The sequence below is a fragment of the Corapipo altera genome, unplaced genomic scaffold (assembly GCF_003945725.1).
Source record: "Corapipo altera isolate COAL_440 unplaced genomic scaffold, ASM394572v1 61411, whole genome shotgun sequence".
Classification (NCBI taxonomy): domain Eukaryota; kingdom Metazoa; phylum Chordata; class Aves; order Passeriformes; family Pipridae; genus Corapipo; species Corapipo altera.
The window spans coordinates 4,795,911-4,867,999 of NW_020884875.1; the positions used below are offsets into that span (position 1 = coordinate 4,795,911).

General features: G+C 37.1%; 1 protein-coding gene across 4 annotated transcripts; it reads left to right on the forward strand.

The window, feature by feature from the left end:
• Positions 1-12,058: 12,058 nt before the first annotated feature.
• NDUFS4 (NADH:ubiquinone oxidoreductase subunit S4) lies at positions 12,059-59,204 on the forward strand. 4 transcript variants are annotated; one of them, XM_027635369.1, is made up of 6 exons: positions 12,382-12,516; positions 26,346-26,383; positions 32,028-32,106; positions 51,097-51,269; positions 54,726-54,799; positions 58,996-59,204. In XM_027635369.1, exons 2-6 carry the CDS (start codon positions 26,355-26,357, stop codon positions 59,097-59,099), a joined length of 459 nt encoding a protein of 152 aa, XP_027491170.1. In that variant the 5' UTR covers positions 12,382-12,516; positions 26,346-26,354; the 3' UTR covers positions 59,100-59,204. The 4 variants fall into 4 exon arrangements, with proteins under 4 accessions (XP_027491168.1, XP_027491170.1, XP_027491169.1 ...); XM_027635368.1 differs by lacking the exon at positions 12,382-12,516 and adding an exon at positions 26,000-26,047; XM_027635366.1 differs by lacking the exons at positions 12,382-12,516; positions 26,346-26,383 and adding exons at positions 26,581-26,642; positions 28,425-28,517.
• The last annotated feature ends 12,885 nt before the right edge of the window (positions 59,205-72,089 follow it).

A 72,089-nucleotide genomic window follows, 5' to 3' on the forward strand; every position in this document is an offset into this window, starting at 1 on the left:
TCAAAAACAAGTAAAAACAAGTTTCAACACTGTCACTTGTACTCTTAAAGACAGAAAACTAGTAAAAGGGAAAATTCGTTCTCTATGTTTACTGTACTTCAGGATTCTAGTTGTCTTCTGAAGTGCAAATTTCAAGTTTTTTAATAAAGGGGATATTTCAAGTCACTGCATAAGTTTGCATTTGTTTTTATCCAAGAAGAAAAATATAACAAGCTTCATTTAAAGTTTCCTCAGAAAGTTATACTTTTTTTTTTTTTTTAATTCTTTGCTAGTTGTTTGAAGGTGGTTTTTAGAGGTCATTGGATTTGAAGGCCTCAATTCAGTGAAGTATATTATAAATTCCAAATTTCTTTAGGACCATGAATATCTCAGTTGAATGCATGAAGGACTCTACATAACATCAATATTAAAATTAGACCTGGGTTTAAAACATATATGATTCAATATTTTAAAGTTTTTTGCCTTAAAATCTGCTCAAAATGCATTTGGTTTTGAATATGGTATTATCAATTAGCAATACATCAAGTATCTAAACATGGACCTAAAGAATTCCCTTTAAATTGTCTGAATCTGTCAGATACTACTTATACAGTTGTTACATACTTAACAAAAAATACTCTTTGTGAATAAATTCTTTGGCCATTTCTAAGATTCATCAGAGATATGAGACGTAAGACGAAATTTATGCTCCTAGAAAATGTTGCTAATGTCTTAATTTTTTTTGTGAGACCCTTTGTTCTCAATGAGAATACCAGTGATCCTCTCTAGACCACAGAGATTCATTGGCAAACCTCTATTATTATGTCCATTTTGTTCATAAATGTACTCTTTTATTTCATCTTGTGCTCTCTTTTCAGAACAACTATCCTCTTCCGCAAGAGGAAAACCCTAATAGCACTCTCCTCCAGTGAATTCCAGTAAAAGGGGGCAAGCAATAATAGAAGTATGGATTCACAGGCATTAAAATGAAACCATATGGAAATATGGGCAGAGGATTTGAGCAGGAAAGTGTTTAAAAATTATTTTTTATGTCTTAATGTGGACTGTTAGGAACACTGCAAAAGTTCTGAAAACTCTTAATTCAATGCTGCTACAAAGCCAATATTCTGAAAAAGCTAATACAACATTTATGTTATCAGACTAGCTCCTCTTAGAATGACAGCCTGGAAAACACACTTTGTGACTTAAATCTGAACTAGCAAAAGACTCTGAAGAAGACTTATTGTATCTGTCATTTTAGTCACAATTTCTGTGATCAGTGGCATGTACATGCGTACAAGGAATTTATTACCCTCTTGTAACATTACTACCCTTCACTTCTTATGAAGAAAATAGAAAACGAGAAAGAGGAAGGGTCTCCACTATCTCACATGGCAAGTAAAGTACAAAGAAAGAAATATGAGAACATAGTAGTATTTAGCCTGTTGTTTATGAGATGGGGGGGGGGGGGGGGGAATTAACTTAAATCACAGTATTAGTTTTCTGTCTGTTTTTCCACTGCACTTCAGTGGTGTAAAATGGAAAATATATGAGAAAAGTAGTCTAAAAGAAGGGGTTTTTCAATTACACTTTCAAAATTGACATGACAAATACACAGACAACAGGGATCACAAGTCTTTTTGATGAAATCTCTCTCATTTAAACTTGTTTCCACTTTCTTCATGGAATGAGATGATTTTTCTGAAATGAATTTTTAAAAAAACACTCAAAGAAAGGTAATTGCTAATGTAAGGCTTAGAGGTCAGAAAAAAAATGTGGGAATAAAGGTAAGGAAAGGAATAATAAATAAATACATAAAATTAGAAAAGAACCCAGATGAGGTAATTTCACAAGGCAGTTAATCTACCGAACACTTAACTGGTTCACTTTATATCAGGAAGAGAAAAAGTAATGATCCTACAGCCGTTTGTATGAAAGAGCCTTGCTTTCACAACACAAGGATGAGCTAGATCCTCTTCAATTTAATCTTGACATGTTTATATCTGAGTCAAAAGGCAAAAGTATGAATGACTTTGCTATTTTTATTAGTTAAAATTAAACTCACCAGGAACAATGAACTGTAGGACGGAAAAGACCCATTTGTGTCTAAAAGATTTGTTTCAGATGAATACGAATTTATTTCTGTGGTTTTTCCTTGTGTTGCAATACAACTATCTTCAGTGAAAACCAAATCTGATATTAAATTAAAACCACAACAATTTAGTCAAGAAAATGTCACAGAAAATGGAATAAAAAGTGACCCCGAATTAAAAAAGGACTACATAAACTATTTTCTATTACAATTATATGCTTAGGGGATTGTTTAAATTTAAATTATTTATTGCAAAATAATAGTTCATTTTCATTTGACAGGCAATTAATGTCACTTTTGCTTTGCCACTTTCCTGTTGGATGTAAGTCATCTGTTCCTCAGTATGACAGTAGCCTGTCCTGCAGCTGAGTGGCAAGCGTACTAATATGCTAAGCCTTTTAGTGGTAAAATCCCACTCTCACCAGATGTTTAAACAGGCCTACAAAAATTTTATCATTTCACTTTAAGACGCTAGTGTTTGACTAGGTAACACATCAAGCTATACTCTTCAAAATCAAGACCGTAACTATTTCTTCTAAGTAGAAATTTTGTGGCATTTGTAGTCCTAATTTTATTTAATTAGGTGATGCAAATTAGTGAAATTACTAATTTACAGCACTGTTCAGACTTGTCAAGACAAAATGTGGTATGCAATAGAAATCGCATGACTACCAGAATGATAAACTTGTAATTAACTGCATACACTACTAGCGACAAAACAGAGCTCAGGTCTTTAGAACAAATCTATGCAAGCAGGCAATCTTTTTCAGAACTTCATTTTTTGTAATTAGTTTTACACAGGGTATAGTATCATAGCAAGTGGAAAAATTATTTGCATCACCGTTGTCACTGTGATTTAAGCAGTCAAAAAGAGTTTACACAAAGTCACTTAGATAAGAAAAGAGAGAAATATTGTCATAAGCAATCAGGTGCCTTAATTCATAAAAATAATAGCACATTTGGTCAAATTGTGGTGGGCAAGGTAAAGCTACCATTGCCAAACAGCTGTATCAAAAAAAAAAAAAATTCCTACAGTACATCAGCTGACTGGGGATTATTTTAGAGAGGGTATACTGTTCCTTCACCAGTGTACCGACTAAAATCAGCACTTTCTTTAGCATATTCTCTGGAATAGTTTTCTGGACATTTTCTAAATATTCTTTCTATAAAATATTCTGCCAATATATATTTCGCTAACTTACTTCCATGGAAACAGATTCATTAATCCTTAAGGAATTCCACCAACTGCTTTACAGAAGTCATATTCTTTCCCTGGCATCACAATCCTTTTTGCAGAAACTAATTGTATCACCAAAATCAACATTCCTGGTGCAGTTAACATAGTGATGGTCACAATCAAAATTTAAAGTACTATATGGCATACTGCATTATAGTAGAAGGTTTTTATGTCTTTCATCCAAATACAGAAGGTTCAGAAATATATATATGGTCTCTTCCAGATCCAGCATGCCAGTGCATAAGGCAGACAGATAGAAAAATTGTACTTCTTATACAAAGTAGTCAGAGCCGAAGCAAGTATAACCCAACTGGGTTGTTGCCTTCCTTTTTGCAATCTCTTGATTTCAGATTCCAGTTGTTATATCTTTCATTTCTATATGGACAGTTACAGATACTGCAGACTTTCTGGCAGCTCTTGTGAATCTTAGACTCTCAAGCTGTGCACTTAAGAGAAAACTTAATTTTCATTTTACAGTGAAGATCCAAAATAATGTATATGGTTATGTAGGATAATTTGAATATGAAAAGTGAGTAAACCAGAAAGGCACAAATGTCTGGAGGGAACCTACCTTTTTATTTTTATTTAACAAACTCATTACATTTAAGGCCCACTTCTCATTTCTGAACAGACTGATTTTCAATGTTAGGTATGTGACAAATGCATCTATCCTCACACAAGGTATAGACAGCATGGTCAGTCTTTTCTGGAGATTTCCGTGGCAGAGGGATTCCAAACCTGCACAGCACTGAATATATAATGCCCTTTCCCAGATGATGTTAGACAGGGGAGCTGGTTGGGATATGGTAGTAGCATGAAAGCCTGCACACCAGCATGCTGGGAGCCACATGTGAACTCCTGAGAACAGCACAAAGATAGTTAGCAATAGTGCTTTCTTCGGTCTGGTCAAGAAAACAGGCGCACAAGAGCAAATCATATACAGATTGCTGCACCCCGAAGAAAAAGAAAGAGCACTCTTTAAAATATCTTGCAAACTTTATGGCACAGTAGCTTGATCCCCAGTCTTGTCTGTGGTTCTGAACTGCTGGGGTCCAATCCTTGCTTCAGTTTGTATGATGTGGAAACAAGCATTTGGCCTTAAAAGTCTTGTTTATAGAAAAGAGAGGTGGGGCTTATTAAAGACTTAGTACAATAGTTTAAAAAATCCCATACAACATCTAACCAGCTTGTGGTTTTCACTACCACAGAGTATTATCAAGCTCATTCAAACGCTGAAAGTACTCTTTTGAGTAGGAGAAACTTTAATGTTCAAGGATATTACTTCAGATAAGAACTTTGGTGTGGAAGACTGAATGTCATCCTTGCCTCCAGTGTCCTCAGAAGCATCTTCTAGCGGTAACTATGCTTTCATGCTAACATGAAAGGACCTCAGTCTGATCTAGCATTGCACTGTTAATATATTTCTGTTCTGTATTTCAGTTTTCATAAGGCTAAAGCAAATTCTTTTCAAATATATTTTATGGGATTACACCGTTGCTTCATTAACATACATTTTTATTACATACTTTCAATAATTTCCTGCTAATCTCTCTCAAAAAAATTAAGAAGCCTCTTCCTTCAATGAAACTGGAGTCATTCAGTATCTACCTGTAGCTGATGCCATTCAAAAAATGGGCGGATAAGAGAAGTGATAAAATTTGAAGTGATAAAATTTCTCGTAAAGAGTAGTGGTACTCTGCACACTGCCTCTTATGAAAACTGACTACAGAATGAGTTTATGAATCCAAATGAAATTCAGATCAGTGAGAGAAGAGCTTCAAATTGCAGAGAGCAAAGCAAAGAAAATAAAGTCACAAATCACACAAAAAATGTTGATTTCAAGACAATTCTATACCTTTAAATAAATTAATAGTTAACCAAGCAACGTTTCTCGGAATTTATTTTCATAAATTTTTAAATGTGTATATTTATTTTAACTTACCGATGATTCCTGTTTTATAAGGAATTAGGATTCTTTACCTATAAATGCAAATCTTATAGATATATGGGATATATAGAGTATAAACAGATACAAAACTAGATAGAATACAGAACTATAGTACACTTATATAGAATACATATTCCATAGATATAAATAAATCACTACTTTTCAGTGATATATCAAGAAAAATTTCTTAATTTTGAATGAAAGGGAAATAGAGTTCAGAAAACTGGTACTTCTACTGCACTACATCCTATTATATAATATAGTGTTTCCGGCAATATTACAGAATAGTGATTTTAAATTCTTTTATTCCATTTTAACTCGTTTAGGTGGGGGTTTTTTTATCCTAACTACCATGCATTATTTCACAAAGCTCCTAAAATCTCATCATTTGAATTTAGGATTCAAAAACTATGCAAAATGTCTGTTATAGACTTCTATAATGGTTGGTGACAGAGAAGTCTTTTATTTTTTGCAGCATGAACTGTAAGGCCAGGGACCAGCTGAAGTCTTACTCTGTCAACACTGGAGGGAAACATTTCCTGAAATCTTAATTTTCCAGGAACCTCAGGAAAAGCTAAGAAAGAAGAATGTCTATCATTATCAATCAAGGAGTGTCTGACTTGGATAGCTTAAAGGACTAGAATCTCTAAGAACTGTTGTCCTTTTATTATTCTAAGACTCTTCCACTAAGAACAACCTAGGATCTTTAAAAAATCGTATGAGAAAGCAGATGGCTATAAAAATTCAATGACTACAATCTGCTTTACCTCCAGATTTGGTTGTGGTTTTTTTTTTTTTCCAAAAAAGAGAGAAAGAAGACATAGAAATTACCCTACAGATGTTAATAATTGTCTGGGGTGGGAGTCGGGGAACAGGGAGGCTGGCTTCTAAGTAAACAATGCAAAAAAAGAAAAAGAGGTCCCTGCTGATGTACAACAATAAAAGCAGTTTTCTCAGCAGTGTCAGCTTAGCAAGCCTGAGGGTCTGTATTTTAAATCCCAGTGGCCTGACGTCACTCACCCTGATGGTGTATGTGGAGGAAGCTCTCTCTCCACAGTGACCGACCTGAAAAGTGTTTTCAAAGCCCAGTGGGCTAATGTCACTCACACCAACGGTAGACGGTGGGATCTCTCAGGGTGGCAGCCTGGGGGAAGTGAGCTGCAACACCAGCAGCCGACCATCACTCACTCTGATGGCAGGGGGTCAGCTGGGATTCTTTGGTGGCCTCCCGGGCAATAGTTAAAAAGAAGATTTTGGTTCACATGTCAATGTCTAACTTGAAAGCAGTGAGTATAAAAAGTGATTTTTTTTTTTTTAAATTGTGTTTCACCAGTGGCAGTAATGCAGCCAGGAAGGGGAGTTTCCCTGTGAGGGCGTTTGATTGCATGTGAAGCTTACAATGGGGCTGACTATGCCTGGTTTTAATTTTTTTCTCCTGTATGAGCTGAGATATTTTCTTCCCCCGTACCAAAGGGGGGGGGGGGGGGGGTGAGGGGTGGAAATTAAATCCAGACAGCTCCAACTGCACTTTACATCTCATATGCAATCAAACAGACTTTGAGAATACCTTCAGCTACCTTACCAACCTGCCTGCCATATAGAAAATGTAAATAAATACTAAAATCCCAAAACATCATGTTCTTATGCTAACTCATCTTTTAATGCAAAACCTGACATTTGAGGAAAATTCTGTGATTAAATTTACCCTGACTCCTAAAGCACGGTAAGGTTTGCAAAGGACTACATAGGTCTCTGTCCCACTGCAAATGCTAAAAAAAAAACCTGCAAGCATAAGTGCAGCTGATATTTCATCAGTAAAATAAATTATTTTGGACAGAATGAAGCCAAAAGAATCACTACTTACAGAGGAAGCTCTTTACAAAGATAAACTTTTCAAAATAAAATTTTCAAACCAAAACACAGTATTTTAAAAACTAAATTTTGGTCCTATGAGAGTTATTTAATGTGAATTACTTAGTGTATGCTAAGTTGTCATGCTTGAATATCCAAATAGTCAGAACCTGAGAGATATTCAACACTGAAATTATAGTTTCTATATGTAAAATCAATGCAACCAGCAAGCAAAATGGAACTGGGAATACATACAGCTATAGCCAGTATAATCAACTCTCTTGTATGTTGTATCCCTTTTCTACCAGTTCTTCACCGCATTAGACTGTTGAGATCATTGAGAGTGATGCTATTGTTTCCTACATAGTTCCTCTATGCCACCCAGAAGAAAACAAACTAATTCAAAGCAACAATACATTAAGGAATAGCTCCCAAGTTCTGCTTTTCATTGTTAACTGTAGTTCATTTCAGACTATGAATTTATTTGTACCAGAACTGATTTGCTTGGGCATGGAGTAAAGCCATGCAACTTCAGTCCTGCAGGAAAAAAGTAAAAGGTTGAATTTTCTTCTCCAATCTCACATATCTGAAGAAAGACTATGATTCTAACTCTGCATAGTTAGGCTAATAAATTTTCTCATAGAGTGAGACAATAGGAACTGTGAGCATACTGTACAGCACAATAAGTGTTGGCACATGAACTATTTCAGTCTTGAGGGACAGTGTTTCACAGTATATCAGTGACAGAAGATCAGCTTGCAGCCAGAATTATGAATGAAAAGTTTAAGCCTTTGTGAAAGTATTGACTTGGAATGATACTTCTGCAGTCACCTCAAAAATTGATGCATTGAATTATTTTGGGGAATATGGCATTTAACACTTCATTTTTCTAAAACTGCTGTGCACACAAATTCATTAGTTTAACCTAAGACATGATGATTAAAAAAGGTGTTGTATTATATGGGTGAATACATGTACACAAATTTAAGCCAAGCAGATAAAACAGTATACATTCAGCCTATGCAGGAGTATTTTACAGGTCTTCTTATTAACTCCTGGAAGTAGTGGGAGACAGAAAAATTCATGTCTCTCCCTTTCTCAGGCACCAGACTGCAAGGGACTGTTGGTGCATATTAATTTCACGGTAAACTGTGTGCTTGGAATTGTCACAAATGCTGTCCCTGGAGAGCTATGGTTATTTGTCTCGTAATAGTCTCTCATGATTTTGTGACTACTATACAATACTACTTCATCAACAAATGCTACGGTTACTTTTAAATTAGTAAACAAACACCGTAAGGATCCTTTTGTATCCCTGATGCAGCTCAGCTTACGTGGCACCGCGCACATCCGTGGAGCTAAAGTCTTTCTCCTCTTCTTCCCTACTCCAAAAAAAAACAACCTAAAACCCAGAATGGCCTCATCCACACGGCTTATTAGGAACAGTCCCAGGCCCATGCTTGTTCCCAGACTGTGCTCAGACATTGTTCGGGATGGTGCTAATTGGTCAGGGTCAAAGCGGTTCCAGGGACTGTGCTAGCAATTAGCAGCACATTCACTTGCACATACTCAAGCCCATAAGCTGTGATCTAGCACAGGACCATCCTGTCTCTGCTGCCAAAGGCAGCTCCTGAATTTGGCACCCTCCTTTGACACATTCAGTTAATAAGGTGGCATCTTCAAATTCCAGCTGCCGTGGGCTACCTCTGTGCTTCCCCCACCCAGAGAAGAGGTAGCAGGGAGAGTAGAAGTTCAAAGAACTGGGTCATGTGAAATATAGGAGCCTTCACGTGCTGCCCAAACCACTGACACTATCCCTGACAATGGAAGACAGACACAAAGCTGGATCTACCCAAAAGATCTTCAACTGAACTACGATAATCCGCCAGCTGATACAAAGCAGAAAGACACAGAAAATTTACCTCTGTTTGCCATGGAGCCCTCAAGGGCAACGAGCTTCACTGAACCACTGGTGCCTTTGAACAGCTATAAACTGTTCCTCTGCTTCCAGAAATTTCTCCTTGCTAAAGCACCAAAAAAGAGAAAAGTTTGGATTAGATTAGTAAATCTGAGTTGGTGTGAATACTGTCATCAGTCACCTATTGGACAAAGGCTTTAGACAACAGAGAAAAATTAATGAATTTTGTGGGATGCAGATATTCTCACTATGTCTTATCTGCATGTGACTGAAGTTCTAGTGTCAGGTAACGTGAATCTGATAACCAATACAGCTGGAAAAAAAAAAAATCACAGAAAACTTTGGGAAACAGTTTTTCAACTGTTTCTCTCAAAATCCCTGAAGAAAAACTGGTAAGTTCAAAAGTTTGGAGCATTTGCCACCTGCACTTAACAAAAGACACCCCAATCCCATATAAGCCATTTCAATTCATCATTGCTACAAGATTACTCCTGTTGTCTGTCTTACTACAGCCGACTTTGAACATATTCACTAATGATTGAAAAATTAATTTTACATGGTCCTGTCTGTAAAACCCACCAAATTCGTAAATCACTGTCATTATTGGGTCTCCGTATTATGCTGTCCAGACAGATTTTTCCATTTTCTTCTTTTTCTGCAGCATTGTTGTTGTTTTGAAAGGGAAAGGAAGTATATACTTTCATTTTCCCATAATTCAGAAACATTCAATGGGAAGAAAGCATAGAAAATTACATATATAGAGTGGAAAGTTTGAATAGGATGACTTGCAGTTACCTAATAAAAAGTCTATGAAGTAATGGCTCTAGGTCTGGCATTTCACTATAATTACATAATACAAGGCTGTTGTTTGTTTGTTCTCACTGGAAACTAATGCTCTGTTGATTTGATACTGTCAAAGACATTTGCTGTAAGTTTGTTTAGCATTTTATTAGAACTATTTTTCCATTTCCCTTTATTTAGGGCACAAAAATACTGAATTTACTTGCTTGTGCAGAATTTTTGTATCTGACCCTGTCAAAGTGTTCTGTCAAAACTGAGCACAAGACTTGCTTCTCCTGGAGGAACACATAAACAGTTAGTCAAAACCGACAGGGTTTTCCTCCAGTTGGAATGACATCACTTTTTATCCTTTCTTTAACAAACTTCTAAATATTTTTTCAGTTTTTCAGTAAAATTGAAGCCAAAAATTTATCTAAGCTTTTTTTGAAAATGTCATCAGATTTTTAAGATAAAGAGAATTAGAGAATTTTAGGGATACCATCTTTTTTCACCCCCACAACCAAAACCTTTTCAGTACTTCACAATGTTGCAGATCCTACTGTAACATCATGTGTTTTTGGAAACTTCATTTGAGCTTTTGGCACTGAACATAATCATACTTGACTCTTGATTTATAGCAACCTCTCTTCTTTAATCATGTCCACAGCACTGTAATTCTTCCAGGGCCTAAGTACTGTTATTTACTTGCTGTTCATGGTTAATACTGTCTACTCTTTTATATGGTTCCGAATCATGGGTCATCTACCGCCACCACCTGCGACTCCTAGAACGCTTCCATCAGCGCTGTCTCCGCACAATCCTAAACATCCACTGGTCAGATTATGTGACCAATACATCTGTTCTAGAACAAGCAGCAGTCACAAGTATTGAGGCCATGTTGCTGAGAACACAGCTGCGTTGGGCAAGACATGTCTCAAGGATGAAGGACCACCACCTCCCTAAGATCTTGCTTTATGGTGAACTTGCCACCGGCTGCCACAAGAGAGGAGCCCCGAAGAGAAGATACAAGGACTCCCTGAAACAACATCTCAGTCTTGGCCATATTGATCATCATAACTGGTCTACTCTGGCCTCCAATCGGGAGGTCTGGAGACACACCATCTATAAGGCTGCAGATGCTTTTGAGAAAGCACACAGGATCACTCTTGAGGAGAAAAGACAGCGCAGAAAGAACTGTGTCTTGCAGAATATACCACCTAAGGAGTCTTTCTGCTGTGCCTTTTGCAATCAGGTATGTCTATCTCCTATTGGCCTCTTTAGCCACCAGCCTGCTTGTAACAAATGTGGATAGAGCCTTTCCCAAACCTTTGTTCATGAAGCCTAGCCATGAACAGAACACATGATGGTTAATGTATTAAAAATACAACTCTAAGAGACATGGGGTGTTGCTAGCCTTCCTTGCTTGAATAAAGGAAATAAGGCCGGAATTGTTTTCAAAACAGAACAGAGCTCCTAAAAGAAGAGTAAGAAGACTAAGTATGTTAAAAACAGTGCTTCCATGTCTTTGTACAGAGTGCACCATTTTGTCTGTGAAAAATAATGGGAAAGAATGGGGCGAGAAATACTTGTCTCCACATCCCCCTTCCCCTTCCTCCACCCCCCCCTCCCCCTCCCGTTCCTAGACAGGAGGTCTCCAGGCACTGGGGACACCCGTGCCCAGGAGTCACCAGCCAGCCCAGACATCTACCCTCCCTTGGGCTTGTCCCCTGCCATTAAGAATCATAGAATGATAGCATTAATTATTAAGGGGTTGGAATGGACGCTAAAGATCATCTAGTCCCAACCCCCATACGATGGGCAGGGACATCTCCCACTAGACCAGACTGCTCAAGGCTTTATCCAACCTGGTCTTGAACAGCACCAGGGTTGGGGCATCCACAACTTCCCTGGGCAACCTGTTCCAGTGTCTCACCACCCTCACAGTAAAGAGTTTCTTCCTAACATCTAACCTAAATTTCCCGTCTTTCAGTGTGTACCCATAAAGAAGATGGTGTCATGGTGTCACAACCAAAGCTGCCACAAAATGTTTCTCTCACAAACGTGTGGCTGAGGAAAAGCGGCGTCTGCGCCCAAAACACGCGAACGGCTCCTCCCAGGGGCTCAGGGTATCAGGCCTGCCCTCCCTCCGTGCCAGCAGCCCTTGTCGCTCCTGCTTGTGCCCAGCCCTCTCCCCATTCCTCCCCGTCCCCCTCCCCGTTCGCCCCTCCCACCGCCTCTTTCCGGCCTCGCCTTCGCGTTTCCTGCCGGGGCGGAGGAGGTTTGTCCCTGCGGCGCCGCCGTCTCGCAGCGGCTCCGCTCAGCGTCATGGCGCTGTCTCTCTCAATGTCAGCGGCCCTGAGGCGCCTCCTCGCCTGGAGCGGTGCGGCCGCGGCCCGCCCGCCGCCGCCCAGGTAACGGCAACGCGGCCGCCCTGCCGCCCACACGGCAGGCACCGCGGCACCCCAGTACCCGCGGGGGCCGGAGGAACCCGTCCCCGGCCTGGGGCTGCACCGCGGCCGTGCCGGGCCGGGGGGGCTGCGCAGGGCCGGGCCGCGGGCGGGGGGCGGCCAGGCGGGCGAGGGGCAGAGTCTTCCTACGTGTCTGTCCGTGTCCGGCTCTACGTGTCTGGGTCTGGCCGTGAGTGTCCTTGCCGCCCGGCTAGCGGTGACCGCCCGCCCAGTGTCCTTGCGGCGCCCGGAGGTCGAGAGCTGGTGACAGGGCCTCATTGCCGAGGAGCCTCCCCTCGACAGCAGCCCTTCTCCGAGATTTGCACCCCACTGTCCTGTTCTCTACCCTGTAGCCTTTCCTCTTTACCCCCTCCTGCAAATACGTTACCTCTTTATGGGGGTGCATAGCTATTTCTTCACTGATCTCCTAAAAATAATGCTGAAAATAGGTGTATAGTTTTTGGTGGCTCATTGTTGTTTGTTTCTTTAATGCAGAGGTGTGTGTTAAAAGGCCAGTACATGACCTAACCTGCAGTCGAAGATGCATGTGTATGTTTCCTGCTGTGCATCTCACAGGACTTAGGCTTCTGTAAGACTCCCTTCTGACAGCAAGAAATAAAGTAGTTCAATGCCATTAACTGTGATTTGGAGTGTTTGCTTTTCAGTGCTACTCGGATCTCTACATATAAACACAAGTTAGTTTCAGTAATTTTATTTAAATCTGTGGGTGTCTTTATAAATATATGTATGTGTGTGTATATATAAACACAGAGAAAGCTATATATGCACACACAGAGAAAAAAGAAGTATAACCATATTATTTTTTGACATTTTTGTCCCATTAATTCCTTCTAGCTTTTCCTTTTTAAAATGGGACCTGTTTTATGGCATTGAAAGTTAGGTCTCAGTCTCCTAAATATGCTGTTGAATCTGTGAGTATGAATTTTGTAATTCCTCTATGCTAATGCAGAAACTTACTGTTCATGTTCAACTGCTTGTTTTTGCCCATCTCTGTGGTTTTGACAGAACTGCTGCCTGTGCCATGTGGTAAATTGGGTCAGTCACATGATTCATGTTAAAAATAATTCTGTTCATTTGTTTTAAAGTTTTACCACTGTGTTGAAGTAGTTATTTCAGAAAAGATAGTAGGGTGTAGCAGGGGTGGGTATGAACAGCATGGAAATGTGAGGTAGGAACTCCTAAATAGGGATTTCTTTTTTGAAACAGTGCCTTAGGTTCCTTCCCTGCCACAGAGGGAGTAGAAGAATTAGTGTCCCTTAGTGCTTTTAGTAAGAGGGATGTTGAAAATACTCCAGACCTGAGAGGGAATGGAACTTATGCTTCACATTCCATAGGAGAGTGGCCTTATCATGAATCAGGGGGTTTCTTGGAGAAGCGGGAGAGAAGAACATTATGAGTTTGTCTTACTTCGAGTTTTACACAGCTTTGCAGTCATTGCTTGTTGGAAGAGGGAGAATAAAGTTTTTTGTGGATTGAGGAAAAGACATTTCAAAGTAAAGTACTCTTGGCACTATGAAGGAATGGTGGCGGCTGTCAGTCATTGCATAATTTTTGTAAAGTAATTATTTTCTTGATTAAGTAGGCGTGAAACTTAACATCTTTCGTCTTGTCCATTACTGTTTTGTATGAAAAGAATTCTTAACCAGCCTCTGTAGTCTCCCTCCTTGGGAGTGAGAATCAGTGTGTATAATTACAGAAAAGGATTTAGGGCTCTACATTATAAATTCAAGATGTCTTCCTTTACTCACAGTGGGGTAATAAAATTAGATGGAAGTGCATGGGAGAAAGTGCATATCTTGCTTTTGTGCTTTGTCTTACTTCTTGTAAGCCAACTTTGGGTTTGTTTTCCATTGTTAGATGCCATAACCTTTCTTAGGGAGCATGTAATCGCTTGTATTTTACCAGAAATCTAGATAAATTTCAGTGTACAAACAGATACCTCAAAGTTTGGCAGTTTATAAGTCCCATTTCCAGCTTTAGTGTCTCACATCTCCCAACCTCACACAGTTGAATCTTACTCTAGAAACTACTTATTTTCCAGTTACAATGATCAACAAGTGTCCAAAAGCTAGTGGTTTGCAGCATATCTTGCAATTGGATATATGGATCCTGAAATACTGGTTTCCTTTCAGAAAAGTATTTTGACAGATACAGTTTGGTACAAGTAGCTTCTTTGTTTCAGAGTATATTTAAAGTATTTGTCTGTCTAATTTATTATTGGAGTAATCTATGTATTTGTCAAACTGTAGAAAGAATGTACTATACCAGTATGCTAGATGTAGGTCTTAAAGAAAATAAAGTAAATAAAGGCATTAGAATTACTAACAATAAAAATGGTTGCTGTTCTTAGGCCATGACTGAAGAAGATGCTGGATTTGTCACCTGTGAGGGCATTTGAATGATTCTTACATCGCTTCAGCAGTTTGCTTTTGTTTACTTAGATTCAGAGTAAGGTTTGGTTGGTAAAACTTTGTTAAGCTACAGTTGCATGTTTTTTGCCTAAATTAGGTTATGAGGGGAATATAGCTTATTGTTTGAACACTGTAGGATTAAATTTTAAACCTTCAAGATATAGTTTTATTTGCAGTGGGGTTTTTTTTCTGATTTTTGCATGTAAAACTTCTCATACCTCTCCAGTTTTCAGAACTTCAATTAAATAATAATATGTCTTCCCTCTGATTTTGAAAAGAATTCCCAAGATCACTTTTCAAGAGTTACAAGAGAAATTCCATTCTAATTTTCATGAGCAATATTTGATTCTTAGAAATTTTATGACATCTTCTAATACTGATTTTTCAGTACATGTTTAAGCACTTTAACATATGCATGCCCAAGCCACCTGCTGATTATAAACTGGTGACTGGTAACACAACATGGGAATAAGTGTTTGGTCCAAAGTTAAGAGAATGTACAGCAACATTCCTTGTATTTTTATGAAGTTCTGAGTGCCGGTTTAAATCAGTTGTGCAGTGGTTACTGAGCCCCTCATTTTGTCTGGTGGTGAGCCTAGCAGACATCAGCACCTGGCTTGAGCTCATTCAGAAAGCAGAAGTGCATCCTTAGCCTAAGTCACATTTTTAAGCTTTCATGTTGTAAGATCTATCAAGGTTTCAGGAGCTTGAAATTATGTTGAACACGCTCTCTGGAGTTTGACCTAAAAACTGCAGTGTTTTCTTGTATTAGAAAATACAGACAGGTGAAGCTGGGAAAAGAAACTTCAAACAAATTTCTGCTGTCCTGGGAATCAGATGTTTGTTTCAAAACCACCAGTATGTCAGAGAAGCCCTTTATATCACAATATAAAGCCCTTTATATCTGCAGTCAGAATATGGAGATATTAATTTCTGTTCCAGAAGCAGAATATTTTGTGTGTGCAGGTGTAATACCTGACAACGTGCTTTCTGCGTTTCACGATAATGGATTTTTCATGTCATTTTTCAGATGGTTCTCTAAAATATGTTACCTTCCTCTTGTAATTCTGTTTAAATATAATAGCAAATGTTTTATTAGTTTATCATGAATAGATACCTGAGGTTATGAAAGCAAATAATTATGGACACTTATGTAGTACAGAGCCTGTTATTCAATTCATACTCAAGAAACTGAAGAAACCTGGAATGCCATATAAGTCTCAGTTTTCAGTTAATGTCTATTTAAGCAAACTAACCCCGCAGTAAAAAAAGAGGAAGACATTTTTGTGGCAAAATAAAGAACTTATAAAACATAGCAAAAAAATGTAATTTTTTATCTTGTCCTTTCCTGAAAAGTAGAGACAATGTTTATTAACATTTTAAAAAAAAATTACTTCAAGATAATTAGCTTACTCTTTTGTGTTATTGTTTGGTTTGGTTTTTTTTTTTCCTTTCCTCAAATAATGTTGAGGTTTTCGTTGCATGTCCCTACCAAGTCATGCATTAAAACAGAGCTTAGTAGACTTCCCAGAGCTAGATCTGCATAGTACAGAGAGCTGTATGAAGATGAACAAATCTCTCACTGAACCTGGTTGATAGAAGCACAATTTGGCCAGTGTTAGTGCTAGCCAGTGTGAGATGTTTGTCAAATCTGGAATAAGTAGCATGTTGCAGCAGTTGTATTACTTATTACTTCATCCACCTGTAATGTGTGTCTCTTACGTACATTACTCCACACAATATATGAGAGTGTGTGTGGTGGTGTTAGGTTCAGAAGTTTCACATCAGAAGTTACAGTTTTCATTAATAAAAACCATAGTTCTGTAGAATTGAATGTTGTTAAAATTATTTCCAGTGAGATGTATCATCTGCATAGAGTGCTTGGAATAAAATTTGAAGATAACACCAGGTGAAGAAGTTTTTTGCAGTCTTGCTTTTGCTGTGTAAGTGGGGTTTATAGATAGTTTCATTTTGGTTACTCACAGAGGAAAAAGACCTTTTAAAATACATATTTGGCTGGAATTTTACCATTTTATCTTGACTATCTGTTTTGGTTTTAATATATATCAGAGAAGCTACAGTGAATCACACTAGCTTACAACACAGTAGCACAACTGAAATCTGGAATGAAATTCCAGCGTGTTTTTTGGACATAAAATTGTGGTGAAATGGAGAGTTGGAGCAGGCTCAAGATGAAAGATGTGGAGAGACAAATGGACATAGACAAGTGGAGAAAAAGACAAAATCTGCTACAGTTTGTACACTTACCAGGCATCAGTTTAAAAAACAAGACTCCAGGCAGCACTGAGTGTGTTTGTCTGATCTTGTAGATACCCTCAAGCAGTGGTTTGGGGGTAGGTGTTTCGTATGTCTAAGTGTTTAATTCATTTAAAATCCATTCCCTTTGACTCTGTCCACATTGTTCAAATAGTTATTTTGTGGTAAAGAGAGAGTCTAGGAGTCAAATCTTGCATGTTCACAGTGGCTGAAAGCAGCATCACTGGTTATGTGTTGCAGTCACAGGTCCTTTGATGACAGCCTGGTGTCTGGCTGTCATGAAGAAAGGCCTTCTTTCCCTATCAATTTTGCGTACTTTGAGGGAGAGAAGAGGATATTTCTGACAAGTAGGATGATTTGAGCCCTCTTGCAGTCCTTTATGTAGGATCTCAAAGTTGCTAATCTACCATGACTTGAATAGTTGCAACAGGACAACATACTGTCTTATTCTGGGCTTTTGTGTTGTTCATGGATATTCACCGTTATTAGGATGTCAGAGTGACTCTGGTGAACTGGAATGGTATCTTAGATTTCCTGCTTTTGCCTTCTCTGTTTGGCATTATAGGAAGCGGGGTGTAGGAGTGCTCCTTTGAAATAGAAAAAACAAGCTTTGGAAGGCCCCCATGAAGTCACAAGAATGTTGGATGTAATGGAACATGGGAGCAATAGGATGTTGCTGTCAGTGTGAATTCTGTCACAATGAAAAAGTGAAATACTGTGTATCGTAGTTTAGTAGTGAGCTCAGATCAAGATCATTCTAGTTCTTAAAGCTATGTGGGATTCCTGTAATGTTGAAGTTCCTGTAAAGTTGAAGTACTTTCATTATTGGTCTCTGTGTTGAAGAGGACAGGTAGAAAGCTGTGCAAGTAAGAGGGGCGGAAAGGGAAAAGGATGGGACAGCCGAAGGTTGAGAATGGGGGCAAGGAAGAGGTGCATTGTTCTGGAGATGGCCGTTTTTCTAATGTAATTATAGAGAAGTAAGTGGAGCAGGCATCATGACAGCAAGATGTTCCTGATAAAGCTTCTTAAATTGCTGTTAGTTACTGGGCATATAACTTTGAGTACCTTATTTTAATTACATTCAGTTCCTTTACTTTTGGGAGTTATGGTCTTCAGCAAGTGAAGGTTTAACAGAGGCAAACAGACAGATATTTAAGGTATATTTGTGTTGAAAGATAACAAGCAATAGGCTTGCTTCTCCACTAAAAGAGCTGTAAGTTCTTCTAACCAGCTCTGTGGCAACTAGTCATTGTGGGCTCAGAACTGTAGGTTGCTTACCTAAAGTTTGGCATACCTTTAAAAAGGCATTATTACATGCGATAACAATTTTTTTCAAAAATATACTGATTTGAGAACCTAATAATCTTCATTCTCCTTTGAAGATTTGAAGGGGAGTGGAGATACAAATAAAACCCCCAAACTGCACCAAAACAAAAAACAAACAAAACCCCAAAAAAGCTATTAAGGGTAGTGGTGAAGTTTGTTGCCAATAGTATCCTAAAACAGAAGGACATAATACTTTCCTTCAGGGTCTAAACTATTTAAAATAGATTCCGATACTGCGTTTGAAAATGACACTTTGTTTTCAAGACAATCCACCAAACATTCTTTATGGAAAAGGCTTTCATGTTGGTATTTCCTATTGCCAAATATTTGATATCTTGAAGTTTGAGAAATATACTTGTAGAACTTGTTGCAGTGAGTTGAAGCACATTTTTTGTCAAATAAATAATTTAATAGTAAGATTGTGAAATGTCATGTGAATACATGGGGAAGGAGAATTCAAATGCCAGCTATCAATAGATAGAATTTCAAATCTATGTTAGCAAAATAATAAAATTTGCTTTAGTGATGGAGGTTTAATATATACTGTTCAGCAGGTTTAACTCATCTGTATTTGATGAAAATTACTGTTTTAAGAGACTGAATTACTGAGAGGCTTATATAGTTAGCAGGGAAGCATGAACCTGCTCCCAAAAAGTTTTTAAGAAAAAACAAGTTTAAAACAAAATCTTCTTTTATACTAATAATTTCAGTAATTTGTATAATCCTTAAGAGCTTAATGTTTTATATGTTTTACCCATGTGTTAAAAAGTATACCTCCAAACTGTCTTAAGATCACATCCTTTATTATTTCTCATAAAAGATATTGCTAAGCTAGCAAAAGGCAAACTGAACAGTTAACATTACCTTCTTTATAATGTGTATTTCCGTATTTCCTAAGAAATTAATGGTGTTATTTCTGTCTGACTTACAATGTGTAGTTGTTCTCTCCTAGCAGTGTAACAGTGTATTTATGTACCATTTTGTCATTAGCCACTTCCTAGCTGCAGTAGTTTCTGTGTGAATCTTCCATTGACCCATGGATGATGTTGAGAAAGTAAATTAACTTTTGACTCAATAAGACAGACTGTAGGCAGCTCCAGAATGTGTGTGGGCAGACAATTCTTGCAGCTGCTTATTTTTTGAGTATTAACATGAAAGATTTCATAAACAGGACCTATTCAGGTTTTTTTAAATCAGATTTCATGTATTTTTTATAAGATATTTGAAGACCTGTCTTTTATGAATTTATTCTGTGTGTGAATACTTCTGATAATGTAATTTGCAATAAGTCTATTGAAGTAATCTTCTACTAAATGTTAGCAATGCTATTTGTCTTGAAGTCCAAACTAAAATTTCGCTGCAGAGGACAGCTGTTTAATTTTTCATCTTTTCTATATCTTTCAGTAGTTTCAAAGGAAAAAAAAGAGAAAGCTCTTCATGCAGTAGCTCTGATTGTTCTGTCACGTACTCGAAGAGTATTTGTATGTGCTGTGTAAGTTATAGGAAGGAAAATTCTGCAGCAGTGATGTTTTGTCATATTTCAGTGTTTGTGCCTACCAGAGAGAGAGAGAGAGAAATAATCTGAATGTTGTTGTCTGAACTGGAATTCAAGAATAACGTTTGCATTTGAAACGCCAGTGTTGCCTTAAGGGTTTACTCCACTTTAGAAAAGGGTGAGTAATACCAAGACTAGCAGTCTTCTTTGAGAGAGCTAACAGGTGCTTAGGGAGTAAGAGCATTAAAAGAAAGAAAGAAAGAATAGTACTAGTGGAGGAGAGGATCAGCCTATAGGTAAGAATACAGGGGAACACACAAATAGGATAGCTAATGAGGTTATTTTAATTCTCAAAGGTGAGTTCTCAAAAATGCTTGTAAGATGTGTTTACATTAATAAATAATGGTAAATGGAAAGAAAAGTTATTATTGAAAAACAGGGCACTCAAGTTTCTTTGAAAGTAGACTTAATTTATGTAACTTGGTAGTTTCATTATATTACTCTTGTAACACAAAATAATTTGTCCTTCAACAATTTAAAAAATTGTTGTCCTAAGATTGCAGATGCAGATACACTATGCAAAAGAAAGGACTTTTTTTTTTTTTAGCTAGTGCCATGTAGTTGTTGCTTGCACTTGTATGTAGAGTAGAAGTTAAAGTTTTGGTGTGATAATTTTTTGTAAAACTTCTGTTGGAAACACTTACATGGGTTGCTTGCATTTCAGCCAACTATTTGTTTTCGTCTCAAGACAGGTGTATATTGTAGAAGGTATTTAACCACACTGGCACCCACAACTAAAAACCTGTGTAGTTAGTATGTTTTTAAAGTAAGATTTAAAATTAGTCATTATAGAGAGACTACATAGGAATTAAGTCCTTTGCTTTGGTTGCGAAGTAATGAGGCTGAAAAACAAGTGCACCTTGCAATATTATATACATTGGGAAAAAAATCTGTATTTGATAGGAATTAATGTAGCAAAGTGTCAGGGAGCAGCAAGGGCTGTCTGCTCCTGCAGGTAAGGCAAGCTGGGAGCTGAAGGTGACCACAGCAAGGACAGTGCCCTTACTAACGAGGATAAGAGCCAGAGCCAGGCCTGCAGGTGGGTGCACTAATGATGTCACTTAGGCAAGGGCTGAAGACCCAAGGTGAGCTTTTAAATGGAACTCCAGGGCCAAAGGCTGGGATCATGGAGGTCCAGTGTGAGGTCCTGTGTGACGCCGGTCATGGCCATTAACACCTGTTAATGCCCTTAGGATCATGATGCATGGTCTGACAGAGTTTATCTTCAGGCCACTAATGTTACAGCACTTGAAAACTCAAATTATGTTCTTGCATCTAAGGTGGCATGTAACTCTGGAGTCAAAAATGTATTGAAATATCATGGGGGTTGTTTCCCTCAAGGGTGTGTGAAAAGGAAGTTGGAAATATGTTAGCAAAAGAACAATGTGAACAGACTGGTCAAGTGATGTGATTAAGGTGTGTGGCATAATGGAGAGTAGCTAAGGTATGTGATAACTGAGGAATGGCAACGGTTCAAAGGGGAATTGAGGATGAAAGCCTGATGTCAGAAAGGAAGTTGAAGAGTAAGGTGGCTGAGACAAGGCAAAGTTCACAAATAAAGTGTGAAATAAAATCATACACAATGATATTAGCTACATTGTCCCATCTTCATCCAGAACAACTGGAGAGAGCATACAGTTCTGAAAAGTGACCCTCTGTAGGTCGCATTCCATTTGTGAACATTTGACTGTCTCTAAGTGGCTTGTACTGCAAACATAAATTAATATATATCTCTTAGAACAGTTTGTCATAGCTGCCCAACAGCTGAGGCCTACTAGCCAAACAGCTTATTTGACTTTTGTGAACCATTATAAACAAAGATGTAGTTTTCCAGTAACACTTTAAATGATTCTTTTTTGTGCTGTACTTTACAGCTCAAATGTTTGAAAGCATTAAATAAGAAAGAAGTTGCTTTTGTATATATGCCATATTTTACAGACCTTGTATTATTAGAATAAGAATTAATTAAGCTTGTAAGTGCCAGAAATCAGTTGGCAAACACAGAGGAATCTTTACTTTTTTTTTTTTTTGGTTAATTTTACATGATTCAAAGGCTCTTTTTCAAAATGCACAAACTAAGACAGAGGTGGGTTGTGGAACATTAGTTTCATTCCTCGCAGTTTTGAAATTAAACCCTTTGACTTTTGTTGTTCTTTTTTATAAAGAGCACATTTTTTAGTTTTGTCAAGTTATATGGATGCCTGAATGTGTATTTGTGGGGAGTTTGACATTTAGAAAGCACAAACAGAGCAAATGTGTCACCTGTGTATTTTATCTTTAATCCCTATATAACTTTTCTCTCTTCCTTTTAACTTTATTAGGCTTTCTAACTAGAGAATGTAAAATTCAGTTGATAGTTGATATGGGCTGTGCAACATTTCTAGCATTGTTTGTCTTCTGACCGACTTGCCTGTAAGAGGCTTCTGGTTCTTGGGGAGCCTGCTGCTCTCAGGTTGTGAACTGAGGTTAATTCCTAAGGTTAGGTCTTCTGATTTGGAGAGTAGCATGTAATGAAATGGTTTATCAGCAACTGTACAGATGGCAGTAGTTGAGAGCTCCTGTTACCTGAGAGCAGTTGGACAGCTTAGAAATTATGTATTCTATTGCTGTAAAAGTAGTACATCACATCTCCTTTCATAATGAGTTTTATGATTTCTACAAAAAAACCCCACTTAAATTATTTTGGGTAATTTTATTCTTAACACTTTAAGGCCCTCTCTCAAAAGCATTTCTAGTCTGTTCGCTGTTATCTGTCAGAGGCCACTGGCATACTCAGAGTCAGGTGCATGAGGGTCTAGGAGCATGACTTTTTCCAGATGTTTAGTTGTAAATAGTGACTCAGTTTGTGTCCAAGCACATTGAGAAATGCTTTAATATCAGCCAGAGATTTGCAGAGAACTGTTTCAGGATGTGCAGCTGTCGCTTGCCACTGTGCTGACTTGAACCTAAGCTAGCTCTGTGAGTTTTTGCCTGAACCGTTCCTCAGCTCAAACTGTTTTCATTGTATGAGTGCTTATACTCAAAGGCATGGTGGAGACACCTGTATAACTCTGCAGGAGTAGGTTGAGCCTGCCTTTGTGTACTGTCTGCCTGATGTGGAGCCTTCTGAAGGGCCGGTCTTTGTTGTGTGCTCAGTGGTGTCTGCTCAGTTAACTGGCTACTCAAATGGGCCCTGTCTGAGCTGGGGACAGTGCGGACTTGGTACTAAGCTAACCTTTCTTATTACTTCTTGACTGCAAGAAAGGTGGTTAAATGAGGAAAACTGATGGTGGGCAACTCAAGTCATGTCTTAACAAAGCTGACTTGTGTCCTGGGGGCTTAACTGGAGTTCAGAAGTGGCTACAGTGCTCTGGTCCTGGGGTAGTTCTGGAAGAACCATGTCTGTCTTTGCGTTGTAGCAGTGGGTCAGCTGATACCTTGTTTGAATATAGATAGGTCAGTAGCATTTTCCCAACTGTGGGATAATTGAAGTAGAGTCTAAAATAACTAAAATTTGATTGTTTGCTACATAATGAAGGATTTACTAGTTGAAAATTTAACTAATTTCAAAGAATCATAGAATATCCTGAGTTGGAAGAGACCCACAAGGATCATTGAGTCCAGCTCCTGGCCCTGCAGTGGACAACCCTAAGAATCCCACTATGTACCTGAGGGCATTGTCCAAACACTTTTTGAGCTCTGTAAGGCTTAGTGCTGTGACCGCTTCCCCGGGGAGCCTGTTTCAGTACCCAACCACCCTCTGGGTGGTCTGAACCTCCCCTGACACAGTGTCAGGCCATTCCCTCGGGTCCTATCACTGGTCACCAGAGAGAAGAGATTAGTGTCTACCCCCATCTTCCCCTCATGAGGAAGTTGTAGACTGCAATGAGGTCTCCCCTCAGTCTCCTCCAAGTGGAACAGCTGCTCCACATACAGCTTCCCCTCCAGACCCTTCATCATCCTTGTTGCCCTCCCTTGGACGCTAATAGCTTAATGTCTTTTTTATATTGTGGTGCCCAAAACTGCACACAGTATTCAAGGTGAGGCCGCACCAGTGCAGAGCAGAGCGGGACAATCCCCTCCCTCAACTGGTTGGCGATGCTTTGCCTGACGCCTCCCAGGACACGGTTGGCCCTCCTGACTGCCAGGGCACTGCTGACTCATATTCAACTTACCATTGACCAGGATCCTCAGTTTCCTTTCTACAGTGCTGCTCTTCAGCCTCTTCTTCATCAGTCTGTACATCCAGCGTTGCCCCTTCTAGGTGCAGAATCCGGCACTTGCCCTTGTTAAACTTCATTTGGTTGATGATTGCCCATCTCTCTATTTGTCAGGATCTCTTGGTGCAGCCTCTCTGTCTTTGAGGGAGTCAGCAGCTCCTCCCAGTTTAGTATCATTGTCAGACTTGCTTAGTATCCCTTCCAGTCCTGCATCCAGGTCATTTATGAAGATGTTGAAGAGCACAGAGCCTAAGATGGAGCCCTGTGGAACCCCACTAGTGACAGGTAACCAATCTGATGTCACCCCATTCACTATCACCCTCTGTGCCTGACCCATAAGCCAATTGCTCACCCACCACATGATGTGTTCATCCAGCTGTGTGCTAGACGTTTTGTCCAGAAGGATCCTGTGAGAGACAGTATCAAAAGTTTTACTGAAATGCAAAAAGATTACATCAACTGGCTTCTCTTTATCAGCTGGTTAACTAGAGTTACCTGCTATAGAAGGAAATTGAGAAGCAGGACTGTTCCATTTTGAAGACGTGCTGGCTGTGACTGATGGCTGTGTTGTTGTTCAGGTGTTTTTCAATAACTCTCAGAATAATCTTCTCCATAGTTTTACCAGGCACTAAAGTGAGGCAGGCCTGTAGTTTAATGTTTATAAAGGCAGGTGAACTTAACATTTAACTTTGAAGATGGACACTTTAAGTTCCAAACCACAAGTCAAATGCTTATTTTCATGCTTATTCAGTACATTTATATAACCATTGCTTCTTTTCAGAAGGCATGCCTAACAGAAAAGCATAGTTGTTGCCCTGTTTTCCAAACACACACCTGGGAAATAGGAAAAAAAAATATTTCATGTGAACTTTTTAGCAAGTAGAAGCAGTGTTTATATATTTGTATTTCCATTTTGGTCATTTTTACCACTTAAGACAGAAATGTCAGTAGTTTAGCTTAAATGGTATTGCATTTATCCATTCAGAAACATAATTTACTGTGTTTATAATTTAACATTTTATAGGCAACGGAAAAAGTATGATTAGCCAATATTGTCAGAGTATGAAAGTATTTATGAATGAGGAACTTACTTTTCCTCCAACCACAAAAGTTACTCGTGCAGTTCCAACTACAGTATAGAACTACATGGTCTCCACAGGCAGTGTTTGGCATTATATTCCATATTTTGCTTCTGTTGGGATGTAGTAAGACTTGTAAATGAATCTGGGTAAAAATAAAATACTGTGGACTCTAAGTCATTATCACTTGAATTATGATAGTGAATTTAATACCAAGGAAGCATTATCCCACTGTATTTGAATTCATCTCTCACAAGTTCTACTTTACAAGCTGTTTTTATGAAAATGTATTATATTGGGATTGAATACTGTGATCTGTCCTGTATTCAACATTGTATAACAGGCAGTCATTAATGCCTTTGTTTTGTGTGCAAGAACTTTATACTGATCTGGTTTTAGTCTGTTTAATCACAGTGTATGACTGGGTTGGAGGCTGTGGAAGTTGAGCAGGTAGTTTCTGTGTTCTTTTTGTTCAGAATTTAATGGTTTTAGGGTGGCTGTACATCGTGGAGCTTACATTATTCTTTATAAATGCGATAATGTTAAAAAAGGCTGGTTTCATAAGAATTAATGTCTATTCAATGTATTGAATGATTCATCATGGCTTCTGCTTCTGGGTATATATATATTCACACCTCCTGGTGCCCTGGTCATTCGGTATCAGAATACTTAAAACACCATATAGACTTACTTCGCAGTGACTGTCTTGATCTTTCATGTGGCACATGGGGTTTTCTTCAAGACTTTGTTTCACCTGTATGTTGTGATCTGATTACCTGTTTTGTGATACCTGGTTTTCTTTAACATATCTCCTACAGTTGACCAAAAGGGGGTGCTAATAGATCAAACAGTCAGATTTGTTGCACAAAGAGGTTAAGGAGATGTTTTTGTGCAATGGATCAAGTCCCAGCTACTGAATTATATCAGGTAAATACCAGTTTTCACATCTGGGTGTTGTGTAACATTGCAATCACAGCATTGCTCTCCATGGAAGGGAAATTCATGCCGTGTAAATATGGCAGCTTCTTACCATGTAGGGGTTAAGCATGGGCTACTTAGCAGATATTTAAGATGTTCAAATTTGTTGAATTTTAGAGATTGAATACAGGTACATAGAACTACCAGGTTATATGTTCAACTGAGATGCCTTAATATCCTTTATCCTGATATCACAAAAGACATCCGCTGTCCATTTTTTTATTGTTTGATTTCTCCTGTTCTGCAGAACTGGTTAATGGCATCAGCAGAGCTGGGGCCTCTAAGGTAAGAAGGAAAAAGGAGACCTAAGTAGGTTTCCTGCAATAAGGAACTCTGTGTCCTTATCCCACAGTGGGAAAGATGGTTGAGAGACCTGATACTGGTATGGATATTTTAGTTCTCTTGCAGACTGGAGAACTTCCAGTGGTTTCTCACAGAACCTCTTCATTTGTGTAGCAGAGGTGTAGAACCCGTTTGTGACTTGGCTGGAACAGCAGATGGTGGCGGAAGGGGAGTGCACACTCCTCGTGGAAGACGTGGTTAGGTGATCACAGCCATTTGTTTTTCCAGGACACATGATACCTATAGAAAGTTTTGAACTCTACAAATGCCCATTTTCACTAGTAGTCCTCATTAATTCATTTCATGTTACTGAGCTGATGTAAGACTTTACAAGTATTTAATAAGAAGACTATGTAGTGTAGTCTTTGCCAAATTTCTATTCCTGTCTTTTCTACACAGTATAAAAGACATTTAAATTTATTGTGAGACTCTAAAATAACAAATGGCAGCTGTAACTCATTCTAGATGCAACATTCAGTTCTGTTATACCACTATAAAGAATTGTGCACTGTGGAAGAAAAAGTTACTTTAACCTTTTTAAAATTCCTAACACTAAAACACAGAAATATTAAAGTATATTGTTTTGTAGCACATATAAAAACAGAGTTCATGCTGAACTGATCAGATTGATGGTAAAGACAAAATTTTGTTATACAACATTACGGTTTAAGTGAACTTTAAAAATTAGCATAATTAAATAATTATCTATTGAAAATATTAACTTATAATAGTATGAAATAATGGTACAGGATCATATAGATCAAGTTTAAGGAATTTATATGCCCGATACAGAAAATACTTTTGTAAGTACAAACTTGAATGATGGTCTCAGAAGGCAAAGGAGCTGCTATACTGTGGGAAAGTATATGCAAAATCACAAAGGACACAGGTGACTTCTTTTTGTAAACCCTAATTTTACTTTTGTCTTCTGTAATTTTCAAGGGTTCTTATTTTAAAAGGCTAGCTGTTCTAATAAACCCCGACTTTAAAAATTAAAAGCTTGTTTGTTCATCACTAATGAGCTTGCTATCAGGAAAGCATTTGAACAGATCAACAACAGAGCTGTGACCAGTTTGGAGTCTTGTCACACTTAGTTTATTAGATAGTAACTATGAAAGAAGTTTGTTTGATATGTGTTTTGAATAGGGTATTAATGGGCCTAGAAGGTAGCAGTGTTTATTGTTGCTAGCCACATGTAAAACTCTCTTTATGGTTTCTGAAATTTAGAATTATTTTACCAGTCTATTTATGAATATTTATGAATATTTTACCAGTGTATTTATGAATTCTGTGTAGAGTAATTTTAAATGAGAGTTTGATTAGTCTTTGAAGAGGGTAGAAATGGAACTTCCTGGTCTTAAGGCTTCATCACAAGATATTTCAGCAGGGGGGAAAAAAAAGCATAAGCAGTCAAAAAGAGGCAAAATGGGGTAATGCGTACTCATGTTGCTTACAAAGAGAAAGGAAGAAAATAGCTTACCTTTCCAGAGGTCAGTAGCAGAAAAAAAGCAGTAGAACTTCATGAGAATGGAGCTGTCAAATTGTGTTTTATACTTCTGCAAGTTTATCCATCACAAAAACTATCTAAAAGTTGGCCTGAATTTGGGCAGAAGCAAATATTAATGGGAAATTTTGTGAGAATTACTGTATTGTTCAGGACATAATAAAAGGCTTAAATTGAGTTGTACTTTAATGATTTAGATTGCATATTCATTAAATTTGAAGGTAGAATAGGTGTTTTAAAGTTTATACAATTTCTAAGGGGAATCTTGAGCGATGAAATGATACTTGCCATTGTGGGAGTTTGAGAAGAGAAGATTGTGTGAAAAAAGTCTGTTTCCTGGTTCTCTCCTCAGTTAAGTGCCTCACATTAGGGACAAACTTGAAATGAAGCCTGTTGAAAATTAAACAAACATTCTGGGAATTAAGAAACACTTTCTGGTGACTTCCAAATCTTAGTATTTCAGTTAACGTGGTATTTCAGAGATGCTGGTATTTTCCAAGCTCCAGATTACTTTCCTATGAGAGATGCAACAAATGGAAGAATCAACAGCCTGTCATCTTTAAAGCAAAACTGGTATTTAATGTATTTTCACATGGGGGTCTCTCTTTCACTGACTTAAGATTCGCTTTCCTAGTCTAGTCCAAAAGCCAATTTTCAATCACTTTTCAATTAAGAAGTCCTGAAAGAAAATACGTGCTTTCCAACTCACTGCAATCCAGGGATGGACAGAAGGCAACATATGTAAGAAATGTACAAGGTTTCAAATTCCGGCAACAATTGGGCATGTTCCAGAACCACGTAGTCAAAAGAAATGGCTTTGAAAGGTGATGAAGAGGAGTAGAAGATGACTTAGGTTAGTAAGCTGTCCATCTGTTTTTGAAGATGAACTGAAACATCGTGGGCAGCTGCAAGGTGTGTTACCTTGCAAATTACCCCAGTTGACAGAGACACCTTGTGCAAAAAAATCAGCTACTCCTGTACAAAATGTGGAGGCATCTCAGAAAGAACTTCTGCTAACCTTTAATCTGGTGGGAGTTTTGCCCTGCCCTTCCCTATTAACTATAAAGGTGCTAGTAAAAACAGTGTCAAATGACATAATGCTGAGTGGAAATAATTTTGGAAGGGCATGGCATTTATACTTCTCAAAGCTTTTCCAATTTAAAACAAAACAAGCAACTCCCACACAACCATATTCAAACTGATGTGTGCTAAATTGTGTTACAAACTGAACTTTTACAAGAAAAAGTATGATTATGATCAACCTTATTACAATCCTTGTGTACCCAAAACTTTACATATTGATCAGACCTCTTCACAGAGCAAGGGTCAGAGGACTTCTTGAGTCATAGTCTAGATTACTTTTCTTTACAGAAGGGATTAATTAAATTGCATAATCCAGTGTTGTTCTTTGGACGTATGTTAAGTAGTGTTGTGAACACTGTATCACGTAAAGTTCCAGAATACCTGCAGAATACTACTTTGATACTAGAGCTACTGAAGCAGGGAAGAAACTGATTTTCCTATTACAATGTTTTTTTGGCTTATTTAAGATTGGACATTTTGTGGCTTCAGCTTGTTGGGACTGGAACACAAGTGTAATGCTGTTCAGAATATTCTTAGGATAACTTCTGTCTTTCTGTGTTATTGAATAAGAACCATATAACAAGCTTTTATCCTAGAACTCTGGTATCTGTCTATTCTGTTTTTATGCTATATTATTTTACATGCACAAATTAAAAAATAGTAGCTCTGTTGAGCCAGAAGCTCTCTGGTACAGAGGTTTTTGAGGTAATGGAGTGGTTACCTTTGATATTTATTAAATTGTTTTCCTTCCTTGCACTTGAAAACTTCTGGTTCTTCAAACAAAGTAATCTTCCGAACAGATTTTGTCACTCTAAATAGTAATAGATGTGTCTGTCCATGTCAGAGTTGGTGATTCTATAAACTTTGTGCTTTGGAGAATTTTTGAATTCCATTGAATCAATTTGAATTTCCATTGGCACATGAAAGGTAATTAATAGAGTGTAATCTGGATTAGAAGTATAAATTCAATATTACTGAACTTTGTTCAGTTGCTTAGTTTTGTAAGATTCTTGTGTTGTATAGACAACTCTCTTCTTGCATTTTGCTTTCTCATTTGTTTAAGATGACCTTAATTAGATATGAAGCACACTATTGTCTACTTGGATTTCTCCAAGGGTTTTGATATGGTTTCTCACAGCCTCCTTCCAGAAAAATGGATGTGTTATAATCTAACAAAGTGACCCTTGCAGTGGGTGGGGAACTGGTTGACAGGCAGCACCGAGAGGGTGATGGTACAACGCTCCCTTTCATGCTGGCAACATTCACAAGTGGGGTCCCCAGGGATCAATACTGGGCCCAGCACTTTTTGGTATCATCATAAGTGATTGGTGGGATCAAGTGTACCCTGATAAAGTTTGCTGATGATACCAAACTGAGTGAGGAAGTAGTCACTTTGTAAAGGAGACTCGCCTTGCAGGAAGACCTAGAAGGCTGGAAGAATGGGCTAACTTACAACGTTCCACGAGGGCAAGTTGTTGTCCTTGCAGCCTGGGAAATTGTAATCCAGGAGTGCAGCATAGTCTGGGTTCTGCATGGCTGGGGACCAGCTCTGGGGAAAGGGACCTGGCGGTCCAGGAGGAAGACAAGCTCCGTGGGAGTGATCTTTGCTACTCAGCAAAGAAAGGCAACAGGCTGCAGGGTTGTATCAACAAGGGCATCAGCACCAGAGATGAAGAAGTTATTATCCCACTCTTTTCAGCATTTGTCAGGCCACACCTGGAATACTGTATGGACAGGCTAGAGATGTCCAGAGAAGGGCCACAAAGCTGACCAAAGGACCAGGAATCCTGCTGTATAGGGAAAGGCTGAGAGAACTGAGTTTGTTCAGTCTTGAGAAGAGAAGGCTTACAGGAGACCTTGTCATCATGTTCCACTATTTAAAAGATCCTTACGCAGAAGGTGGAGACTCCCTTTTTACAGGGAGTCATATGGAAAGGAAATTAATGATACAAGTTACTCCTGGGGAGATTTCAGTTAGACACAAGAGGAGAATTTTTTACAATGTAGTAAGACAGCCATTGGAACAGTCTCCCCAGGGAAGTGGTGGGTTCCCCAGTGTTGGACAATTCAAAGATTCAGCTGGAGAGGGTACTGGACCATCTTGTCTAGACTGTGATTTTGCCAAGAAAGGTTGGAACAGATGGTCTTTGAGGTCCCCTTCCAACCTGGTATTCTATGATTAGCTCAGAGAATTAGGCTGCTTGGCTTGGTTCACCTGCTGTGACATTATTTTGCCAAAAGATGATTGGTACTCCGAGGGCTGAACCCTGATGTTAGTGACATAATACAAGTTAAGGTCAGCTTTTACTTGTTGATTCAGTGATGTGGAATTGGGTCCTGTGTTTCCATGTGTACCTTACAGATTTAGCAATTATGCAAGAAGATTAACCATATTTCTTGGAAATGAATAAGCTGACCCAAAATGATTTAGAAAGTAAGCAAAATAGTTGTGAGTTTTACCCAGTCAAAACCAGAAAATTGTGTTTGCAGTATCAACTTAGGGTTTGTTTAGTAATTTTTTGTTTGGGTTTGGTTTTGGTTTTTTTTTTAATTGGTAATGTTCTGCTGTTAAAGTGTAGAATTGGAGCTTTACCATTACAAATAGATTTAGGATTTTTTTTCCTGTGATGCCATCATTTTCAGGATCAGAGTTCCAGAATGCTTGCAGCAGCCGTGTGTTTTTCTGTCTGTTCGTGACAAACCAGCTACTGTACATTCATATAGAGCAGTACAGTCCTTGCCACTGGCAGTCTCTCTGTGACAGAGAGCCTGTAGGCTGACATAAAGTGCAGCCTGTTGTGAACTACTAAGTGGGAGTCTGCCAAAAACTCAGCAGACAGAACTAATTGGGGAGAAAAAGGATTTTTGTGCCCTCATCTCTCCCTCTTCAATTTTTTTTACAAGACGGATATTGTTAAAGTAACTTGTTTATGTAAGATTTGTCTGCCTCTATTTTCTCATTGCATGAATCATTTTTTAACTTCAAGTCTTGCACCGCAGGTCACTGAGCACTTCCACATGGCGGCTGGCGCAGGACCAAACTCAAGACACGCAACTCATCACAGTTGATGAAAAATTGGTAAGAGTTTTCTACTGAATACTGCTATGATACAGCCTTCAGGGTTATTTCTGCACAATATGCATTCAGTATGGTATTCCGCATTCTTCTAGGAAAGCCATATAAATGTGAACTACAAAGCAACAGTCCCTCATACATTTTTAAAAGGGTAACATCAGTAAAACATAACTATGTGATTGCTTAACACTTTGAATGCCATATTTCAATGTAAAATGATCAGTACCTGACCTGTTATTTTTTATATTTTGGTCGAGGACCAGTGTGAGCTGTAATTAATAATTTATTCTTTTTGAAATTTGCATATATTTTCTGTGTAGTGAAATTACACAGAATTTTGCCAGCTCCGTAATATTTTCTTCATTAGGACTCATATTACTGAAGATACTGTGTAAGGAAACATCATGGAAGATTATTGTTACTATGCAATATACACTGTAGCTTTTGAATATGCATGAAGGTTAGATTACAGCTAGAAACAAATGCATAACATTCTTCTGCTAATCAGTAGCAGATCAGAAATTTGGCAGTCTTTTCTTGTAAGTTCTTCCATAATGTGTGGTCTGTTACTCTAGATGCAACCTGACACTTATGTTTACATTATTCAATAGTATAATTTTTGTAAGACTTCTGGGGGGAATGCATCACAGCAGAAGCATGCTTTTCATTGGGGGTCATATCGCTTTTGAATCTTCAGGAAAAAAACATTCCTTTGTATGTTCCAGGCGGTTCACATTGTGTGTACTTTTTTGTATCCCCTTAACTACCTAAGAAATATTTGGAATTTGTATTTATAAATTGTACATTTGCAGTGATAACTAGAAGTTGAGACAGCTGAAGTTTAACAGGCTACTGGAAAAATCCCCCACACCTACTTTAACAACTCTTTAGTGCTTTTTTCTTGTATGTTTTGTATGTAGATGTAACAATAATACCTACATACAGGTAAAAAAAGTTATTAAACTTTCTGAATTTAAGAAGTAACAGTATAATTTTAGGTTCAGAAATTAAGGAAAAATTAGTACTTAATTCTAGCAGACATGATTATCTTGCTAATCTAGTTGCATAACTAGGAATTCAGGAACTTTGTACAGAGTTCATGAGTCACTGTGTAAATAAGATTCAGCAGACCGCATTTTCCTAAATGAATTTTAGATGTAGTGTTCTTTAACAGTAAAAAAAAGTGTATATCTAAACAGAGGTTTTACAGTGCCTGAATTTGCAGTATCACATTTCCCTATTGTGGCCTCAGGTGATGGATGCATAGATGGAAAGAGACAACAGCACAAAGACAGACACACAAGATAAATTCTCTTCTATCTTCCATTTTGTGTTAAAATGTACATTATCCAAAGTTAGGGTTGTACTATCTACAACTATGAGAGTTTATACTTCCAGTTGAGTGAAAGTGAAACTAATTTGAAATACAACTATTCACTTGCTGTAGTGTTATTGTAAAATGAATGTAACTGAAGTGCTTATTTCTAGTGTAATTGTATGTTGTCATCAAGTTGAAGACTCTCTTATTATAGTTGCTGTGATTTTTTTGCAATCTCATAGTTGCAGCCTTTGAATATTTTTATTTTTATATATATAATTTATATAAACTATTACTTTATCTTTAGTTGTATTGAGTACTAGGTTAAATGTCTGACTGAATAGTATTTCCCTACAGTGCTGTGCATGTAGGTCCACATTCTATATGCACAAACCTTTTTTTTCCAGATTATTGTAGGACCTGAAATAAAATGACAGAAAATAAGAATAATTTGTAGATTTAGTTAAATTTTTGGAGTAATTAATGTCATAAAGTAACCAATAATTCATATTCTGTTAACTGGCAAAAATTATGTCCTGTTAGCAAGGAAAATATTCACAGAAGGGTTTGATGTGGTTTTCAACTCTTTCAAGATTAGGAGAAGTTCTTTAGACATTTGTTAAACTTTATGGAAAAGTAGAGTACCTTCTTAACTTATTGTAGGTTGCTGCAGTATTTTTCCTAATTTTAAGTAGGATTAATTAGAACCCATTAAAGCTAATTTAAGAATCTGCATAAATTTTCTTTAATTAATGTTGCAAAGCATAACAAAACCATTATTTCCTTGCAAATTATAATTAAACTGTATTCTGAAAGTTGATACTTAGTCTTTAATTTCAAAAGACCCCTTCTTTCATTTTACTGATTGTTAGAAATCCTTAAATCGTATTTTGATGGATTTGTGATCCTGGTCATATATATATATATATTTATTTGTTTTAAAGCTGAACATCACCTTATAGGTGCTTTTACGTGCACATCAGAAGACAGAGCAAGAACAGGTGGAAAGTAGGATATGGTTGTGCTTGTTTGCTTTGCTCCTCTGAAACTTATTTTGAAACTAAACTCTTCTGTGACTTGACGTTTACAGGGCTAGTAGAGTAACCTTGTGGTTGTTGAAAACTTTCAACTGCATATTGTAGTGTAATTAATCTATTTCCAATGCTTTTGTAGACCTTGTGTTCATATGTGTACATCCATATGCTAGACTTTGTTCAGCAGGAATTCCTTTGAATTACCTAGAGTCTGATTGGGTTCTCTTTGTGTTGGTAAAAACAAATAGAAGGTGGATGAGCATCCCGACACTGAATAATTATGTGGTAGTTGGTCACCTGCTTACTGCAGCCTAGAATGTGTTGAATACAATAAGAAAAATGAGTTGTAATGAAATAGTGGAAAAAACAGTAGTTTAGAGCACATTCATTTCACACTAGAAAAAAATTGGGACTCTTAAATGGGAAAGGATTTAAGTGCTCAGCTTGCATAGAACACATCCAAGAAATTATATCTTTGTCTCAGTTATCAGCTGTTTTCTGTGAATACTGAATAAAATAACTTTTAATGAACAGTAAAATCAGAAGAAAATAACATACAAAATTAAGAAAGCTCAGCGGAAATACAGTTCTTGCATGACATTTTGAATCTCTGGTCACCAATTAGATTGTATTCCAAGAGTTTGGACAAATAGCTATGTGAAAAGTAGACTCTCAAGACCCTGCTTGCATTAGGAAATTTGGGCTGTAGAGGGCAAAGGCCATCGGCAGCAAATCTCACTCACGTAGTGTTCCAAATTATTTAACTGTTCGTGTGTATGTTATAACATAGCTTCCATCATTATTATAAAAAGTTGAAGTGGTTTTGCCTGAAATGGAGGTTTGAATTGTCCTAATTCCTGCAGTTTGTTCCAGTTATTGAGAGTAGGGTGCATCTATACTGTTTGTTGTAGCTAAGTGTCTTCCAGTTGAGCATGAATGCTTTAGCAGACTTCCCAGCCAGTGCTGGTAATGCTGCATTTTGGGTGTCTAGCTGGAGTTGGGCACTTTGGTGAGGGTTGCACCCTGCAATTGAAAGGTATCCACAAATATTTGTCAATAAAAGGACCTTTACGTTGGTTAAATGGTAACAGTATTTAATATCCAAATTTCAAAATTAGAACTACTACCAGAAATTATCCTTTGCATTGCTAAAGCAGAATATTCCACTGACAATATATATGCTGTAGCTCAAAGCAAAAATTATTGCATGAGCAGTTATAGGAATCGGTCACTGGGGAGACACTAGAAGAGTTGTGGAACTGTGGTTAAGGATCAGTTGTAGTCATCTCACAGATGTTTTTATTCTGTACCAGGCCAAGATACAATAGGAGTTGCTACACAGAGTTAAGCATTCCAGACCAGTGCTATCAAGTGCAGTTGAAATGGTACTGAATTAGTTTTTGCAGCATTGTGCAAACGTCTAGGGACAGAATTTATTATGAGTATGACAGGCTAAGTAGAATGATGACATTTCGTCACCTGTCCTGAAGTTGTTTTGTTTGGTCTGTAGTGTTAGCTAACCTTTTTTCAGTAATGGTTCAGCAGTCTCAGTACTGAACCTTAGCAAAGGGCCATTTTCCTTTAGATTGTAGACAAACTCTACATAACTCACTGAAGGTGACATATACACCAAACTGGGCACAGAAAATCTGAATCTTTATTTGAGGATGAGCAGTTCATACTTTTCAAAAGACATTAGAGATGAGCAGTAAATACCATATACTGCAGCAGCCTAGGCCAAAGCATGTAAGTAAATGCACATAGCGGATGAAGGAAAGGCCATGATGTTATCTACCTGGGCTTTAGTAAATGCTTTCCCACAGCTTTCTCCTGGAAAAACTGCCTGCTCATGGCCTGGATGGGTGTACTTTTCATTCCTTGAAAGACTGTATGACTGAAGGCCAAGCCCAAAGAGTAGTGTGAATGTAGTTAAAATCCAGCTGACAGCCAATCTCAAGTGGTGTTCCCCAGGGTTCAGTATCAGAGCCAGCCCTGTTTAATATCGTGATTGATGATCTGGGCAAGGGGATTGAGTGCACCCTCAGTCAGTTCACAGACGCTTCCAGTTTGAGCAGGAGTGTTGATCTGCTGGAGGGCAGGAAGGTTCTGCAGAGAGATCAGGACAGGTTGGATCAGTGGGCTGGGGCCGGTGGTATGAGGTTCAAGACCCAGTTCTGGGTCCTGCCCTTGGATCACAACAACCTGGGGCAGTGCTGCAGGCTTGGGGCAGAGTGGCTGGAAAGCTGCCTGGTGGAAAAGGACTTGGGGGTTCTGGTTGACAGAAGCTGAACATGATCCAGCATGTGCCCAGGTGGCCAAGAAGGCCAGTGGCATCCTGGCTGGAACAGCTGTAGTGGGGGCAACAGGACCAGGGCAGCGATTGTCCCCCTGTACTGGCACAGGTGAGGCCAAACCTCAAATCCTGTGTCCAGTTCTGGGTGCCTCACTAGAAGAAAGAAAATGAGGAGCTGGAAGGTGTCCAGAGAATGGTCTGGAGCGCAACTGTTGCAAGAAGTGGCTAAGGGAACTCAGTCTGTTTAGCCTGGAGAAAAGGAGGCTCAGAACAGACTTTATCATTCCCTTCCAGTACTTGAAAGGAGGTTGTATCCAGTTGGGGGTCTTCTCCCAAGTAGCAAGTGATAGGACAAAAGGAAATGCTTTCAATATTAGGAAGGATTCTCAAGCATTAAAATAGCCTACCTGGGGAAGTGGTTGGGTCACCATCCATAGATGGCGTAGATCTTTTATAGATGTGTAGATGTGGCACTTGAGGACATGTTTTAGTGGTGGATTTGGCCATGCTGGATTAACATTTGGATTTAAATGATCTTATGGGGCTTTCCAATTATTTCCTAAATGATTCTATGATTCTAATAACTGTTCTAAAATCTGTGTCAAGAATCTCAGCAGCTGCCTCTTGGCTGTCTAGAAGTAGAATTTAGTGTCTATTTTAAGTGTTTACTACTAGATAATCCGGGAGTAACAGTGTATTAATAGGATTCTCAGAATGTGAACCTTTTCAGTAAAAAAGTTGTGGAAGCATTCCAGACCATTTTTTCTAGAAGACTGTGGTGTTAGCAAACATCAGTAGTTTTTTTCAGAATTGAGTCATAGTTTGTTCACTATTCAAATCCCAATTTTGGCTAGGATAAGAAATTACTGAAATTGTATAATCTTTGTTTGATTAAAGAATCATAGACTTTACTGTAATAAGCAGTGACAATACTGCAGCTCAAAGTAAAATATACAAACAAGTGAAAAATAGTCTGGAATGATGAAACTTCTTCAAATGTCAATCTGATAGTCTATAGTGCTGTGAAACAAAGGACATAGCAAATCAAGCTTTAACATGCATTTTAAAGTGTGATCATTGGTTCCCTAAAAACTGAGAGTATGTAGTATATTTTATTCTGAAAACAAAAGCAGTAAAATGTCATAAAGTTATGTGTGAGACAGTGTGACATTGTATTTGAAAACTGTGTAGAGGAGCTGTTTTTGCAACTCCGTGAAGAGAAACATTTGGCAAAGTATGCATTTATTAAGGACAGGTTTACTAGATTTCCTTTTATTGAAGCTACTATTCAGCCAAGAATTCTCTAAGCATTACCACTGTGTTAGATAATAAGGATATAGTGGATGTTCTGTGTTTTGGTTTTTCAAAATGCTGTTAACCCATTGTGGGTTATTACTTGATCGTGAGTTCAAGCCGTTCCTAAAGTAACTTAATGGAATAAAAGAATTTGGAATAATCTTTTCTTTGTTTAATCCACTCTAGCTGCAATATTTATTCAAGTGACTACCATGAAGGATTCAATTCAGGACAGCGTTACTCTTTAAATGAGAAATGTAACTTAAAAGTTTTTCTGTGCTTTATATGTATAGCTCTGTGATAGGGATTTGTCATATTCAGAGGGTACATGGTACCAGGATTGAAATCTTTTTATGGGTTCAGACAGTTACCTATTCCTTCCCCTTAGCCTCAAATTTCCCTCTTGTGGGTTGTCTTCTTTCTGTTTATTTTTTTCCGTAAGTTGGATCAGTGGCTTACATTTTGCTTCAGGATAGTGAAAAATGAATAAAAATTAATAAAGATGTTATGTAAAATGAGGTCTATAAAAGGTTTTTTTCCCCATCCTTTACTTGGCATATATGTTTTGAGAAACAGTTTCTAGCTTTGACCAAAAGGGCCTATATGTGAAGGCTGTGATTTGGAGAAGTGCTTTCTTTGATCGCAGTTGTGTCAAGTGAGCAGGTGATCAGCTCATTTGAACTGTGTTGTACTTGTGATTCAACCTTAAAACAAAGTTGTTTGCTGTTGATTTATAAAATATTTAATACAATGTGTCTTGGCTTCTCATTTTACCTCATATGCAACACTTTGTGTGATGTTTGCATTTGGTCATCTGCAGTTGTGATGTTTGACTGCTCTGATGTTTGAATGATAGTAGAGGCTGATTAAGTATAAAATCACATTCTAGAAGTGTTTCAAAATTAATTTAATTATTTCAATAAAAGTAAAGCATTCAGAAGAGAAGACAAATACATCTGCTTTAACCAAAGTGTCTAATTTAAGAGTGGATTTGTATAAAGTTAAATACTTAAAGGCCTTTACGCTGTGGTCACTAATAGTATATTTGTGAAATTGCTTTTTTGCTGCAAAACACAATGTATTAAAAAGTTCTTTTTCTGTTTCTTTGTTTTATCCTGCCCTCCACCCCCCAGGTGAAGATTAAGAAATAATGTTTTGGAGAGGAAAAAACCTTCTTGGATAACTTCAACAACCAGATAATGTGAAATTTAATATTTAAAGGCTTTAATGATTCTGGAGATGGTGATAATCTTTCTCTCTTAGGTACACCATGCTGGTCTGCCAGAGCATATATTTATTTCTAAACAGTGATTTTATTTTTTTGTTTTTAATTTAAATAATTTGACAGTTTCTTCTTCATAGTTATGGCTGATTGTTGCATTTGGTCTTAATTAAAGTACAAGCTCAGTTGTAGTTACCAGTTCATCAAATTACGTACACATTTTTCAGTACCGCAAGTTCACTATATTTTACTGTTTGGCAGTTAAATCCCTCTTCAGTTGGAATATCCTAGCTCAGTTCAGCCTATGGTACTTGCTACAACATGTTGTGATGAGCAGTTGTAGTTTGATGAAGCTTGCGGTGGTTTAGAAAACCCAGTTGACTGATAAAGAGCTTTCTGTAAGAATGTCTGCAGGCAACAAGTTGCAACAAGTTTAGAAAACTCTGCATTTTGCAAGTAGCCCAGAACCTTGTATAAAGTGATAGATTGTTGTATCCAGAGAGCAATTGCCTTCTTATCCCTGTGTAGGTTTATTTTGTAGGCTGGGGTAAAGGATTTGGATTTCTTTGTCTGAGAATCTTTTTTTGGTGCATGGTAGTGCTATCTCTGCTGGGTATTGGAAGGAGGAGTGTCTGTGATTGAGGTTATGCAACCTTCTAACGTCTGAAGTGCCTGTTCATCTGGGCTTCCTTCATGCAGCATTCTTGTGCAAAAATTTCAAGGCTTCAATCTGGAGCACTGGGTCAAAGAATGTCTCTTTGAAGGGTATGCAGGCAATTTTTTTTTTTTCATTTCATTACACAGTGTTTAATTTTCTATCCAAGAATAAATGTTTTGAAGAGCTTGCTGTGATGGCTGCTCAGAACAAATTAAAGGAGTATCATTGTGCCATGTTTAGTTTTTCTGGATTCCAGAGAGTTGTTCAGCATGCAAATACTTCTTTGGTTTTGGGGGTGCAAATATGCAAGTCATGTTTCTAATCTGCTAGAAAAAATAAAGTCATTAATACAGTCAAGGAATCAATAGGAATAAGAAGTAACTTCATTCTTTGAAGCTGTTTTGTTCAATAGTTTTACTTTTTAAAGACCAGATAGTATTTTCATGTTCTCATAAAATGGCACCATTATCTGAACCTTTTTTAGAACACCTAAGGTAGTATCCCACTTTATGAAGTATTTCTGTAGATGACATGAATTCTTTTTGCCTTGTCAGTGAATAAACAATTCTCTGTGGAGAGCTCACTTTTCTATCCATTCAAATCTGTCTTTCTGCATTTCTGTAGTATATCTAAGTTGTAGATTTAAACTGCAAATCATAGCCTAACTAACAGAGTTCTGTGTACAGACTTGAAAGCTGTTTCTAGTTATGAAGTTCTAGCTGAATTGTTTTATCAGTTCAGAAAGGAAAAGCTTTCCTTGTTTGGAAAGCCCAGTAATCTCATGGGAATCCTTGAACATCTTGGTCATGCTGCAGAAGAGCCTGGTGCTTCTTCAGTATTTCCTCTTTTTACTCAGATCATCAGTGATGAAATGGAATCAGATGCTTTTTAAGTTCTTGGTGGCATGTTTGTGAGGTATCTTTGAACTCCTTTCATGACTGTTTTCTCAAACTTGCAGAGTTAACGTGTGTTAAGCGGGGACAGGGACCATGGAGAGAGCAGCTGATGTTCAGATCCAGAGTTTTATATGCAATTTAGTTCTTGTGTTCTGAAGCATAAACTGTAGGGAAATTGCTTAGTCTCTTATATATCTTTCTGGCATGCTCAATTCTACCCACTTGATAAAGTCCATTGACTTACGTTTAGTGCAGAAGAAAGTCTGCTTGATGAGAAAATAACCTTTATCCTATTACCTCTTAGCCTGAAAACTGGGTTAAAAAGTAAGAAGAAGCTGAGCTATAAGGAATTTCTATAAAGTGCTGTTAAGACATACCAAATGCGGTACTTTTTAAAGATATTTTAATTGTGTTGCAGATGTTTTAAAAAAAATTAAGACTACGGTTAGTAATTCCGATTAGAATTTCTGAAAAATTGATAGTTTTTCTTTACCAGTTCATTTTCTAGATGTGTACATAAGTTCATATATAAAAATAAGTAACCATTTTTTTGTGTAGACCACCGTCAGTATAAATCATGTATTTTAAAGTTTTCACTGAGTAGCATGTTATCCAACCAGAAACTGTTTTAAGATAAATATTGTAATTTACCCTAGTATTTTATTTTTTAATCTTCTGGTTTGTATTTTTTCTTAGGTACATTTTCTTAGAACCAGATTTTGTTGCCATGTCAACTCTGTTTGGAAGCATTTTTGGGTCAGCTCATTCTGGTTCTCTAAGTCAGAAGCTGAATATCTTCTCTGTAATGTCTGGTTTCAATACAAACTCCTACTTTTCTATCGCCATTTAGTAAACATAATTGTATGTTGTAGTCTCCTTTGATTTTTTTCCCCCGCAGTGATAGAAACTGAAAGGAAACGTGTAGTGTATCAAGTTGAATTACTGAATTTAATTGATGATGGATTTCTCTCTATTGTGTTAGAAAGTATAAGACCATGATTTCTCTCCTATAAATAACCTTAAAGGCCAAGCATATAAAGGCCAAAGCATTAATGACAGGAATGGACTTCTAGATAGAGCAAGCTAAAACCAGTTTGTGAAGTAACACCACATTTTAGTTATGATTCAGCATTTTTAGAGAGAGATTTTTGAAACCATTTTAACTAATCATAAAGATAAATGTGAAGAAACCAGTGTTGTCCAATCGTATTAAGATGTGTATTTTATTGATAATGTTAAAACAGTCAAAGCCCCATCAACCCTTCCCATGCCCACCAGGGAGTACCACTATGGTACTGTTAGAAAAGAACCTTCTAAAATGCATTTAAGACTTAAAAGCTATATGCACTAATTAACTAAATGCAGTGAACATTTAAGCTGTTAATAGCCCCAACATCCCTGATGCATAAACCTTCAATATGCTAACACTGCATAACAGTTCTCTATTGTGCATCTCTTTAATGAGGGTAACTGTGTCGGTTCTTTTCTTGCTTCACTACCTGCTGTGTATGGAAATTATGTACACTATTTAGCACTTTCTTTCAACCTTTAAAGTGCATGCATATTACATAGAAGCATTACATTTTAGGGTAAGGGACAGCTTTTAACAGGTCTGACTTCCTTATAGTTTCTTAAGTGCAACTTTTCTTCCTCTAAAAAGCACTCACCAACAGGAATTTTGCTCTGAATTTGCATTTCTTGATTGGGGATTTGCTTCTGTTTTTCTCACCACTTGTAACTGTATGGGCAAAGTTCTGTTACAGCAATCACTTTCTCTATAAAGGACATGTGAAGAATAGAGAACATGCATGACAATGAAGGCAGACATTGGTTGGGTTTCTTGATACTGTTCTTAGTAGCAGACCATACACTAGTGTGACAGTATTGTCAGACTACCCTTTAAACGGCTTTTTGCCGTTTTTTTTTTACTCTCACCTTTGATGGATGCCTTTTTTTAATAAATAAAAGCCTTAAAAGTTTGTTAATTTTTAACCCTTAAAGTTAAACGCTGTTCCATAGCTACCATTCAATTGGGAATTAATTACTTGGAAGTTGCGAGGTGAAAGGAAAAGAACACTAGACTCCTTGATAATAGAATTTAAACTTTAGTATTCTTTGCTCTAACTGCCAGCCCAGAGACATTGTTAGCTAGTTAAAACTGAATTCAGAATTAATGCTTCATACAATGTAGAGATAATCAGTCTTATGATTTCATCACAGGAAATCTTACCAAAGCTATCGATTTTTAAGACTTTGCTGTACATCCAAATTTGTACTCAACAGCTCAGACTTTATTTGCTGTCCAGATTAGATTAGGAATTGGCCAAGGTGTTCCTGCTTCACAGCAGAAATTCCACTGCCTGTGTGTACGTAGTGTCCCAGTTCACTGGCAGGCTCTAAGTGTTTGCTCCCTTGGATGTTTTGCAGCTTGAATGGATAAGGGAGCTTTGAGAAAATGCACCTCAGCCACATATTTAACATCAATTGGACCCCTTTCCCTCCAAAGACTGAAGATTATGAAACAAGTGATACTCAAATTTGGGAACTCTACTTGGGCTTTATTTGGAAAGCTTCTTAATTGGTACTTCAGAGGAAGCTCTGTAAGGTTTTCAGATGGGCATAAAGCAGATCATAGCTTCTGATTTTCTTGTTCCTGACAGAATTCCTGGAAAACAGTAACTTTACGAAATTCGCTTAAGTCATATGCTTATGGTTTATTTTGTAAATACACATAACTTTTAATGAATGTTAAAAGTAAGGACTTCATTAAAATTGCATCAGAAACACACAAAAAATACAGAGATTATTCCCAGTGCACAAGAATAGCCTGAATTTTGGCTTTCATTAAAGATATGAAGACCACATTCTGAACTGCCGACTAATGCTTTGGGTGTCTGTGATCAAAACTACATTTTATAGACTGTAAGCTCAAGAGTCATCAGTAATGATTAGGTCACCAAGATATTACTGAAATACCATGTTAAGCTTTGCAAGACAATCTGCTATTGTGACTTATGCTGGGAGTATAGTATAAATATCAGAACTGAAAAATTAATAAATTGTGTTTGAAAAATATACCACCACTGAACTACAATATACTGTTTATTTAATAGTATATACAAAATTGAACTAATTAGGGGAATTGGTACAAAGCTGTCTATTCTAGGTAGACTCTAGCTGCTAGTACTTCTGTCTGTTTTCATTTAAAGCTCTTTTCTGATGGTTTTGTTTTCAAGCTAAGAAATATCTGTGAGAACAGTTGCTTATGGTAGTAAAGCAGTGAAGTGTTGCCTTAACTGTAAATTATTCTAAGAGAAATAATATTTTTTCAGTGGTTTAGTTATCCTCTTTGTTTTTCTAAATTCAGGTAAACTAAAGCGGCCTCTTCTTTGATTTGAAAGTTTATAGGCTAAAAACATTGCTGTAGTCTTATTGTTAACTAACTGATTTTCTTGCACATTCTTTAATCTGAGAATTGTGGAGTTCTTGTAGAGCGCTTGAAAGTTGTGCACTGTAGGAAACTGTATTTTTAAAAAGCCTCAAAGAAGACCCAGCCACTGTATGTGTGCAAGCAAAAGCTTTGCTTACATATGCTTTGGATGAGTTCTAGAAAGTACACGTTCTCCAAATATTGTTGTGTTACAGGAAAAAGTAGTTTACAAGGTCTGCTGTAGTTTACAAGATTGCTGTAATTCAGACTTTTTCTCCCACCTTAAGGTAAGCATGCTGTTTGTCATTTCTTCAATTAGAAGAATGTCACAACCACACTGAAGTATCTGATGAGTACTAGTAGCAACATCAATCTACTTTTATGAAATATATTCTTTGCCCCTGACTGCTCCAGCTTTCCTCTGTTTAATAATGGTTTCCTTATTTCAGTCATGTGGAGAAAAGTGTAAATCCAGATACTTGATATACTTGATTTCCCTTCTCTTTAACTTCATGCTATTTACCCAGACAAGATTGACATAACTAAGACATACCATTACAGAAAAAAAAACCACCAGTATTAATAAATAATATTTTTTTTGTTGCTTTTGATTACTTCTTGGCAGAAAACTGATACTGAACATGAAATATTTATTTGTTGTGAAAGTGGACGGACTTAGGTGTTTTGAATGTTTCATTGTTAAATTTCTGAAATGTCATTTACTTTTCCATCAGAGTGCAGGCTAAATTATAGGTGGTTTTTCCACATGTACCAAGAAAAATGGCTCTCTGTTTTGAGGCTTGTCAGGGCAGTGAGAAGTGCAAAATCGGAAGCTTTTGCCACAACTTGCCATTAATCACTTTTATAAATAGCATATTTATATGACTTTTGTAGGAGACAAAATCTGAGTACAGAATTTGGGGATGTAATGCAGACTTTACGTAAAGTGTCTTAAGGACGTGAAAGAAGGGCTGCTGAGGAGAAGGTTTCCTACTGACTAGTGTGGAGTCATGTTCCAATTGGTAGAGAGCAACTGGGATTTTTAGAATTAGAATTCTTATTTCTGTTTGCTCTTGTGTTTTCTCTGAACAAATCCAAATGACATTGGTTTAATGGTGTGTGGAATGTGTTGTGCCATTATATTTGTAGTATCTTATGGAAGGAAAGTATGGAATAATACTAGGCATGTGAAATATTGGGAAAGTGGAGTGAACCTTTGCAGCAGGACAACAGGGAAGTTCTCAAGGAGGAGTTTTTGCAACCACAGTGAATGCTCATCCATCATGGTTGTTAGAGTACTATTTCCTCAGCTGTGAAATACAAACCGATGAATAGAGTTTGCTGAAGCTACCAGCATTTGCAAATGTTGGACTGTTTTGGATGGTGACACTTCCTCTGCATATTGGCAGTTGGCAATCTAGGAAGTATTATAGTCGAATTAGGTTGATTCCAGTAATGTCATGGTTTCTGTTTCTGCTAGAGCCGCTTTTTTTCATTTTCAGTTTCTCTTTAGTTTTTTACCATATGGAAAGATGTTTTCTTTAAATGGAAGCTTTCACAAAATCTTTATTATTATCAAATCCTGTTTCCTCTTTAAATATTTGGTTTTCTTTATAAAAATATGGTTATTTCACTGCTTTTTTCAACTTCTTTATTAATCATTCCGCTGGATGATTAGTTGGGAGAACACATTATGGGTAACATCATGTTGTTCACAGTTTACTGTGATAACACAGAATGATTGTGAAGCCTGAAAGAAAACTGTATCCTGTGTGATACAAAGTCTCCTAAGGGCAAATATGCTTTTTCCCCTTGTTTTGTCTGTGGCTGTTAGATAGATGTTGTCTGACCACATTTGGTTCATTCTGCTCCATTTTTCTACTTGCAATTTGCATAGTAGATTCTGTTCTCTTACATTTCCTTCAAAAATACTGTATTGAAATGTAGAAACATGTTCTCATCCTGACTTACAGTCTAAGCAGCTGAGCACATTAAATAAAAAACTCCTTTCACAGCAGCTATTTTGTGGGTATTATGCAAGATGTTCTGTGCTTTGATGTAACAACTTCTAAATAAAGTAAATTGCAACATGAATTTATAGCAAAACTTTATGCACTTAGTCAGTAAAACATATTGGAGGTGGGGAAGAGAGCAAGCTGTTGTAAACTCCTATAAAGTACAGAAAACTTCTACTTTCCCTCCATTCTAACAAGTGTAAAACTATTGAGGTTAAGTAGGTGGGGCAACCGGAAGTAATTGCTAAGGCCAGTGGCATTTTTGTGGTTTAATAAAGGCAGAAGCTAATTATTCAGTTTTTATTTAAGTGAAATGATGCCAAAAAGGAGGTTCCTGCAGAGCAGCTGCACTCCTTCAATGTTACCCTAATTTACCACAGACACAACTGTCACAAACAGAACTTTTAAATTTGATATATAGCCACGAAAGTAAGGAGCCCTTTGTCTGGAATGCATGCAGAAGAACTCCTTTATACAAATCAACCGGCAGATGACGGACAATGATGAAAATTTGATTCTTTGAAGTCATAATGGTCATTGAAATGTGTGAAATTCTGGTATTGAAAAGAGAGCAGCTAGCAAGACTCTAAATCCTGGGTGGTTGCTGGAAGCTTGCTGGGAGGTTTTTCTGTGTTTTGACATCAACTTCCCATTGCTTGTTCCCTGTTTCCTTTATTAAAAAAAAAAAAGAGGGGGGTGCTAAACTGTAGATAGTTAATAGTGGTTATGTACAGTTTCTGTCTATGTGGTGAAAGAAATGCCATAGAACAAACATGACACCTTTATGCACACCTCACCCGTCTATTCAAAAAAACTTGTTTCAGAGATACTTTCCATCATTTTGTCTCTTTTCCGTTAATTAGAGAGTTCCATTTCTTTTCCCCTTTGGAATTTGTGCTATTAGTGGAGTACTTAAAAGAAGGAAATTCTCATTTCCTTTAAAAGTCATCTTCATGCTGCATAGTGCTTTCATTGACACTGCCTCTGTGAATCAGTTTTTCTCTCTGCTGTGTAGCACACTTATCATTTCTTATTACCCTTTTCAGATCAGTTTTAGCAGACTTTCCACCGTGACAAATATTCTTAAATAGTGTAAGTTATAATAAACACAAACCCACCTATATTTGTAAGCAATTTTATGTGATTTCTGTCGTTTAAAATAAAAAGTGTTTTGTCCCTTTCAGCTAATTCCAAGAAGAGACAAAATGCCTCAAAGTGAGTGTTTACATTTTCTTGTATTGCAAAAAAAAATTCTTGAATTACAAAATTTTCTTGAATTACAAAAAAAATCAGTTTCCTCTTGAAATAACGCTCACTTTATATACATACATTTATATTAAGAAAAACAGAATGTCAGAATGCACCTTTTATGTGATAGCCTGTTTTAAAAATGTGAATCAGGGTTATTAATTTTTAGTAAAGCAAAATACAGTTCAAATCTCAAGTCTTTTATATTGTCATCTAGTATATTTAAGATTTTGAATGCTGAACACCTCACTAGTGTCTTAATATGCTAATATAGCAAAATTCATTAAGGAACATTTAAAGAAAAAAGATAGTAATGTGAAAACCAACCGTCAAAAATATCTTTGTTTTGGAAAGTTGGTTCACAGGTAGTTTCAATGAGAACTTGAACTCAGAACAAAGCACTGAAGACCCAGTAAAGGGTTCAACCCAGTGCTGCATAGTTCTTTTCAAGTATTATATTGTTTTAATGGCATCTTGGAGCGGGAGCTTTAGCCCATTGAAATGTCGCTTAAAGGACAGGTTCTTCTGTCACTAGCTGGAGCTGTGTGGATGAAATGATCACAATAGAGTGTTGTAATGCATTTTAAAAGTGTGAGAAATCAGTTTGTCTAGACTAAGAGTACGCCTACAGGGAATAGGAATTTTAGAGCTTCTGTGCTCTTTAGGTGTCAAGTATGTGATAGATGCCAAGCTTTTTTATTCCATATCTTTGGAAACAGCTCAGCTATGCTACAGTACCTTACATATCTACAGCAAGCAAAACCAGTGATTTTATGTCAGGACAACTTGGGCTTCAGCAACCAGAAACTCATTGTCCTAACGACTGTCTGTTCAATTGCCAGCTTTTAAAAAGGGGAAGATATCAATAAATGATTGCTAGATTCCCAGAAGGCATGGAAACTCTAACTATAATGAATCTAAGTATGGAGAGCTAGCAACACCACATGGATATTTAGTTTTGGGAAGCAGACAGGTTTTAATTTTTATTTTGAAAAGATTTTTATGGGATGAATCCTGTATTATTACTGAAATAACCTTGATTTGGAGCCAACTGAATGCCTGAAAAAACATGGCTTGAAGGGTTTGTCTGGGATTTTGGTTTTAGTTTCATCCAGATGAACAAGTCTAGGCATTTCTTTACTATGGTTACCTCATAAATATAGCATTTGTTGGTTTTAACCCTCTCTTTAGATTGTGTTCTGTATGCACTAATATGTAGTACTTTTATGATTCTCTGGTGTGAAGGCTTCAAAAGAGGAGACTGTATGTGTCCATAATATTACTTAACAGAGTATCGTGTTTCAGTAAATCAGATCATTCTGGAAGAATTGAAAAACCTCTAAATCTCAAGCATGAAGAAATTTATAATGGACTTTCAAGTTGCTGAGAATAATAATAGTAAAGAAAAAATAATTTTGAGATATATTGAAGTTTGCATATCTGAAAGTATTTGATAACAACCCCAGAATTTTTGCATGTAGCAGATTGTTTGAGAGGGGAAAAAGAAATGTTTTGTCAATAGTATTGTATATTCTCAATAGTCATTGTTAAATACAGAAATAGAAGCTAATATTTTAGTGTATTCCTCTATATAGGCAAGCTGAAGCATTGAATCCCTACCAAACTTTACTGCAGGTAAAAACCCCTTTTTGTTAAACAAAGCACTTTGCCAATTCAAATCAGAAAACTTTAAGCAATTTCTTTCTAAACCTGTGGTTTAGGCTTAAGCAGTGAGAAATGCCAGTCTATCAGAAGGTATTTTACATATGTGTTGCAACATTCCTGTGGCTGGTAGTGCTTCTGTTTCATATCACTGCTAGACTTGGATTAAAAATAAGCATGACTTGGTTCTAATGAAAGTATTTATAATGGAATTATTAAGATATTTTGACAGTTTCTTGTGGTAGTCTGGGTAGAAATGTCGGAAGCTGGAAAACCCATATGCATGCTTATTTGTTGCCCCTACAGTTGTAATTGCAAATACAAGTCATATGCTTTAAATTGCTCCCTTTTGTAGCTTTGAGGGACTGATCTCCCAAAATTCATTTTCTGACATAAAATGGAAAATGAGAACTGCCACATTTCAAAGGATGGTCTTGTGATCACATCAAGAAGTTTTTTAACTTTACCACAAAACAAAATCCCATAAAGTTAGTAGGTACAGTTATGTAAAGTCACAGTGTTTTATTTAAAGTTTTTTGCCTTTTCATTCAAGTCATGGCAGTGCTGCCAAGATGAGTTCAATATACCCAAAGTTGTGCTGCACTTTTCTGGACTTTTACCAGTTTACTGCTTGTTCCTGGAGAGAGAGAAGGAGAGGGGAGGGCTGGGAGGGAGACCAAGGAGCTCCTGCTGGCCTTTTAAGTATGTAAGGAAAAGGAACAGTTCAGCTTCCTTAGAGATGGATTTGATGTTTGATTTCACTCTTTACTAGTGTGAACTGACAGGTTAATTTTGTATAATTACTGTTTAGTTTTTAGCAAGAATGTTCACTTTAATTATATCAGATGCTGATGAGGGTAATTTTTCACAGCAATTCTTGTGAGGCTTTTCCCTATCTTATTCTTTGTTAAAGTCAGTTAATATTTTTAGGCTGGTTTTGTGATGCTTCGATTTTTATCTTTATAGGTTTATTTCTGGAGGCCCTCAGCAAGGCTTATGCCTCTCTAATGGAGGGGGGCATCCTACTACTGCCTATATACAATGTTACAAGTCTCTTTTTTTTCTTTGAAGGTTGGAATCTCCTGAATCCTTTTGTCCTTCACAAAAATACTGAAGAATGTTATCAGTATCAAATGTTCCTCTCTTGATCTTGACCATCAGCAGAAGAACTGACTCTCAAAAGCTGATAGTCATAGCTTGAAACATGAAGAGGGGATCAATTTTCTGTAATAACTACTGTCTAAATAAGCGAGCTGAATTCTAATACGTGCTCTGCAGTCTCAAACAGTCAATATTCTGTTGTGTAAAAGATACTACCGTCTGTCTCTTCCTTCATGCTAAGCACAGCTTCTTGAGTCAGCATGGATGTTGGTATTTCTTAATTATATACAGAGTTAAGCCCAAGGGAAAGCACTTATACTGCAGCATCTATTTGACTGACTAGTATTTTGGTGAATAGTCCTGTTCATATGAAGTTTAGGCTCCTAATGGTAATGTAAAATTTGGAATTTGTTGATGTTTCAGTCTGTGCTCTGATATTTTCTTTAAGGAATAAATAAGAGTTTACACATATCTGCATTTGCTACAGCTGGTGCAAGTTGAGGCAGGCCTGACCTTGCAGCTGTGGACGGAGAAGGATGTGGGGAAATGTCCTGTCCCTCCTCTGGCAGTAGATGTTTTGTAGCTGGGAGATGAGCAGGTTCAGGTAACTTATCCATGCAAAGTCTAATTCAGCCAGGGGAAGTAGGATGATAGCAGCCTCAACATCTCTCGGCTTCACTTTTATTTTACTGAACTCGTAATGTACTTCTATGCAATTTTTTTCTGGTTTTGTAACTTTATGTAAAAGGCATAAGGAATACTATTTTACAAGCCTCTTACGTAAACCATTTTTTAACAAGTCCCATTATGTTTTTCTTAGGATATCACTGCTTTAACTGGTGTTCCAGATGAGCACATCAAAACCAGAAAAGTTCACATTTTTGTTCCAGCACGTAATGCAATGCAGTCAGGACTTAACAATACAAAGAAATGGAAGATGGAATTTGATAACAGGGAGCGCTGGGAGAACCCTTTAATGGGCTGGGCGTCTACGTGAGTACTTACTGAATTTGAAAATACTTTTCTTTTGTATTCAGCTCTTACTAGTCATGTAAATTTGAAATCTTCTTTCTACCTGTAAATCTAATTATGTTTTTACAGTACTTACAGTAAGTGGTTGAATTTGTTTGTTGTATGATTAATGATCTGTTAGGTTTAAAAGCAAATTTTAGCTCACAACATCATCTGGAAGAGTTTAAAAAAGGTGTTAACAACCAAAAATTTCAGCAGTTACATTTGTGGTGATGCTGTGTGGCATCAGCAGGGCCAGAAGGTTATTAGTTACCTAAAGCAATAAATCATTCTCAGCTCTCAGCTGTATCTTTTAAACATAAACGACAAAACTTAGCTTCTGGATTTATTTTTTTTTACGAAATTTTATAAATATCCTGAAGATCTAAAATGAGGAGTCATAAATAATTTAAAAAAAACCCCAAATCCAGCAATTTAAAATATCACACCAGTTTTTTAAATATTGCTAATATTAGTATTAAAAACTCTTAAATACACAAAAAAAATCTAGGAAAGTACTACTCTTAGCTCGGTATGCTGTAATGTGAAGATGTAAGTATAACTTGGATGCTTCTAATTTTTAATTCTTCTTTCCTTAAATAAACACACTACCTACATTTCACAGTGTGGTTAGAATTCCTGTTAGCTGTGAGGACTATGCCAGCAATTCCTCTGACAATATTGTAATTTTGATTTGAAGCTGTCTTTTTTTGAGGCATATTCAGAATAGTTAATTATTATACATTACCAAGATCAACCGCTAGAGATTGTTTGTAAAACTTCAGAAAGGATACAATGTGTATTGAAAATAACTGGCTGCAATCATATTAGCACTTATGATCTAAGAGTGTAAAATTCTGTGGAAAACTTTAACGCCTTAACTATGAAATAACTTGAAGATGCATTTTTTTGAGATTCTTTAACACCGAATTTTTTCCTTTTTATTTATAAAATAAATGTATCCATAAATATTAGATCAAAATAACTGTGAAATCAAGTCTTCCTGTTACATTGATTTCTCATAAAAATTTGAGGAGACTCTACATGCATTTTTATTTTGGAGTAGGGAAAGGAATTTCTCATGTGTAGGCAAGCTCCCAGTAGATAAAAGCATCGAGAATTGACACTACTAGGTTAAAGGTTTTGTAAATTAGTTTGTATCCATTCATTTTTAAGGCATTCTTGCAAAAACTGTTAGTGGATACTCCGATGTTACCATTCAACACCCAGAAATACCTAAGAAGAATTTCTTCTTTTGAGATTTAATTTCTGCAAATAGCAATTCTTAGACACTTTTCCATTTACTTTTGAATAATATAATGGGATTAGTGGATTAGAGCCCTTTAGGGTCTAGAGATTAAAGCCCCTTTTCCACTAAACTCGATATACTTATTTACCTGTCTGTCTCTTATATTTCTGTCATGTTACAGTCTTCTTTGGGGTTTTTGTTGTATTTGTTGTTTCTCGGATACTGGGGCTTTTCTTGGTGAAAATTGTCCAGTTGTATATCTAAGCATGGACCCATGTAATTTTTCCTTAATTGGGAGGTTTTGTTACAAGAATGTGTAGTTCTCTAGTACACCTTTTAATATAAAGCTGTAAACAAAGAAACATGGGAAGTGCATGGTATCCATTGTACAAGATCTCATAAGAGAACAAAATATGGAATCCCAGTTTTTAATGCCTGCAGCACTGGTACTGCTGACACTATTGGGACATCATGCCAGACATCCTGAACTCCAGTTTGCTCATATGGACAGAGGAAATCAGTAATGCATTTAGATGGAATCAAAGATGATTTCACATGAAAAGAGAACAAATAATTTCTGCACTATTCTAATTTCCCAACTGCCTCTGTCCTGGAATTGCCAAATTTGCAGTCAAATTTGCAGAACAGGCACTGGTCCCTCACTACACTTCAAACTTAAAACTTCTTTGTTCCCACTTAGTAGTATTGAGAAGATTTTTCCAAAACCAGAAAGAATAATGATTAGCAAAAGTTGTCACAATCTTGCAATGTACTTGGGCCGCTTGATTCTCCACTGATCATGTTATGAATGAATTCTTAGTTCCTAGGGGTTTTTTCTGCCTTTATAAGAGAAATCTTTAAATGTCTTTAGTAGAGCCTATCACAGTGGCTTGCAAAAGTGTAATTTCTGCCTTTATTGTATTTTGTTTATTTGTTTGTTGTGGAGTTTTGGGGGGAGGTTGGGGGTTTTTTGGGGTTGGTTTTTTTTGGTTTTTTGTTTGGTTTGGTTTGGTTTGGTTTTGGGGGGTTTTTTTTGTTTGTTTTTGTTTTTTTATTGGAGAATATATTGGATATGTAGTGAACTCCGTTTTTCCATGTGAACATCAGATAAAATTGCACTGTTGTCTTTGCTGGAAGCTAGATTTCCCCCTCTTCCCCTCCCACTCCGCCAGTCACAGGCTTTGTCCTTTATTGTAGAGAATTCAATGTATCTTTGGTTGCTTTTTTTCTTCATTTATCCTTCTAGCTTCAAAGAGAGAACAGTTGAGAGCCAGGTCCTGCAATAGTTTGTTGCAATTTGGTCTTGTCATCCCAGTTGTCTCCCAGGCTCATAGGGAGTGTTGTCTCAGGGAAGCTTTATCTAATCTTTGTGTTGCTACAACCAGTATTTCATTTTCTTATTTCTTTAAAAGTTAAAATCCTTTTTTCCCCATCCTTTGTCATTGTTCTTAAATTGAGCATTCATAGCAACAAAAAGGCAGTTTAGTGTTTTAACTGAGATTTTAATTTGTTTCAAAAAGCTTTTTGCTGTTTGATTCCTTTCAAAAGTGCAGATGAAGAATAGTTGGTCATCTAAAACTAACCACTGTGTATTTAGTTAACTAGCAGTTTGCATTTTGGAGCTTCATTTTTGGTGGCAGCCTGTGATCTGCTTGCTGTACTGAAATAATTTGTGGAGGTCATGTGAACTCAGCCAAAGCAGAACTGTTAATACTTTTTTATGTCTTTTTCAGTCTCTGATTAGTTCCTGCTCTGCTCATTTCAGTATTTTGCTCTTTTCTCTTTGAGATTATTCTTCCCCTAGCTACTCTACAGACTCTTGGTCTGTTTGAAATGTTCAGAATTACCTTAAGCCTCCTGATCTTCCACAAAGAGCTTTAAAATTAAAAAGATTGTGTCAGAGCATTTATAACCACAGAAAGTCATTAGATATGTTTATCTAACAAAAAACCTGATGAATTTTTGCAAATAGTTGTGGGGAGTGTTCACCAGACTAAAGGAGTGAAACAATACTCTGCAGAAAGTAAGTGTTGATCCTGAAAATAATTAAAAATAAAAGTATTTTGAAAGGTTTGTGAGCTTGTGTACTAGAGAGTTGTGCAATATAGCATTTGACTGACTTTTGAGGTACAGATATAATTATTTTCTATTTCAAATATGCCTAAAATTTGTCATCTGATTTCTTACAGAGCTGATCCTTTATCCAACATGGTTCTTACTTTCGCTACTAAAGAAGATGCCATTGCTTTTGCTGAAAAAAATGGTACGTATTGTATGTACTGGATATGAAGGATTCATCTTTCTATAGGCAGTCTTGATCTCTAAGTATTGACAACAGAAAAAGTACAGATAAAGTACCTTAATCCTCTGTTCCACAGGATTTGTAGACCACTAGTGTTCTGCATGAGGAGGAGGAAAACAGGAATGGGGGCATATTTCCAAGGGTGCTGAAGGCATTCCACTTTCTGGAAAGGTGTTCCAACCTCTTAGGGAAACTTGTGAATGTTTGATAATCAGAAAAACTAAAATTAGATGACTACCAAGTAAGCATGTTGGACTTCAATTTTGACTGAATTGTAGCATAAATTTAGGAACATGTCAGGATTATGCTGCTCCTCACAGGACTATGTAAAGGTAAACCATATGACTAAGAGCATTGTCCAGATGTGCCTTGAACTCTGACAGGCTTGGTGTCCTGGTCACTTTCCTGGGGAGCCTGTTCCAATGACCCGCCACTGTTTAAGTGAATAATCTTTTCCTGATGTTGAGTCTGAATTTCCCCAGATGGAGCTTCATTCCATTCTTCATGTCCTGTTGCTGGTCACCAGGGAAAGATCAGCACACTCCCTCTGCTGCTACCCATGAGGAAGTTGTAGCTTGGGGATGTTTTGCCTAACTTTTCCCAGCACTACAATCTAAACACTTGCACTTGATGATTGTTCATGTTTGAGAAAAAGAGAGTAGAATAGCCAGTGTTGTTGCTTAATATTTTTTAAGCTAATGATGTATCAGAACGAATGTATCTGTAAACTTATTTAGTTACTTAGGCTTGTATTTTCTCACAGAATGATAGTACCACAAGCAGTATCCATAATCTCAGCCTTTTGAATATTCAGCAGCCCTTTTTTGTGTTGGCATAAATTTTGTGCTGCTCTTTTTTTTCTCTTTTTTTTCCTTTTTCTTTTCTTTTTTTTTTTTGAGTTTTTTTGTTGTTGTTGTTTTGGTTTGGTTTTTGGTTTTTAAATCAGTTCCATTTTCCTTAAAGAGTTAGTCTTGATGCTTAGTGCCTGTGGGTGTGAAGAAAATTAATTACACTGAGTTAAAGCCAGGAATAATGCACATGAAGGATAAGCTTCTTCAAAAGTCTTCTTTGTGGTCTCCAGCTTTCAACTGTGTTTAGTCTGGGGTAAATAGTAAAGTTTCTTGGTCAGACAAAATTATGCAGAATTATTAGATGGCTAGTGTACACCCAAACCCATGGTGAGTCCATTAACTTATACATCTAAGAAACTAGGACATTTAATGTGCAATTTATTTGCACTTTTTAATGGTAAAGGCTAGTAAGGCTAGTATTTAATCTGTCAATTCCTCTTTGAATTGATTTCTTGAGGGGGGCTTAATAATCTTAATTTTATTGAAAAATAATTTGTATTCAAAAAGAAATTAATAGGGTTATCATATTTGCATTAGATATACAAATTAGAGTGCAATTTTATTAGTATTTTGTATTGTTTTATGAACAAATATGAGTTTTGGGAGAATTTGGTATTGCTTCATTAATGCTGCTGTATTGTTCGTGTTATTTCTTGAGCAATTCAGCCTGTAAGAGAAAAAAATAATATAATGAGCTGCTTATGCCATCTCTTTGCAGGTGTTATATTTTTTCCTTTCAAAATGCAGATTGTAAAATTCATTTGTTCCACATAGAAAGTTTATGCTTTCACTGAGTTACAAATTACTCCATTGTGTATGAAACCTACAAAAAAATTCTACCAACTCTATCAAGGTTATGACTTGGTGTTAATATTAGTAGTTAATTATTCACTTAGCTTGCACTCTTAATTTTACCATAATTGAGATGGACTTTTCTGTAGATATTGGCTTGCCTAAATTATGAATTTAAAATTATTTTAAGTTATGGTTTTATTAGATACTGACTTGCCTAAATTATGATCTTATTTTTATTTATGCATATGATGTAAGCATAATATTTTCTGTAGTGACAGCTTCAATATCAGATGTAGCTGGAAATACAAATTTTACAATATTTAGTTCTGCTTTTAGAAAGAAATTAGAAATTCAGGCATGCTTTTACACTGGAATTTAGCTTCTTAAGTGAGTTATTGTTGAAACAAATCTAAGCCTAGGAACACAGATACTTACCTCTCTCTCGTTCTTGCATGAACCTCCCAAATTTTCCCTTACAAAATTCCTTAAGAACACTAATTTCTGCAAATTCTAGATATTGCAGGTTCTTTTGATAGATTGGTAAACTTAAAAGTTCCTTCTCACTTGAGAACTTCAGGAGCATAAGGCAGGCTATCTTTCTGCCTGCCCCATCTGACACATTTTCTAATGTTGATATAACAGCACTGGTTACAGTAACAGAGATCAGTGTCCAAAAATTACAGCTGAGGATGGTCTAAGGTCAAGGCAAGGAGATAACACTTTTAACTGGATGAAATCAAAGTTTTGCCTCTTGACCTAAATTCTTTTTTGTCCTTTCTGACATCACTGAGGCAGCTGTTTAAAAACATACAACTTAAGTAACAAGGATGAAGAGTTTTCCTACTGTGCAATAACCTTTAGTCAAGTGGTGAGGGTGTTCTTCCAGAGACTGTGAAATCTGCTTTCTGTCTACTTGGCTTGTGTGGCAGGGTTCTGGGCAAGAATAGCTTCCCCCACCATTATGGTATTTTTATAAAAGTGACCTCTGCACTCGGTCACGAGCAATTCAAGGTGCCTGACTGAAGGAGTCTGTTCCCAAGTGTGAAACCTAATCACATATGGTGGCCCCTTGGAATCATTAGTTAGATGTAACTACCCTTACGCATTTTGGATAACTGTGTCAGTCCAAGTTGTTGTGCTGGCAGTTGTGAATCTCTTCTAGAGGCACTTGGCCCCTCTCCATCTAGAGTATAAAAAGATGAAGCAATACCTTGGGGCTGTAGATTCCATTCCAGCAGCCAAGTGCCTCAGTGTTAGGTGTTACAATGCTGAATGTTGCAATACTGAAGTCTGTCTCTGGATCTGGTTCTGGCTGTTTACTCAAGCTTATATTTTTAATGAGAACAGGAGACAAAAGCCAGTGTTCTCAGAGATGGAAAGAATATGCTTTTAAATTCTCTCTTCAGTATTTCTTATGGAGAATAGTTAAGTTGAAATTTAACATTGATTGAGACTAATAAACAGGAAGAAAATGTTTGTGTAATGTTTGTGAATATATAAAATTGATACAGTGATATGACAACTTGTGTATCTTACGGAACATTGTGATGTTTAGGTGTATCTTGAGTGTTTCTGTGATCACCTTACATAGAGAAATTCAGATATATGTTAAACATTTTAGGACTTAAAGTTTTGGGTTTAAAACTAAGGAAGAAAAGTACTATATTATCAGTATCACTTAAAACTGCATATTTAACCACTTCTGTCTTCAACTCAAGTATCTCTACTTTGAGTGAAATATTGCAGCTAAAGAGACCAAACTTTGGAATACTGAGTGCTGCCCTGGCAACTTTCCAGGCACCTGGAGGCTGCAACCAATTTGCATTTTGATTTACATAAACACTAATGTCTCCACCTCCTCTTTTCTGACATTTTTAAGCATTTCTCTTGCTTAACTATCACATAATTTACTTGTCTTCTATCACTTCATTCTCTTTTCTTTATTCCTAATTTTTTATGTTCTTACAAAAATGTTAAGTATTAAACTCCTTTCTAAAGTTAAAGTTTTTTCTCCACTCTTCTTTTTTTTTTTTTTTTTTTTAGTCTTCTCACCCTTCTTTTTTTTCTAGCTTTCCAAAATCTCCATTCTCTCCCAGCCTTTGGGGATGATCTTCTGCATGTTATTTTTTGTCAATTTTAAATTTTTCATTTCCTGTGCCAACATACGCAGAGCCTTATTGCTTCTGTGATGCTATAGAGCTGTGGAACTATAAACTTGCAGGACAGTCTGTGTTCTCTGTTGAGCTTTTCACTGATGACTGTCAAGTTTTTTGCATTTCACTGTAGTATGGTGAAGTCTTATCAACTGAGAGAGTAGGCATCTGCCACATGTGTGGCATTTCAGTATTCTCTTCTGCCAGCTAGAAAGGAATAGGTTAGTGGATGTCTATGTGGAGAAAAAGATATTAAAGTTAAAAGCTTTAAGTTGCATTTGCTCTGTATTGTATGCTAAGAATATTTATAATTCTAACTGTTTCTTATCTCCTTCTGCTATACCCTTGTAACATCCAGGCTGGAGTTATGATGTTGAAGAGAAGAAGATTCCAAAACCTAAATCCAAGTCTTATGGTGCAAACTTTTCTTGGAACAAAAGAACAAGAGTGTCTACAAAATAGGTTGGCATTGGCTGTATGACTGTGAATAAAGTCAGCTGTGCTATATTTATAGTCCATGTATAATACATCTCTTAATCTCCTAATAAATTTGACCTTTAAACTACAGATGCATCTTCTGATGTCTATTTAAAATGTTTTTGATGTCTCCAATTGAACCTGTTACAAACTTCCCTATAAATAGAGGAGATTTGGAGTGTTCATACTTCTAAAAAATTACTGTACTAGGAATCTCTCAAAAGAAATGTTTGAAATCAGCTGCAACTTTAGAGATTATGGTTGATCTTTGACGGTAATTTTTTGTCCACTATCCTGTTTAAACTTCTGAAGTGTAATAAGTTCAATAAGCTTTACATATACAAGTTCTTTCAAGAGAAGTGAGGTTTTTTTGTCTCTGTACATGACAATTTTGTCAGTTGAATAACAAAGGATGGGTATAGAAGATGGATAATTCTGTATAAATGTATATGATATAACCTCCTTTCTGCTCAAATTAATACTGTCAACATTCCAGAAGCATTCATGGCTGGAATAGAAAATGTAGGATTTTAGTTTCAATATGGGGGAGGTTTAGTCTGAAAAACTGAGATTGCAGTTGTTTCTCTGTGATGTTCTTGAAAAGTGCAACTAAGGCAGTTAAACATTCACAAATGGAGTCAGAAGTCAGAATAGTGTCAGGTGCCTCATACAGTATCAGCATATACTAATTACATAATTATAGTTCTGGGTTTTTTATTGCTTGTTACATGTTTATCTGCATTGAGGTTTCCTGTTGCTTAACAGAAGATGTGGTGATAGCATCTCAGCCTTAACATCAAGTATATGTTCTAAGCTCCGTTTGTCTTACATGACACTAAATTAGTAATTTTTTAAAGTACAGTGTTACATTTGGAATTCTTGGTTACGTATCTATGGCTGTTGCTTTATTCATTTAACAAATTACGGGTATTGACTCATGATCAGTGAAATATGTTACAAATTGGGGGAGGAAACACCTTTTTCCTATGCAACTGAGAGTTTTATCTCAACTGTCACCACAGATACAGTTGAGACAGGCCTTTCCACATAGGCCTGTATAACAGTGTGAGGGCTGTGCACTGAATTTTGGCTAAAAGAAGGCATAAAATTATGTTGTGTTGCCCAGATTATATTATATTATATAACATCTATTCTTGTTTCATTTTTAACCAGCTACCTTATATGCTGGTTAACATTAGTTTAAACCATTGATTTTGACCCAGTTTCAGGGTAATCAACCAGATGAATGAAGTCGCTATTTTCCTATCACAAACAAGAACTGTAATTCTAATTCAGCTTCTATTGAATTTTGAATGTTGCATTGTGCAGTAGGGCCTGAAGTCCTCCAGGAACACCCAAGTGCACCAAACTGGAATCTTAACAAGCCAGAAGATACTGCATCTTTATGTATTCTAGTTAAGCTTAATACACTGATCCTACTAAGGAGACACTAATAAGAAAAGTAATTCTTTTTTTTTTTTTTGTCTTCCATCTTTTCCAAGTAAAGAGCAGCAAGATCTTAATTTAATGGTCTTCAAACTTTATCAGATTGTCAAAATGAGAAGTCCATAGACATCTAATGCAGCAGAGACACAGCTTGGTTTTTGAAATTACAAAGTCCAGCGAAATGAGTGATAAATGTTAGACACCTAACATTATCTTTGGACACCGAACACATGAAATTGCTTTCTAAGTAAGAAAGTTTTTTATTTGGGTTTTTTTTTTTTAGATGTGTAAGTTCATTATGATTCTGTATTGTGCATGCCACTTCGAAGTCTTCAAGTTGTGTTTGAGCCCAGACCTTCTTTTCCTTTGATCATTTTCCTAGGACTTGAATTTTTTCAACCTGTTGGATGTTTTCTTAAGGATGACCCTGGTAACAGTGGAATAGAGTTGATTATTGTCACTACAGTCTTCAAACCCTAGAAGTGATACTGAGGGCAAGAGCTTGGAGAGGACCAGTGCCAGCAGGAATATATTAGAGATAAAAAAATCTAAAAACCTAAACTTCTTACCCTTTCAGTAATTTACCAGATTATTACAACTGTAGGCGGGGACTGAAATTTTACAAGATTATCTGACCGTCTTTAGTTAACTACCTTCAGAAGTGAATGTTTTATAGATGAACTCCACCTTCTGTGTACTCTGCAATGTGTTGTGACAGGTAAAATTGCTCCCGAATCTCAAATGTGTCAAAACAAAAGGCACAACAGGTAAACTACCATAATTGGTTGGTTGTGATGAGTGAGGTTAGAAATTCATCTTGGTAGTAGATGTAGTTATGTTGTTTCCAGCTAATCCAGGCTTTTCATAGAAGTAATATTTGAAACCTGTACAAAAATCATTACTGGGTAAAGAAAAAGTGTAAAGCTCCCAAATAAACAGAATATATTCTTTACCCAGTGGGATTTGCTTGTACCTCAGGTGTCTTTCCACCTTACATGGCAATAACAATGCAAAGAGTATTAAATTTGCATGCCAGCATTGCAGAATAATGTACCATAGATGTTAGATTTACATTTCTGCATTGAGCTGCGTAGAATTGAGATGTTTTCTTTACAATCTTGTAGTTTCCATTGTTGTGGAAAGCCCTGTGCAAAAATGGGCTGATGTGAAGTATTTTATGCTTGAGATATCGGAGGCAGAACTGCGCTGCTGGACACAGTCCCTTCCCAGTTCTAGCAAATTAGTCCACAGAATCACCAGTTTTTGGAGAAGGCTTATTATCTGTCGTTGCTGTCTCAACCAGCTACATGTCATAATGAGTTTTGAATTATTTCTGTCAACGCTTTGTGCAAGTTCCTTCTTTTAAGAAAGAAGCAGCAGCATAATATTTTTCTTCCCATATATACTACTTTCATTGCCATTAACTCTTCAAGGTATGTGGCATATAGTTTTTTTTTTCTTAAAATCTCTCTTGTCTACTTGAAATTTTCATACATGAGTTTTGAAAGGTTGGCGACTCCCAGTATTATAATTTCTCTGTAAAACCAAGAACATTTTGGTGAAATTTTAACTTACTAATAAACTGCAGTTTCTTTATTTTACCCAGCATTTGCATTTCCACCTTCTTGACACTTTTTCTCCAAGTTCCATGCAAAGAATTCTGTTCCGTTAAATATACACCTGTTTACATCAATTCAGTGATGAGCCACAGCAACACAAAACCAAAACCATCCCTGTTTAGCTGTCTTCTGAATGCTCAGAATGGTCCTAATCTTTATGGCATGTCTTTTAGCTCAGTCAAATTGAAATACTAAAAGTAAATTCTCCCTGTTCTATTGCTGACTACAGTTAACAATACCTATACTACAGTATAAGACTCCCTACAAAATATGGGTGCATAACTGCAAGTACTTCGATATATTTTGCTTAGTTCTGATGTAATATAATAACGTTTGCGGGATGCCTAATTATTTTAAAGATTGGCAGCATTTATAATTCCAGTGAACTAACTATATTTTTATTAAAACAAAGGCCCTACAATTCTTAAGTTCTTAAAATCATGATGCTGTAATGGAACCTAAAGACTGTAAGGAATCTAAAAGCACGGTTTCAGATTTCTAGCAGTTATTCCTTAACTTTTCAGTTTGTTGCATAATATAAAACAAATTCGACTGTTAATGGATACTATGAAGTGGCGAATTTAATCATCCATATCTGCAGAGTTTGCTATGTGGTAGGAAATGAGAAGCTAACTTGGACTGTTTTTAGCTTTTGCCTGTAATTTTACACCAGGAACTTGTGTAGTTTTGTTTTGCCAGACAGAGTTATCTGACTATGTTTGGTTACTGGGGATGCCAACATACCTTGTTATTCCAAAAAGAAAAAAAGGTGCAAATAAAGAAACCTGAAACAACCTAAGAACATAATTTTAAACAGCTAAGTTATTGTGTGTCTGGTAAGGCAACTTGCTTTGATAAGTCCTTTTTCTCATTCCTGCATTCTGAGTGGGATTTATATTTAATTGGTGTTTGATTAATGCTGGAGTGTATCACCAACATCACAAGATTGTGAATACAACAACTTAATATCAAAAACAAAGAGGTAAATAATTTTGAAATTATATCAAAATGTGGGTTTCAGTGGATGTAAAGTACTGATTCTTCATATCCACGTTCATCATGAAGGAAGGTAGAAAGGCCCCTGTCATGAATGCTTCCTGCACAGAAAATGTGAAGTAGCACCTTTTTGGACAAGTTGATTAGAATAAATGCAAAAGTCAGTAGTCTTGTGAGAGTCCTGAAAGAATTAAAATTTGAAACTGTGTAACTATTATTTGTGGCATAGGCATTTTGCTTAAAACCCTCTCATCTGAATACGAGGTGACAGGTTTTCATTTTTTGGTTTAGTGGGTTTTCTGTCATTTCTCCCCACACCTCCAAGATCTCTCTAAATAGTGCTGTGAACAGGTAAGGTGTAAAAACTATGTATCAATTTGGCTATTTTAGATGGTACTTATTTTCACATTCTTCATAGGATTTGGTGATTATGGGGACAAGGTGATTCAAGTAGTCCATTTGGATTTACAGAGGGTTTTCAAAAAGGTCTCTTATGAAGTTACATAGAAAGGCAACAGCACACCTAAAGACATAGGTAACTTTAGATTTAGGAGCAAATCTGTAGTGTGGAGGAGAGAGAATTGAGGATTAGTATGGGTGGCCTCTGAAATTATAAGTAATCCAGAGAATAGTATGTAATTGTTCAGTTTTTTAAATAAGCAGATTAACAAACTCATGAGAATGCAGTTTAAAAACAAATCAGTATATTTTCACACAACAGATTTTGAAATTCATTGGCAACATTTTGGCTACCAAAATAACTTTGCAGTAGCTCAAATTCAACACAAGAAATGCAGGCAATTAAAGTTTGCATTAAATATAAAATAGTATTGTGTTTAGAAAAATTCCTGAGCTAAAGGCTGCTGACAGCTGGGAAAGGGTATCCCTGATTTTATGTTCTTTCTTTGTCAGTCACTATCAGCCACTGCCAAAGCTGGGTTTGTTCAGGTGGATATCCTGATCTGGCACAGAATGGCTGCTCTTTGTAGTATATGCCAGTATGGCATTCCAACATTGCATGCTATTGTGTTTTGTCAGTGTTTTCTGAAAATTAAATACATCGTTCGTAGTGAGGAAATGACCACAAACAATTTCCACCTTGAAGCTGAAGGAGATTTACTGCTGACCGTCATTATCTTCAGTGATCATCAGGTTTTTTAAAATAGGTTATCTTACTCAGTTTCCTACATGTGCGTAAATTCCACAGTTTCAGAATTATTATCAAAGACTTCAGAAATATTTTAATGGAGATATGTGTACAGTTTACCTCATAAAACATCCTGGTAAAACAGTGGCTTGACTAGATAAATAACTACAATTTTTCTTAAAAAGAAATTACTAAGAAGAAATGAAGAAAACTGTTTATTCTGGGATTGTGCCTGTAAATACTGGAAGATATTTTAATTTCTTTGTTATTAGGTAGAGATTATGAGAAAATTCTTATCATGTCTATCAAGTAAAGCAGTTGTCTTTTGGCATGCCTTGGTTGTCTGTTACAGGAATATGTATGCAAAGTTGTAGTCAGTCTACTGAGATGATTTTTCTAATTGAATGCAAGCTTGTCATTGCTGCTTGTTTCTTAACCAGCTAAGGGAAGTAAAACATCAAACTGAGAAGTACTGTAAATTTAAAACCAGGACACACTGCTTATTGCAAACAGCCCCTAATAAATTCCCTGCTTATTACAGCACCTTTTTTGGTCAGTTCTTGGATTCTTCACTATTTTTGTTTACATGCTATCCACAGTTGTTGCCAGATAGATGTTTTGTCAAAATTACAAGCTGCTTATAAATGAAATTAATTTTTTACTTTCTTACCCTTTCCCCCTCCTGACCACTCTTATTGCTTCACATGGAATGTCTGCACAACGCTTGAGAAAATATTTTTGACTAACACACAACTGGGAAAATGCTGCAGTTAGTGTTCTTTACATTGCACACTATCTTATTCATTACTCTGTTGCATGGGTCATTCAGGTTTTAGCTTTCTGATGGTGCATTTTTTTCTCTCTGGCAAGATGGATTTCCAGTTTATTATTATGGTACTGATAACAAAGTTCCTTTACCAGTCAAGACCTTAATGTATAGCCTTCAGATATATAAAGTATCCAATTACTGGAACAGACATAAAATCTCATTTATAACAAACAAAGGAGCTTTACAGAGACATTGTGAAATAAACTACTAAATAAGTTATTTTTAATTTCCACTTTCATGATTCTTAGTTTGCAACTGCTCTTTGCAATTATGCATAAAACAGAATTTTGGAGCAAAAGGTACGTTTGCTTCAACAGTACAGAACCACAGCAGTGACAATGTGCAGTAAATAGATTTCACAGGCTACACTTGTGAAGGCGTAATAACTATGTAAGTAAAATTATTTAATATTACTTTCAATAACTAGGGTATAAAAAAGCAAAACCTGCCCTTGCGAATATAATCCAAATTTTAAAAACAATGGTACATTTGAAACAACTGTGCTGCAGCCCATCACTGTAACTTGGAGTAAAACTACAAATGGCAGCATCTTACACTATCTGTTTTAAAATGAGGTGATGTGAAAATTACCCATCTGTCCACAGTAGGGATATCCACACTTACGCTGGGTTCCTTTAGCAGCTGGTAGATTTTGATTAATTTAGCCACTGTAGAAATCTGAAGAGGTGAGATGCACAGAACTTTAGGAATACCTTTTTGTCTATTGCCATGGATGTGATGTGAAAGAATGCTAAAAGTGTGTATCTCGGAGCCTAAATGAGTTATTGGAGGACAAAATATCTTGAGGGTTATTAAATACATAGCAGCCACCTTCAGCATAGAATTCCCTAAAGTGCAAATATCTGAAGGCTGTTGGAATAAGCAAAGAACACCACTCAGCAGGCATGCCTACAAAGCTAGACAGCTGTCTGCATTTGCTCCCCTTCAGAAACAGGACCTGGGCTAGACAGAGCCACCATAACCACCTTATGTTCTTACAACCTGTTACGTGCCTGTAAACAGAGACCAGTTAAACAACTGCCATCCTGTAAACACTTGAAGTTCAATCATCAATACCGCTCTTCATTCTGAGAGGTAATTAATTTCTGATGAATTAAATATCATCTGAGTGATGATGAAACTGTTGGGTTTATATCTCTGTATCTGAAGCTCCTTGCTTTGCACAGCTTAAGATTGGAGTGCCTTCAGGTTTTTATCCTGCCTGCTTTAGAAATGATGGCCGAAGCACTCAGCTGTTACATCCACTGCTGTTACAAAGAATGGCTAAGAAATGCTTTTTTTTACCTTTTTGTTCCCCTCCAGACAAGTAGTTTGGTTCAGTATCAAAGTCCTGCCTATGTCTCAAGGCTCCATATGCATTCTGAGGGAGGCACAGATGCTACCAGTGAGTGCAACAGAGGAGTGGAGAGAGTTAAGTATACCCAGTTCTCTTGATGTGACCTCAAAAGTAGCATCCTCACATCAGTGCCTATCTTTGGATTAAGAAGCACAGGAGAAAGAAATTGAAGACCCTATGTTTGAAATTAAACCTTTATTTTCCTGAAGAGATCTGGAAGACCATGGAAGATAATACAGGAATTTCATTTCAGGAAGCACAGATGACTTTACTACCTGATATATTTAGAAAGAAAGAGCTGAGATCATTTTTAGATTCCCCCCGCCTGCTTCCTATACACGGGAAAGCAGGTTATGAGGAAAAGCGGGAAACAAATACAATTACCACTTCTTTTGCTGATTTTTACATGTTAGAACAGGGTAGAAAATAATCAGCACCTGGCTCCACCACCCACCAATCACAGAGTGCACCCTAGGAAATTGTCTCAATACCAGGTTTCACTTCTTGCCTCCTTTTCCCACACTACATGATGGCTTATCTTCAAAGCATTCCCAGTTCACTATCTTCAGACAATTCTGTTTTGCAGGTGGAAAGCAGCTTTTTGTTTTTCTTCAACTTTGATCATTACCATATGGTCTTTCATACGTGCACAGGGTCTCTTTCCAGGATCACGATTCATTTTTCTCTTGCTGGACAATTTTTCTGACCAGTTCTCTATACAAAAAAGCAACTTAAACACAAAGTGATGTGGTTCTTGGAAGTATTTTGGATTCCAGATAGAAACAGTTGTATGGTGCCAGGGACACAGATCCATGGCCTGGCCTGGGGATGAATGTTATCAAATGGGAGGTCTTATCTCAGAGGAATGTTAACCTAAGACGCAAATATCCATAATAGAAAACAAATGGTGTCACAGAAACAAAAATCCATTTCTTACTGGCGCCTGTTGGGCCTTTTATTCTTTTCCATAGACATTGCCTTAAAGATTCACAGTCAGTCTCTGAGTGATGTGGTTGTGTGTGCTCCATCCTGGTGCTACATTTTCTGGAGTTTGGAATTTCTTTTTTGGCCAGTAGGTTCAGCATTCCACATCTGTGCACTTAAATGACCTTCACCATCTCCTGAGGGAGTAAAATGGCAGAGTGTAGCCAACTGTCTCATCTGTGATTAGAATTGCTAGTCATGTCTAGGTGCTTAACTCTTTTTATCTATGGCGTATCACTAATCTAGTAGCAGGCTAACTCAGAAAGATTTTATTTTTAGACTTTGGTTTTGATTTTTTTTTTTTTTACCTATTACAGCCCTGCTGTTTGAGTTGTCAGCAACTTAGAAAGTTCTCTGAATCTTGGCAGCTTGGAAATATTCAGAAAAAAAATGAGTAATATTGGGAAATGTCGAGTTGTTGAAATCATTGTGATTTGTGGGAAAATTCTGGTTGAAGTAAACATTAGTTTTGAAATATTTTGCAGCCCGGGCATGATTTCAGGACAAAGCCATGGAACTTATATGAAAGTAACCGGTAGCAGGAAAAGTACAAGGTCTGAGAAAGTGCAGTCAAGGGTGGGACCTGTGCTGCTGCTACGTCCTAGGTGAGTTCCCTAACTGTTGGGCTTTTTTTGCTGACCCAACTAATATCCAGTTATCTGCACAAAATAGGACTGCTCCAAAGAAGTGACTGAAGCAAGGACTCTGGATACTGATAGGATACTCATCTCATGTAGGAATGGCCCAGGCCCAGATATCTGATTTAGAGCCAGAACTTCAGTCTGAATCTTATGTCTCCTAGGTAGCTGCTGTGACTGTTACGTGCTCTAGTTTATTTCTCTTGCTCTTTTTCTGTTTTTCTTTGCAAGGAACTTCAAAAGCTCCAGGTTTTGTTTCCAGGCAAGGTCCTCAGGGATAATATTTCCCCACCCATTTCTAATTAATTTAGAGTGTCTTCTTTGCCAGATCACAGACAGAATATGCTGCCTCACAATTCTCTGCCAAATTTTGGCTTAGAATGAAAAAGAAATCCAATTTCTAATACCATCTTGCTGAACAGAATTTGAAAACTTTGGCTTTCAGAGCATCAACAGGAATCAGTAAAACTTGCTTCAATTTTAGAGAAATTCCTGAGCAATAATAACCCAGAGACTGAGAATATCTAGTCATGTGACATTGGGTGCATCCATTTCTCTTGAAGCCAGATTTTACCTTTGTTATGTGCAAGAATTTCTGAACTGGCATCCTGGTTCAGAGACTAAAACATTCTAGCATATCTGGTGGAACGGTCCTGTGGCAGTATATGTAAGGCTGTTCTCACAACCTTCACATGCAGTGATGCTGATAAAAAAAAATTGCCGTCTTATGTTCATCCAAATAAGCTTTCCTGCTGCTTCCCTGAGATCTGGGGAGTCTGAGCAAGTATCAGGGTTTCCTGGTACTTAGCAGCAATTCATCCATGTTCTTACAGTCTCCAAAAAACTACTGTGTGTGTACTCTGCAGTTACTGAGGCCTTTGTTTCTAGCATCATAGGTGTGATGAGCAAGGACTGGGTTTTGACTTCTTTTGTTTCTTAAACTATCTTTGTGTGAATATAGAATACTGTATGAGGTTTTTAATTCTGCTTCTTGAAAACTACTAGAAGTTCACTTTATCTTAATCCCAATTTGTCCAAGCTGAGACAGTTGGGACTGTTCAGAGAAGAGAAGACTTTGGAGAGACCATAGAGCAGCCTTTCAGAATCTAAAGGAAGTCCACAAGAGAGCTGGTGAGGGACTTTCACAAGGGCATATAGTGATACGATGAGGAGGAATGGCTTCAATCTGATAGAGGGTAGGTTTAGGTTGGATATTAGGAAGGAATTACTGTAAGGGCACTGGAACATGTTGCCTAGAGAGGTTGTAGATGACCCATCCCTGGAGGTGTTCAAGACCAAACCGGAGGGGGCTTTAAGCATCTTAGTCTAATGAAAGATGTACCAGCAGGGTTGAAACTAGGTGATCTTTAAGGTCCCTTCCAACCCAAAACATTCTGTGGTTACAACACTTTACAATAACTTGCATCTTCCTAAAACATTCCCAACCTGATTGAGGTGACTGGCTTTGTTGAAAGAGTGAAAGAAAAAACCATCTTGCAAGCAGTGCTGCAGATTTTCTCCCAAAATAAATCCATATGGATTGCTAACTCAAATACATTAACATCTACATCTACATTAACAGATAGCAAAATGAGAACCTTCTCCCCAGTCAGATAAAGATTTACTTCATAAAAGCTTCTGCAACTTCTTTTGGAAATATTCCCATCCTTGGTATATGCACTATTCCACCTGTTTATGTATTTATGAAATGCTGCTCCCTGCGGGACAAGTCTGGGTTGAATGCTTATTTTGATAAAGTGGTACTTTAATCTTCAGACAGTAACTCCTGCCAATGAAACTATGTCCAAAAGTAAAATACATTATACCTTTTCTCTCTTGTTTCAATTTCCACAAATTAACTGTTCATTGTATTGTATACTTGTATACAGTACTGTGCAATTACAAAGTTTTTTAACAAATTTATAAGTGAAGGAAATATCTAGGACTCCAGTGAAGGCCAGGATTAAGGATTAATAGCTCAGGATTAAGTATTCTGATTCCAAATTTATGGTGTATGTGCAGCAGGTGAAGATTTACTGTACAAATAGGTGTTATAAAACAGCAGTAACAGGAGGAGCAACACTGTGGTCTCCTTTGAGTGAGTGTTTATGTATTTCACTGTTGGTACCTTGCAGATGCTAATCCTGTGATAGGAAGAGATGCTTACCATCTAGCTAAATAAAGATTGAAATGCTGCTTTAATCTAATAAGCTTATGTTCAAATGTTTCCCTGAGGGCATCCAACTGGTTTGATGTCTGCATACTGTTAATCAGCCCTGGGTATTCTCCTCACATCCCATCCCATTCTATCCACAGCTGAGCTGTAATTCCAAGTAGATGCTACTCACTCAGTAACAAATAAGGATACATAGATTCCTCTTCTTTTAAGGGATCTCTGCTCAGTTCTGCTCAGTGAATGGGTATCATGTTAGCTACAGCTGGGTGGTTCATGGTGGTTTTCCAAGACAGATCCTTTCTTGAATAACAGATCTGTTCTGGTCAGTCAGTGTCTTTAACAGAAAATCCATAATATATTGCAAAGTATTTCTAGCTCTGGAATTTCATATGTTCAAGGGAAGACAGAGTTTGCCATTGCTTTGTGCGTGGCAACATCATCAAGGTGCAGATGAACACAGAATGAACTGGGTTAGTAGAAGTTACTGTTCTTCCTCCAAAAAAAGGCTCACTCATCATAAATCTAACGTAGAACTAGAGGTAGACTTCATACAACTGGAAGTAACAAAGTGGTCTGTAGCCTTCAGGTGTCAAGACTAAGGATAGGAGGCGATGACTGACAAAGCTGAGCAAGGTTCCCTACTGTAAGTTGTCCAAACTCTTTCATTGCTTTCAGAATGGTGCCAAAAAATAATGATAGATAAGTTGCAGAGATGGTTTTTATGACATCTGGCATAGAAGGCCATGACTCTAACATCACATCTTCAGCATCATTCTCCAAAGAGCAAATCCTGCTATGCTGCCAACATACCTACATGATGGAGTTAGAATGGAAACCTAGATGAAATGACTATTATATTCCTGCATCCCCAAGAAGCTAGAACTTACTCTTCTAGCTGATGAACTGGTAAAGAAGAGTCTAGGAGATTTTAGTACAAGAGCATAGATTACCTACATAAAAAAAAAAAAAATCTGTGATGGTTTCACTCTAGGCCTTCCTGGAGACCAGCTTGTAACCAGGAAGGAACTAGGAAGGTGATCACGGAAGTATTCCATGCTATTCCTTTACGTAACTGGAGGTATAAATAAAGCCAGCAGGAGGGACCTTGCTCTCTTCCTTTCCGGTGAGGTTCGAGAACGGTGGGTCCCTGTCTCGGTCTGGCTTATCTGGAGCTGAGGCCTACAGCGACTGCTGTTATCTGCCACGCGTGAGGGGAGAGTGCTGGGCTGTGTCTAGCCATCCTCCTTTTTCAAAGGGAAGTGGTGAGATTTTGCTAATTTACCTTCAGTTGTCTGGTTGCTTAGATTGTGTAGACTTGTTTGGTCTTAGTCCCTTTTTGTCTTTTTCCCTTCTCCCTTCCCGTCTCCCCTTTTGGGGAGCTATTTAGGATTTCTGTTGGGGTGTATAGCATTCTCATTGTATAAATCTGTCTCATATAAATATATATATTTTTTTTTTTTTTTGCTATAGCTGTGGCTGCTTAGGTCGTTTTTTTCCCTTCACTCTCTGGGAAAGCAGGTCCTTGTTGTCAGGGTTCGGGGACTTGGCGGGAAGCCAGCTCGAAACTTGTACAAAATCACATCTCCAAACCGCACGTTCTCAGCATGTTCAGGTAAAGGACATATGGAGCAGTTCCCTATGTTTAATGTTCCTTAGGGCATCAAACATTTTCCAGTTAGTCAGAGTCCCAGAAGCTCAACAACTGGTGAACCTAAATACTAAGAAATATAGGTCTTTGAGGGACCTGGAATAAATCACATCCAACCATGGATAGATATTCCAC

Bases quoted from the DNA above. Each gene is read 5' to 3' on its own strand.
- NDUFS4 (XM_027635366.1), top strand. From the start codon at position 26,596: ATGGTGGCGGAAGGGGAGTGCACACTCCTCGTGGAAGACGTGGTTAG. The intron at 28,518-32,027 runs GTATTTAATGTA...CTTGCACCGCAG, and splicing joins TCATCTTTAAAGCAAAACTG to GTCACTGAGCACTTCCACAT. The intron at 32,107-51,096 runs GTAAGAGTTTTC...TGTTTTTCTTAG, and splicing joins TCACAGTTGATGAAAAATTG to GATATCACTGCTTTAACTGG.